General features: G+C 48.1%; 1 protein-coding gene across 1 annotated transcript; it reads right to left on the reverse strand.

Moving 5' to 3' along the window:
• Window positions 1–6497: 6497 nt before the first annotated feature.
• Window positions 6498–30834, reverse strand: GPR20 (G protein-coupled receptor 20). Its single transcript, XM_082235844.1, has 3 exons — window positions 30758–30834; window positions 21671–21881; window positions 6498–7923 (listed from the first exon to the last, which is right to left on the reverse strand). The coding sequence occupies exon 3, from the start codon at window positions 7900–7902 to the stop codon at window positions 6865–6867; it is 1038 nt and encodes a 345-aa protein (XP_082091970.1). The 5' UTR covers window positions 7903–7923; window positions 21671–21881; window positions 30758–30834; the 3' UTR covers window positions 6498–6864.
• Between the last annotated feature and the right edge of the window lie 41084 nt (window positions 30835–71918).

Raw genomic sequence — 71918 nt, forward strand, 5'->3', positions numbered from 1 at the left:
AAAACCATTGTGTTTTCTTTTGTCTTGTGGATGTGATGCTGAGAACTGAAGAATAATAAGGAACAGAGAGAAACCAAAATTGACAGATTTGAGCATTCCTCTGTATTTGTGTGTGTTTATTATACACATATGTCATACATCCACATCCACATACACAATACTGTTAGCCACCTTCCCATGTTAGCCAAGTCAGTTCATGATAAGGAGAAGAGTTTGCAATTCTTCCCAGCAGAGGGCAGCAGTATACATTCTTCACCATTTCCATTGCTCGTACCTGCTGGAGCACAATCTGCCTGGACATTTAAGGCTATGAAAACCTGAAATGGGAACAGCGGTGTTCGGCTCCCTACCCACTTCTAGCATCTAATCAGACTACGATCTTCTTCTTTGGCAGTCACTTGTAGCCGAGTAAGATTGTCTTCCATAAACATGGTTTTAACAGTGAGTCCGTAAATGACTGTGGAGGCCAATTCTGGATCCACACGTCCTTCCACAGTGGGGACATAGGTTTCCGGGTGGGAGTTGATCCTGGTGAGGGTTTGCCAAGCGTGCCTTCATCTTAGCATGTTTCTCTCTTTTGTCCTGCATTCAAGTGTCTTCAATGCCCATGACACCTTTGGTAAAGGCTGTTCTCCAACTGGAGCACTCGCAGGCCATTGTTTTCCAATTTTCTGTGCTTATACTGCATTTGCGGTTAACAGACTGAGATCCTGACAAGACAGAAGTACTGTTTTGGGGGGACAGGGGGCAGGCTGGTGTGGAGGACTCCCTGGTCCTGAATGGGGTAACTGTGCCTCTGAAGGACCAGGCGCACATCCCGGGAGTCATTTTGGACTCACAGCTGTCCATGGAGGTGCAGGTTAATTCTGTGTCCAGGGCAGCTGTTTATCAGCTCCATCTGGGACGCAGGCTGAGACCCTACCTGCCCGCAGACTGTTTCGCCAGAGTGGTGCATGCTCTAGTTATCTCCCGCTTGGACTACTGCAATGCACTCTACGTGGGGCTACCTTTGAAGATGACCCAGCTCCACCTGGTACACAGGATGAGACCTTATCTGCCTGCGGACTGTCTCGCTAGAGTGGTGCATGCTCTGGTTATCTCCCGCTTGGACTACTGCAATGCGCTCTACGTGGGGCTACCTTTGAAGGTGACCCAGAACCTGCAACTAATCCAGAATGCGGCAGCTAGACTGGTGACTGGGAGCGGCTGCTGAGACCATATAACACCGGTCCTGAAAGACCTACATTGGCTCCCAGTATGTTTCCGAGCACAATTCAAAGTGTTGGTGCTGACCTTTAAAGCCCTAAACGGCCTCGGTCCAGTATACCTGAAGGAGGGTCTCCACCCCCATCGTTCAGCCCGGACCTGAGGTCCAGCGCTGAGGGCCTTCTGGCGGTTCCCTCACTGCTGGAAGCCAAGTTACAGGGAACCAGGCAGAGGGCCTTCTCGGTAGTGGCGCCTGCCCTGTGGAGTGCCCTCCCATCAGATGTCAAGGAAATAAACAATTATCTGACTTTTAGAAGACATCTGAAGGCAGCCCTGTTTAGGGAAGTTTTTAGGGAAGTTCTGATCTTTTATCGTGTTTTTAATATTCTGATGGGAGTTGGTCAGAGCGGCTGGGGATGGGCAGGGTATAAATAATATATTGGGGCACCTGAGGCTGTGAAAACAGGGCATTGGACTAGATGGGACCTAGGTTCTCCTATTGCTCCTACCATGTCTTACCTAGTCCTGTATTGTTCGACTCAGATTGGCAGCGACCAGCTATCTGATCTGTGTTTAACTGGTGATGCCAACGATCAAACCTGGTACCCTGCCATAGCTCGACTTCTGAGCTCAGCTGTTTTCCCAAATAGTAAAAAGCATGGGCATTCCTTAATCTATCAAAGTGTGCCTACAGACAGAGCAAAGACTTTGAATCCACATTGGTATGTTCAGGGCCGTCTTAAGCATATTTGGCACTGTCGTTCAAAGACCCCTCCGGTGTGCCCCCCCCCGTTTCCCAGAGTTGTCGACCTTTTCCCAAGCCTCTGTGGGGATCACTCTTCTCCCGCGGAGGCTAGGAGGCAAGCTGCATGCCCGCCAGCCATATGGTTGACGGGGCACAGCTGGCGGGTGTGCAGGAGGGAAAGGGGAGGCCTGCTGCAAAGCCACGCAGCTCCCCCACTCGCTGGGGCACCCCTGAGAGGCCGGCGCCCTAGCGCAACGCGCCAGTAGGCCCAATAGGAAAGATGGCTCTGGGTATGTTACTAGACGATAGCATGCGTTTCAGATTCATTAATCTAGACCGGTAGAGAATAAATGAATGTCGGCTGGGAAAACTGGATTGTGCGACGTGTGTACATGCTGATTCATCAGCTCTGATATATATGATTCCCAGATACATAGCATTTCTATGTATTCACTCAGTGGATTTGTAACTGGCTGACTGACCGAACCCAAAGGGTGCTCATCAATGGTTCCTCTTCATCCTGGAGAAGAGTGACTAGTGGGGTGCCACAGGGTTCTGTCTTGGGCCCGGTCTTATTCAACATCTTTATCAATGACTTGCATGATGGACTCAAGGGCATCCTGATCAAATTTGCAGATGACACCAAACTGGGAGGGGTGGCTAACACCCCAGAGGACAGGATCACACTTCAAAACGACCTTGACAGATTAGAGAACTGGGCCAAAACAAACAAGATGAATTTTAACAGGGAGAAATGTAAAGTATTGCACTTGGGCAAAAAAATGAGAAGCACAAATACAAGATGGGTGACACCTGGCTTGAGAGCAGTACATGTGAAAAGAATCTAGGAGTCTTGGTTGACCACAAACTTGACATGAGCCAACAGTGTGACGCTGCAGCTAAAAAAGCCAATGCAATTCTGGGCTGCATCAATAGGAGTATAGCATCTAGATCAAGGGAAGTAATAGTGCCACTGTATTCTGCTCTGGTCAGACCTCACCTGGAGTACTGTGTCCAGTTCTGGGCACCACAGTTCAAGAAGGACACTGACAAACTGGAACGTGTCCAGAGGAGGGCAACCAAAATGGTCAAAGGCCTGGAAACGATGCCTTATGAGGAACGGCTAAGGGAGCTGGGCATGTTTAGCCTGGAGAAGAGGAGGTTAAGGGGTGATATGATAGCCATGTTTGAATATATAAAAGGATGTCACATAGAGGAGGGAGAAAGGTTGTTTTCTGCTGCTCCAGAGAAGCGGACACGGAGCAATGGATCCAAACTACAAGAAAGAAGATCCCACCTAAACATTAGGAAGAACTTCCTGACAGTAAGAGCTGTTCGACAGTGGAATTTGCTGCCAAGGAGTGTGGTGGAGTCTCCTACTTTGGAGGTCTTTAAGCAGAGGCTTGACAACCATATGTGCTCTGATGGTGTTTCCTGCTTGGCAGGGGGTTGGACTCGATGGCCCTTGTGGTCTCTTCCAACTCTATGATTCTATGATTTCTAGTGCCAAGTCGGACACGACTAAATGACTCAAAAACAACAGCCGTGCCATAGAGGCAAGGCACGTAGTTGAGGTGCAATCACGGGCTGAAATTGCAAGGCAACGGAGTAGTTTCTGCCGCCCAGTGTTTGAAAGAGAGGGAAGATGGGCTCCTGGAGGGGATTGCATGAGCTCCGCTGTATAAAGTAGTAGGTCAAAAGGGGTCAGGCAACTGAGAACTTGGTTTGTGTAGCAGGCACAAACTGCCACCACCTGCCAAACAGGACATAACTCATGCCAACAGCTTCCCAGCAGATGCTCAGAGCCGTTGCTGTGAAAAGGCCGCAAAGGTGGAGCAAAGTTCACTTGACTGAGGCCAGAGCACCTTGAGAGTGTTCAGGATAAACCATGAATCAAAATGCTGCCATTTCCCCCACATTCAGCTCAGTCTGCTGCTTATTCCAGCACCATGTCCCGCTGCTGTCCCTTATTGATGGATGTCCCTTAAATGTCCCTTAAATGATGTCCCTTAAATATCAAAGGAAGCAGCTCCTCTCCCTCCCTCCCTGCCAGCCAGGGAGGAGGGAGGCTCCAACTGTGTTGCTTGGCTGTGTTGCTCACCCAGTAAGAAGTCTAAGAACGACTGGGGGGTGGAGCTTGCATGCCTTGTGTGTGGCTAGTTAATGCAAGCTGAGGGGTTTTTTGAATGCTGGACGCCATTTTGTTGCACGTGCTGCTGCAAACTTTGCAGTGCAAAGCCAGGCCGGGGAGCCATCTTAAGCTGGTTGGACAGTGTTCTCGAAGCTACCAGCATGAGTTTGACCAGACTGCAGGAGGACAGGAAGACTGGAGTGCCTGGAACAGGTGAGGCTGCAGGTCCCTTATTTTGGCTGCTGGTCCCTTATTTTCAAGGCTGTTGGTCCCTTATTTTCAAATCTGTAAGTTGACAGCTATGGTGCAGCTTCTGCTATATTTTTTTTGACTGGGTGGGGAAATCAGTGTCATTTTGCCTGGCATGATAACTGTTTAGAGACACAGAACCCCTCTTGGAAACTAAGAGGGCAACTCTTGGCCCTGATGCCTGATTTGACAGAAGCAAAATCCTCTCCGTTTGGTGGCTTTTCCTCTCCCATGTTTTCCACTGGCCTGCTGCCACAATGGCCTTAGATTGTCAGGACAGTGAAGAAAGCAGGAGGTTTATGGAGGCTGCCAGTTGTTTAATTTCCTGCTATTAATGGAGCGTAATCTAAACACCCATGGCAAATATTTACCTCTGTGCTCCCTCTGCTGAATGTCCTGATGGATGATGGACAGCCCTCCACTCCTCTTCCAATCTCAATGGTTGGACTTATTCAAGAACCCGGGAAGAGTGTGGGGCGAAGCCTTCCTCCCATCATTCAATTTTAAGACTGCCAACTTTGATTGTCAACTGAATTGGGCGTGGGAAGCTAGTCATGACAGAGGGCCAGACCAGCTTCCTTTGTTGTTCAATTTTTTTTAAAAAAGCATGATATTTTAAAGCATGAGCAAACCCACTAGAGGTCTCCAGTGCTCCTCTGGGCTAGCCGTTGACATTTTAGATTTCCCACTATGCCCTATTTTGATGGGCATTTGGGGGGAGGAGGAGGTGAGGGATGGAGCCAGCCAGCCAGCAGGCACTCTCATTTTTGTGGCAAAGCCCACCCCCACAATGGTCCTTGGACAGGTGCGGTCTGGCAAATCTTAGATGACAGTGGATGACCCAAAGGAGAACTTAAAATTTATTTTGAATAGTGTCTGCAAAAGCATGTACCAGTTCAAGTTACATTGCCCTTCTTGTTCTATCCCCCAGTTTCCCTCCTTTGTTCTCAGTGATGTCATCATGAAGCCAAATCTGATTGTCTGTGTCATGCAGTGCTATCATCCCTTCACCGCTGCATGATCGCTGATTGGCTGGGTTTATGCTTATGAATTTGGTTGAGGCGCTCGTCTCGCTTTCATGCCAAGGGAGCTTTCCAGGTCATGTGGCCAGCAGGACTAAACTGCTTCTGGTGCAACAGAACGCCGTGATGGAAACCAGAGTGCACAGAAATGCCGTTTACCTTCCTGCCACAGCGGTACCTATTTATCTACTTGCACTGGTGTGCTTTCGAAAAGCTAGGTTGGCAGGAGCTGGGACAGAGCAATGGGAGCTCATTCCGTCGTGGGGATTGAAACCACCGACCTTCTAATTGGCAAACCCTAGAGGCTCAGTGGTTTAGACCACAGCATCACCTGCGTCCCTTTACCTTTACCTTTCCTAACTAACCCCAACTGATTCCCTACAAGTTGACACAAGCCCTGTAAGGATGGAAATCAGATAAGAAGGGAAACTGCAGCGAAAAATCAGCAGGCAGAGAAGGGGTTAAGAATTCTCCCTCCCTCCCTCATTTCTTTGCGGAAATATCCTGGTTTTACTTTTTATACCCAAAATAGTCCACTGGGGTCTTTCTTACATCCGAGTGCCTGAAAAACACAGTTTGCCCCCAGCTATCTTGGGTGACTTTTTCCAGAAATAATAATATTCCTGAGAAATAAGTCTCATAGTTAATCGTGCGTATAAATCTCTTGTTTATTGCTCACTTGGTTTTTTTGCATTCAATTGGGATACACATTAATAATAATACCACCACCAATTTCTGAAAATTGTTCATCTCCTTTATTATTATCCTTCAAAGTTCTAAGTCATTGGTTGCTTCCAGACAGCATCCATTCTGATTTATTTGTGCAAAGTCTGTCGAGTGGTGAGACCATAGTGACTGTTTATTGAGCATCCATTTTGATTTTTTTGTGAGGCGATTGTACAAACGTTGCATAAAGCAATTGTTATCTCACACTCTCCACTGCATTTCCCTATCAATCTCCTTATTGCAGAAAATTAATGATTTTGGAAAGAAAAGTGGATTTGCTGCATAAGAATGCCAAATCAGCTGAAATTTGCCGGTCCATGTCTGAATTCCACTTACATAGCAATAGTCTGGAAGCACCCATTGTTAACATTTCCTTCTGTCGTAGTTGAAGGAAGTGGAGTGGCATCTGAGCAAAAACAAAACACCCTTCTATGTTTCAAGTTTTCTCCAAGTGATGGTGGAGAAGTGGACAGACCTGCCAAAATATGTAGCTGCGACTGTCCTTTGCTCTGTGGTTCCCAGCTTGAGGGAGCTGGTGCTGCAAAGTCGGGATGCAGACTCCGTCCTGGGGTGCAAACCCAGGAACTGGCAATGAAGTGGAGACCTCGCCATATCATTCCCACAAGAGAAAGCCAGCCTGCCATTCTTGGTGCCACTGGAGAACCCAAGGAGTGTTGCTTCATATTTGATGAAGGTCCACGTGATGTTCTAAATTACTCTTAGGAAAGAGAATAGTGTCGCATATTCTGACATTTACAACAATGTACATGGGGACGCACCAGCCTTTAGGAGCTCGCTGTACTATTTGGTGAGGGCAGGGCCAGTGGGGTCCCTACAGCATTTGAGAAGGCCATAATGGCATTCGAGCCCGAGCCCTTGTTTACGCTGATGATGTCTCCACTGGTCTGCTCCGGCTCAGACTTCCTGAAGATGTTCTTCATGGTTGACTGAAAGTTGTTGGTGACAAAGCAGTAGACGATGGGGTCCATGCAGCTGTTGAGGCTGCTCAAGGTGACGGTCACGTGGTAGACGATCAAGCTGATGTCATTGGGCATGGCTGGGTTGATGGAGATGGCCAGCTGGCGCACGTGGAAGGGAGTGAAGCAGATCATGAAGATGATGAGGACCGTGATGAGGAGCTGCACTGCCCTCATCCGCCGCTCGCGACTCTGGTGCATGAGCGTCGGCTTGGAGAGGGCGCACATGATCCTGGTGGTGAAGAAGGTGATGATGACAAGGGGGAACAGGTACTCGCAGACCATGAGGGGCAGGATCTGGGCGATGCAGCACTCTGAGAACTGCATGGCCATGGTGAGGATGGAGAAGGTGACCACGGTGGCAAAGACCCAGATGAAAATGCAGATGCCTTTGGCGTAGTTGGGGTTCCTCCACCGGCGGGAGGCTTCCACCTGGACAATGGCCAGGTACCGGTCGATGCAGATGCAGGTGAGGAAGAGGATGCTGCAATACATGTTGACGAAGTAGGTGAAGATGTGGACGAGGGCACACCTCTGGCAGTTCCTGGCGCTATAGTGCATGATGATCCGGATGGGCAAAGAGAAGCCCACCAGCAAGTCGGTGATGATCAGGTTGATGGTGTAGATGACCGAGGTGGTTTTCGTCTTGGTGCGGAAGCAAAAGACGTAGAGGGCCAGAGAGTTCAACACCACGCCCACCAGGAAAATGATGGCATTGATCACCACCAGCACTATCCACAGGGTATAAAACGTGTCCGACAGTTCTCCATCGAGGTGGACAAATTTGTTGAACAGGCTGTAAGTGGTGTAATTGGGCAACACTGTGGAGTCATTGGGAGATGCCATGGCCGAGTGTTTTACAGGCACCTGCAAGACACCAAGCAAAGAGTCAGTCTCAGTTTCACATTTGCACAGAACTGTAATGTCAGATGCGGGTGGTGGTTGCTTGTGAGTAACCAGGCAGGACACCGACCTGTCTTTTACAGGTTTTATTTGTGCAAACTATTTACAGTGCAGATCCACAAAGTTCATGTCTGTCTTAGTCACTTGCAGAATCCAGGCGTGGCCCCGTCTGGTTTCTCCCCCAACACAAGAACTTTGGCACCCCAAGCCGCCTCCTCCCCTCCTTGCGTTTCACCCCTCTGTGCAAGCTGGGCGACAGAAGTGGCGTGCGTCCCTCCTGGCCAGGCTGGCTAGGTGAGGTGCCGGGGCTCTCAGCAGCATCCTCAAGCCCTTTCCTCGCTTAGCTGGCCCCTTCCCTCTGGGATGACCTAGGATTCGGACTCAGAGGCTGAACCTGAGGAATCCCAGCCTGCACAGGAGTCCCCGCCTCCAGAACCAGCTGAGCCGGGGCTGGGGCCTGAGCCTGAAGGGTCCTCACCTGTGCTGGATCCTCAGGTGCAGGCACCAGCTGAGTCTGTTCTGGCTCCTGAGGTGATGGAGGACCCATTGCCTGCAGGTGCTCCACTCTCAGCCCCGTCAGGGGAAGGTGAGGTTGCCTCTGGGTCCGGTAACCCTCCAGCCTCTCCTGAGCTGCAGAGGCTCAGGGCAGAGAGGCAGAGGGAACTAAGTTCCCACAGGAAGAGTGCTTGCCTCCAGGCCGGGAGAGGCGAGTCACCAGAGGATCGGGGCTGCCCTATGCCTCGGGGCTGATAAAAGCCGGCCAGTCCCAGTCCCAACATTGTTGGTTGCTTGTTCCTGCCTGAACCCTGTCCTGCTTCCCTGCCTGAGCTCCTGACCCGCCCAGGCTCCCTGCTTGCAAGCCTGTTCCTGACTTCACCCGACTCCCTGCCCTGCACCCAGCTTCAGCTACTACAGACTGCTTCCACATTGCACCTTTGACCACGGACCGGACTTGGACCTCGGCTCTCGGGTAACCCACGGGATCAGCACACCCTCTCTTCTCCACTGGAGGTGTGGCTTTTCCCACCGCTGGAAGAGGAACTGCTCCTCAGGAGTTTTGGAGGCTCTCTTTGTCCTCCCTCCCCTGTCCCGATGACAGTCCCCTGACATGTAATGACAGTAATACATGTTGAATCCCATGATACTTTTTCGAAGCTGGAGATGCGAGGGCTCAAAGCCTGGCCTTGCCCTGCCCTTATTTCCAGATATGTCTGGATGCTCAGTGGTGAGGGAAACAGCAATTTGCACATGCCCATGAAACTGTTGTTGCTTTTGCCATATTGTTCTTACAGGAAACAGGTTGCAGGGCTTTTGTAGGGAAGCTAGGCTCAAAATCCAATCCTGATGGTGCAAGGACTCTGGGCCAGACTCCACACAGGCAATTGATCTGAACATGTGGTGCAAAATCCCTCTACTTCCATGTGCAAATCTTTCTGCCTGAATAACAGTGCATGATTTTCGTATAAGGAACTTAAAATGAGGAGGGTCAGTTGGGGACAGTGAGAAATGTCCCTATTTACCTTTCCCGCCCCAACCTGGCCACAGTGATCCATGCGGCGGTCACCTCCAGGCTTGACTACTGTAACTCGCTCTATGCGGGGCTGCCCTTGAAACTGTCCCAGAAACTCCAGTGGGTGCAGAATGCTGCGGCGAGGCTCCTCATGGGGTCCTTGCCATGGGAGCATATTCACCCAGTGCTCTACCAACTGCACTGGCTCACAGTGGAGTATAGGGTCAGGTTTAAGGTGCTGGTTTTGACCTTTAAAGTCCTATGCGGCCTAGGACCCTCGTATCTACAGGACCGTCTCTCCTGGTATGTCCCACAGAGGACCCTAAGGTCCATGAATAATAATAGCTTAAAGGTCCCGGACCCTAAGGAAGTCAGACTATCCTCCACCAGGGCCAGGACTTTTTCAGTGATGGCTCCGACCTGGTGGACTGCTCTGTCCCACGAGACTAGGCCCCTGCAGGACTTGATCTCCTTCTGCAGGGCCTGTAAGACAGAGCTATTCTGCCTGGCTTTCAATTTGAATTAGCTTGATCCTCTATTCCCTTTCCCCCTTTACTCTTCTATGAAGAAACCCTCTCTGGGACCCCATATTTAAATTATTCCCTGGCCTTCTTGCTGGCCCTAGTAGGACCAACTTGGTGATCACTTTATGTCTACTGACTGGGTCCTTCCTTCCTTCCTTCCTTCCTTCCTTCCTTCCTTCCTTCCTTCCCCAAAATGACCCCTGAATTTTTGAATTTTATTGATATTGACGCTGCATTTTATGTTGTATTTTATGCTGTTTTCAAGTTGCATTTTAATCAATGTTTTCTATTTGAGGTGCCGCCCTGAGCCCGGTTTTTAAACCCAAAAGGGTGGGGTATAAATAAAAATTGATTGATTGATTGATTGATCAGTCTGAGTTGTGTTGGAGGGTACATGCCTAACCCAGAGACTGTGAAGATGTGGAGGTGCTCAGCTCCTGGCCTCTCCAGCTACAAGGACTTTAGGGAGCAAACATCTGCCTGAAATCTCCAGCTGCCGATTGGACAACACTGGCCTAGATGGATTGCTTGTAAGACAACTCTGAGAATGGCATAGGGCACAGCGGTTTTCAAACAACTCCCAGCTCCTTTAGCAAACTGCAGCTCCCAGAATTCTTTAGGAGAAGCCATGACTGTTTAAAAAGGTATCAGAGCGAATTCAATGTATGGTGGGAACACAGCCTCAGTATCTTCCTACATTCCTGAGAAAGAAGGCGAGATACAAAGATGCATTTTCCTGGCATGAAAACTCAAAAGAGCGCAATTTAAACAAACCATCTGCATTAATGTTTCTGGCTTCCTGCATCTCCTAGACTTGAATCAAAGTTATAACTATTATTGCTTCTTCCTTGCTCCTGCTGCTGGGCAAAATTTTTCCCCCAACCCTGTTTAATTCTCCAAAACCTCTGTGTTTAAACTTTCTCCCAGTGATTTATCATTTTATTTATAAATGAAGGGTTAAAACTTTCTTTCTTTCTTTCAAACGGTTCGCTTTGTCTCTTGGCAAGTTCTTGCTCTGCTCCAGCTCAGATTGGCCAAATATGGTATTTTACTTTTGTGGAAAGTGAGAAGGGCTGGCTGTGCCTTCAGAGAGGGCTCCTCAAGTGCCCTGATGAAGGCTGAGAGGCAGGAAGAAGAGGCTGCTGTGAAGAGCAGAAGAGAGAGTATCTGCATGAAACTGGGAGAAAGGACTCAGAGCCAGGCAGAAAGGGAACCTGCAACCCCCTGAAGGACATGGTGCAAAATCCCTCTACTTCCATGTGCAAATCTTTCTACCTGAATAACAGTGCATGATTTTCATAAAGGTAAAGGGACCCCTGACCATTAGGTCCAGTCATGACCGACTCTGGGGTTGCGGCACTCATCTTGCTTTATTGGCCAAGGGAGCTGGCATACAACTTCCGGGTCATGTGGCCAGCATGACTAAGCCACTTCTGGAGAACCAGAGCAGTGCACGGAAATGCCGTTTACCTTCCCGCCGGAGTGGTACCTATTTATCTATTTGCACTTTGACGTGCTTTTGAACTGCTAGCTTGGCAGGAGCAGGGACCGAGCAACGGGAGCTCACCCTGTCGCGGGGATTCGAACCGCCAACCTTCTGATCGGCAAGTCCTAGGCTCTGTGGTTTAACCCACAGCGCCACCCACGTCCCTCTATGATTTTCATATATGATTTTCAAATAAAGAACTTAAAATGAGGAGGGTCAGTTGGGGAGAGTGAGAGATGTCCCTGTTTCGAACTGAGTTATGTTGGAGGGTACGTGCCAACCCAGAGACTGTGAAGATGTGGAGGTGCTCAGCTCCTGGCCTCTCCAGCTGCAAGCACCTTAAGTAGAAGCATCTGCCTGAAAACTACAGCTCCCAGAATTATTTGGGAGAAGCCATGACAGTTAAAGAAGTATTGGAGTGAATTCAATGTATGGTGGGAACACGGCCTCAGGACAGTGGTATCTCGGGTTACAGATGCTTCAAGTTACAGACGCTTCAGGTGACAGACTCTGCTAACCCAGAAATAGTACCTCAGGTTAAGACCTTTGCTTCAGGATGATAACAGAAATCATGAGCTAAAGTGGTACCTCAGGTTAAGAACAGTTTCAGGTTAAGAACAGACCTCCAGAACCAATTAAGTTCTTAACCCGAGGTACCACTGTACAGTGGTACCTCGGGATGTGAACGGGATCCGTTCCGGAGCCCCGTTCACATCCTGAGCAGAATGTAAGCCGCGACAGCGTTTCTGCGTGTGCACAGGTCATGTTTCACCGCTTCTGCGCATGCACGTGACCTCATTTTGACCATTTGCGCATGTGCAAGCGGCGAAACCCAGAAGTAACGTGCTCCGTTACTTCCGGGTCGCCATGGAGCGCAACCCGAAAATACTTATCCTGAAGCGTATTTATCCCGAGGTATGACTGTATAAGGCACCTTCCTACATTTCTGAGAAAGAAAGCGAGATACATAGATGCATTTTCCTGGTGTGAAAACTCAAAAGAGCGCAATTTAAACAAACCGTCTGCATTAACGGGGAGCTGCAACCACCCTGAAGACAGGGGCTGCTTTTGGTAACATGGCAACCCCCGCAAGGACAAAATTTGGTGCCCCCCCAAAAAAAATATTTCTTATTTTCACCATAATTCCTTTTGGTACAGTTGCTTTTTTATTGATCTTCTCAGTAGGCAGCCATATAAATATGGGTTTTTAAAAATTATTATTATTCTTCACACCCTTTTGGCTCAGCACCATGTGCACCTACAGGAGACTTTGGAACTCCTTGCTTATTGAAATCAGGAAGACGCCTTCATTGACCCCTCTTTGGCGCTTGCCTAAAATGTTTTGTTTAGACAAGCCTACCCAGATGTTTAGAAAGGTGTTGTGAGTTTTAGTCTGTTTTTCGTCTACTGTTGGTTTAACTTTTTGAAAGTCTTGTGTTGTGTTATTCTTGCTAAGTTTTCTTATCGATAATAGCATTGTTTTATCTTTTTTCGTAAATCGTTTTGCAGGTTGTTGTACAAATTTTATGAAACCAGCCAACAACAACCAACAACAGAAGTCTAGTGCCCAGTACAACGTATTACCTGACGGAAAACTATGGAGAGACCTGGTCGGAATAGAGAGACAGTGGACGCTCGGGTTGCGAACATGATCCGTGCGGGATGCACATTCGCAACCTGCAGTGGAGCAGACTCCCTTGGGAGGTTATGGACTCTCCTTCTTTGGAGGTTTTCAAGCAGAGGTTGGATGGCCATCTGACATGGATGCTTTAGTCGAGATTCCTGCATTGCAAGGGGTTGGACTAGATGATCCTGGGGGCATAGCTGTCAACTTTTCCCATTTTTAAGGGAAATTCCCTTATTCCGAATAGGATTCCTTGCAAGAAAAGGGAAAAGTTGACAGCTATGCCTGGGGGGTCCCTTCCAACTCTACAATTGTATGATTCAATCCATCAATCAAACTTGCTCCAGAGCTTACCCCGCGGAAACCCGCTCTTTAAAGCTCAGTTGGAGCAAACACAAATCTGTTGGGAAACCGGAATGGAAATTTGATCCAATTCAGCTTCAGAGAGTGGCTTTTTGCGGGAAAAGCTCTGATCCAAACAACCCACATACTCAGACATGGAACATTAAAGTGGGGAGCTCTCCCTGGAAAGAGCAGGGAGTGTGGCTAAGTCCTTCTTGTTGGGTTGCGCATTTAGGGTTGTTGTTGTTGTTTTTATCTCCCAAGCTTTGTCTTCTCAGGGTACTTTTCCCTACTGAAGTCACAGCGGCTAAAAATATTCCCTTGATTTGAAGAGCTCTCTTAAAAGAGACACTGCGGCGGGGCTGATTGGAATTGGTTCCTCACTCATCTCTATATTTATCGGCGCACACACTTCAAGCCTCATAAAAAACATTTTATTGGGGAGGCTGGGACAATTATATTGTGTATACACATCCCCTCAGCTCCCACACACAAGCCCATCACAAGCTTTGGGAGGAAAAGTCAGACAGCAGCTCAGGGCCAAAACAAGACAGCCTCTAAATATGTCACATTGAGCTACAAATCTTGATTTTTCTTCCCAAAGTAGAGGTATACATGGGTGGGGCTGGGGGAGCAGGGAAGGATCTTAAAAGGGAGCACAGTACACAGAGCGGGAGGAGACACACATCTCTTCCCAGCACAGTACTATTGATTTCAGTCTCCAAACCAGGCCAGGCACCAATGATGGTCACCAACTTGGATGGCTTCCAAAGAGGATTGGAGAAATTCATACAGGAGAAAGCTATTGTCAGGGAACTGACATCGGAGGGAGAGGCGAAGGGGAGGCTCCCAGATGATGCTGGCGAAGGACCCAGCAGCAGGGGGAGAAACAGCTCAGTAGAGGGGGAAGCCATTCAGCGCAACACCAGGGATGAAGGGGGGCAGACGGGGGAATTGGAGAGACGGCTCCAGGACTCTTCACTGGACATCAGTGAGGAGAGCCCAGGTCCTCCGCTACCCATGCCTTCCCTGCGCAGAAGACTCCCGTGCAGTGAGAGGAGGAGGAGACTGGGTGTCAAAGAACTTTTATGTTGGAAGAGGTTCAAGAAACGCCCACTGACGGGTTCTGCCAGTGACTGAGGCAGCCACGATGAGAAGGGGCTGTGCAGTCAGAAAGGTTTAACAAGGCAAATTAACCGAGAAAGGCACCAGCTTACGCACGAGTAACTCATACCTATAATAGCTATTGATGGCCCTTGTGCATTAATCCTGCTTGTTGGTTTTCTGCAGGCATCTGGTTGGCCACTGGACTAGGTGGGCCATTGATCTCATCCAGCAGGTTGTTCTCATGTTCTATGACGAGAATGGGTCCAGATCATCCATTTTACGCGAAAACACTTGGAACCTGACGGCCACCACCTACTGGAACACCTTGCCCCCCCCCCAAAGAGAGGTTGACCATTAGCCAATAGTTACCCAGATCTCTTTCTTGAAAGACCTACATTGGCTCCCAGTACGTTTCCCAGCACAATTCAAAGTGTTGGTGTTGACCTTTAAAGCCCTAAATGGCCGCGGTCCAGTAGACCTGAAAGAGCGTCTCCACCCCCATCGTTCTGCCCGGACCCTGAGGTCCAACGCTGAGGGCCTTCTGGCGGTTCCCTCACTGTGAGAAGTGAGGTTACAGGGAACCAGGCAGGGGGCCTTCTCAGTGGTGGCACCCGCCCTGTGGAACACCCTCCCACCAGATGCCAAAGAGAAAAACAACTACCAGACTTTTAGAAGACATCTGAAGGCAGCCCTTTCAGGGAAGCTTTTAATGTTTAATAGGTTATTGCATTTTAATATTCTGTTGGAAGCCGCCTAGAGTGGCTGGAGAAACCCAGCCAGATGGGTGGGGTATAAATAATAATAATAATAATAAATAATAATAATAATTATTCCTGCTATTGGCACCATTTGTCGATGGATTCTTTTATTTTGCTGCATTCCCATCCCATCTTCCCTGCAAGAAGCTCAGGAAAACTTGCATGGCTCTCCTCCATTTTATCCTCCTAACAACCCTGCGAGGTATGACAGACTGAGAGGCGGTGATGGATCCAAGGTCACCTGTTAATGGAGAAATCTGATGGCTCCCTTGGACAAAAAAAAAACCCCAAGGACACCAGCCAGGAATACCAGAGCAAAACAGCAGCCAGTAGGCTTGGTCTTTATTGAAGACTGTCGTGACAGGACTCCCACCTGCCACAAGGTGGAACAAGATGGAAGCCCCAAACAAAAGAGCCCCCAAACTTTTATTAGCTGCTAATCCCCATGTTACAGCCCCCCAAACTACATCACTCATACATCATGGTTACATCATGAGAGGGGAGGTCTGGGGGCAGTAATCGGAGCATCCTGGACCCTGCCCCATGGTTCTCCTTGCCCTCCACCAAACACCCATCAAGTGTAACCAAAGAGATATTTACATTTCCCTGTTTCCCAGCCAAGTTAATCACACCCTTCTGTCTTCATCTGGGTTTGTTATTTCTGGAATGGCTACCTGTCTGGCACTCAGGTATCGGGATGCCAGGGATTATCACTCAGGCAGAGGGGCTGCTGAGTAGCTGAGCTCACATGTCTATATGAATTTCTGAAGTTTTCCCTGTGAGCCAGTACATAGATACATTTATCAGTGAATTCTTACATTTGGTATCGTGCAGCAAAGGCCCTTTGAACAGATAAGAAGAAACTGTGATGAAGTGTTTTGTGGGGACAAATTACAAAAGTCACAAAAGTGATTGTGCTGTTTTTGGTGGTGGGCTGCATGTGCATGATATCTGCTGGAGGGGCAACCCCCCCAACCTATACATAAATTCCTGCCACACACCCAGTGCCCTTTGTTGTTGAAAGATTCAGAACACACATAAAAGGAACTGGTTTCCCCGCAGTGCAGCAACTATGGAACTCCCCCAAGAGGCAGTGATGGTGACTAGTTTGGATGGCTTTAAAAAGAGGATTGGACAAATTCATGGAGGAGGGGAGGGCAACTGATGCCTACAGGCTGCGATGGCTCTGCCATGCTTCTGGGTACCAGTTTCTGGAAACCACAGAAGAGGAGAATGCTCTTGTGCTTGAATCCAGGTTGATGGTTTCTCACAGGCATCATCCAGCAGGCTCTCCTCATGTTCTTACGTAGCACAAGATACTGAGACTCCATAAGAAAATCAGAGCCCTGCTGAATCAGACCAAAGGCCCAGCCAGTTTAGCATCCTGATTCCTACAGTGGCCATCCTTGCACCAAACACGAAACCCATCTAAGGCAATGGGAAGAAGAAGAAGAAGAAGGAGGAGGAGGAGGAGGAGGAGGAGGAGGAGGGGGAGAAGAAGAAGGAGAAGAAGAAGAGGAGGAGAAGGAGGAGGAGGAGGAGTTTGGATTTGATATCCTGCTTTATCACTACCTGAAGGAGTCTCAAAGCAGCTAATATTCTCCTTTCCCTTCCTCCCCCACAACAAACACTCTGTGAGGTGAGTGGGGCTGAGAGACTTCAAAAAAGTGTGACTAGCCCAAGGTCACCCAGCAGCTGCATGTGGAGGAGCAAGGAAGCGAACCCGGTTCACCAGATTATGAGTCTACCGCTCTTAACCACTCTTAACAACTACACCACACTGGTTCTCGGTGCTGCATCCTTTGGTACCGAATTCTGTAGTTTAACTATGCCAGGGGTCAGCGATTTTTTTTCAGCAGGGGGCCGGTCCACTGTCCCTCAGACCTTGAGGGGGGGGGGGTGGACTATATTTTGAAGGGGAGGAAGGAATGAATTCCTATGCCCCACAAAGAACCCAAAGATGCATTTTATATAAAGGCACACATTCTACTCATGTAAAAACACGCTGATTCCCGGACCATCCGCAGGCTGGATTTAGAAGGCGATTGGGCCGCATCCGGCCCCCGGGCCTTAGTTTGCCTACCCATGAACTATAAAGAGATGGCTCCTTTCCCCCTCTCCTGCATCTCACTCTTGCATCAGAATAAATACAGCACTGTCTTTCAACCACCAACAGGGCACCCCCATCATCAAGGCATGAAGGCCATCTCTCCCAGAAATTTGGGTGCAGGGAATCCTGGCCTCTTGACCAAGAGATTCCATCTCCCAGTTGAGAGCTGCTGATCCTCCTCTGTCTTCCCTTTCGAAGACGATGTGATGCTTAAACAATTCCTGCGCTCCCAGTTCTGTAGCACGGCATTCAACGGGGAGCGTGGCTTGTTGCCATATGGACGAGTTACCCGAATCCAGCTTTGAGCGGGGGGAGGGGGTAGTCCCCACCCTGACACCAAACTACATCTGGTCACCTTGAGTGCAATGAAAGGTGTTTATTCTAAGGACAACAGTGGCAAATACACACACTGTAAACATCCTCTTGCCGCGCTAATCCCCGGACAGATGTACTATTTATATAAAACTGTTAACTGCCTAATAAGGGTGAAATGACACTGGGGAAGATTTACAGACACCACACGCACTCTCTCCCTCTCGGCTGAGCTTTGAGAGGACACTTTGCAGTTGCTGCAAGGCTGCTGACTTAAAGATACAAGGCTGCTGTGTTAAGGAACAACAACACAAACATTAGCACCCACAGGTTCCTCTGAGCTTGAGCAGTTTCTGACGTACCCACAGCTGATTGCCTGGGGGGCAAAGATTTAGAGCAGGCTAGCATAGTATAGTTAAAGCTATAGTTTTCCCAGTAGTGATGTATGGAAGTGAGAGCTGGACCATAAAGAAGGCCGATCACTAAGGAACTGGTGCTTCTGAATTATGGTGCTGGAGGAGACTCTTGAGAATCCCATGGACTGCAAGAAGATCCAACCGATCCATTCTGAAGGAAATCAGCCCTGAGTGCTCACTGGAAGGACAGATCGTGAAGCTGAGGCTCCAATACTTTGGCCACCTCATGAGAAGAGAAGACTCCCTGGAAAAGACCCTGGTGTTGGGAAAGGAGAAGGGGACGACAGAGGACGAGATGGTTGGACAGTGTCCTCAAAGCTACCAGCATGAGTTTGACCAAACTGCGGGATGCAGTGGAAGCAAGCGTGCCTGGCGTGCTCTGGTCCATGGAGTCACGAAGAGTCGGACACGACTAAACAACAACAACAACAACAACAAGCATTAATGGTGTGACCCTTCGAACTGAATGCCTGCAGTGGATCATGCCCTTGACAGTCTCTCTGTTTGTCTAGGACCAAGATCTGCCTCACCCAGCACCTGCACACCAGGTGCCCAGGAAAGGTCCCAACAAGGCATGTGCTATAAGCCCATTGCCAGGCACTTGAGGGCAAAAACACAACCCCAAAGGCCAAGGATGGAAGATCTCAAACACACCCAGGTACAGTGGTGCCTCGCAAGACGAAATTAATCCGTTCCGTGAGTCTCTTTGCCTAGCGGTTTTTTTGTCTTGCGAAGCAACCCTATTAGCGGATTAGCGGATTAGCGCTATTAGCGGTTTAGCGGCTATTAAAGGCTTAGCAGCTATTAAAGTCTTAGCGGATTAGTGGCTAAAAGGCTATTAGCATCTTAGCGGCTTAGAAAAAAGGGGCGGACGAAAAAAAATCGGAACACTCGCAATACGTTTTCGTCGTGCAAAGCAAGCCCATAGGGAAAATCGTCTTGCGAAGCAGCTCAAAAACGGAAAACCCTTTCGTCTAGCGGCTTTTCTGTCTTGCGAGGCACCACTGTACAGGTATTTGGAGGCAGGGATAGGATTACAGACTAGTGCTGCTTCTGTATCCCTCTTCCTCCTCTCTTACAGCAGCCGCAGCAACAGAAGCCAAACTCCCAGGAAATGCCATGGATTTGGACAGCTGGCACCTTCCTGTATTACTAATAATATTATTCCATTGACATTCATAGCCTTCAAAGAACCTCAGGACGTAGGCATGGATTTCCCCCACTAACTCTTATATATATATGTACACACACACACACACACACACACACACACACACACCAATTCCAACAGTCATACAACTTAACTTCTCATCTTATACAATATTTTAGACTTCCGTCAACACCTCTGATGATTTTCGGTTCTCTGTCACTAATTATGCATTTCTTAATTTCTATATTACATTTAATTATCTTTAACTAATAATTCTCCTCATAGTCTTTCTTGCAATATTTCAAATAGTTCCCCTTACAAAGCTTCTTGTAATCCTATTAGCATAATCTGTTCATCACAATTGCTTTTCAAATAGTTTGTAAATTTACTCCAGTCTTCTGAGAATCTCTGGCCCCGCAGGTTTTGAATCCTTCCTGTTAATTTATCTAACTCTGCATAGTCCATCAATTTCATCCTTGGATTTCCCCCACTAAATCATCACAACTGCCCTTCTAGTTGCTAAGTTGAACTACCTGATGGTCCATCAATGAGATTCATGGATGGATGGGGTTGTGCACAGGTGAGGAGCCAACAGCATGTGTTTGTGTACAATGGGGAGGGAACCTTGGAAGGTGACTTGGAAACTACAACTAATCCAGAATGCGGCAGCAGGACTGGTGACTGTGGGCTGTTGCCTGGACCATATCACACTGGTTCTAAAGGATCTTCACTGACTCCCTGTACGCACAATTCAAAGTCTTGGTGCTGACCTTTAAAGCCCTGAACGGCCTCAGTTCAGTAGACCTGAAGGAGCGTCTCCACCCCCATCGTTCAGCCCGGACACTGAGGTCCAGCTCTGAGGGTCTTCTGGTGGTTCCCTCACTGCTAGAAGTGAAGCTAAAGGGAACCAGGCAAAGGGCCTTCTCGGTGGTAGAGCCCTCCCATCAGGTGTCAAGGAGATAAAGAACTACAGTGGTACCTCGGGTTACATACGCTTCAGGTTACAGACACTTCAGGTTACAGACTCTGCTAACCCAGAAATAGTACCTCGGGTTAAGAACTTTGCTTCAGGATGAGAACAGAAATCATGAGGCAGCGTGGCGGCAGCAGGAGGTCCCATTAGCTAAAGTGGTGCTTCAGGTTAAGAACAGTTTCAGGCTAAGAATGGACCTCCAGAACGAATTACGGTAAGTTCTTAACCTGAGGTACCACTGTACACACGTTTTAGAAGATATTTGAAGGTAGTCCAGTATTAGGAATTCTTTTACGTTTGACATTTTATTATGTTTTTATATTCTGCTGGAAGCTGCTCAGAGTGGTTGGCGAAACCCAGCCAAATGGGTGGGGTAATAATAATAATAATAATAATAATAATAATAATAATAATAATAATATGCATGTTCTCCTCCACATGCAGGTACAAGGCTGTTCTGGAAGTGGCTGTCTAATTTGCAACTCTAAACCATCTTCCTTGCATGACCCATCTGGTTGGGTCCCTGACTGGCTCGTGGATGGAGGATCTGCACAAAAACTTACTTCTGGATTCTGGTTGGCTCCCTAGAGAAAGCTTTGCTAAGGCATACTGAAGGGGAGCAGCTGGCATGGGGACCAGGGTTTAAAAGTAAAAAAGGTCTTGCCCACAGGCTGTGTTATGATGATGCTTCTTGTCAAGGTGAGAGGTTTGTGGAGCCCCTGGGAGCTTCACATGGGATTCTAGAAGGGATTCAACACACATAGGCTACTGTGGATAAAATCAAACCATCAGCCCCCACTAGTCTGCTGTGACTTGCAGAACCTCTCTCCAGCTAGAGATGGGGAAGAAATTTGGTTTACCTGATCTGCACATCCTGAAACACCTTTCTGCATGTGGCTTTCACTAATATAATACATTTTTTGCATATTACTATTGCTAACATAACACATTTTTTCTGCATATACCCTGTTATACACACTTTGGAGTTGCGGAACTGCATTGGGAAATTTGGAGAATTGTGGATTTCAAAGGGAAGCTGGGTTCAGCTAGTAACCAAACACTGGTGATGTTCATTTGCAGTATTATATATCTATTGTATATTTTCCTTTTCGGTGGGGGAAATGTCAAATTAAAACCAGAAGTCATTTCTTAGATGGGAAACAGAAAGCAAGAGTGATAGATAGTAGAGGTCCCTGACCAGGGTCAGATGAGGACATTCTTTCCCCCAACCAAAGGATTCTGGGAACTGTAGTTCACCCCCACAAAGCTGCAGGTCTCAGCACTAACTACAGCTACCAGGGTTCTTTGGGGTGAGGGGATGTGTGCTTTAAAAGTCCAGTGTCCATGCAGTCTGGGCTGCAGAGAAGCAGAGACAGTAAAAACAAGAATAAATTCTTACCTATGGAATTGGTGCTTTTCATTCAAGATGCTTGGGAGATATTCCGAATGGAAAGTAATGCCTCCAGAAGAAGAAGAAAAAATTCTTTCTTTCTTTCTTTCTTTCTTTCTTTCTTTCTTTCTTTCTTTCTTTCTTTCTTTCTTTCTTTCTCCCTCCTCCTTCTAAATATAGCGTTGGACACAAAGACAGGCAGCAGAGTGTGGAATAGGCACTGGAAACCGAAAAGAGAGAGAGGAGGGAAAAAAAATGAAACTCCTTGTCTTCTGTCTGTACTCCAAACTACTTTGCAAGCTCCTGGCTCGCTGCCTCAGATCTCTTGGAAATTTATGAAGTGGCATGGGACTTGCTGAGTATTTAAGCCTTGTGGGGTGGCTTTATTTATTTATTTATTTATTCCGGGCCAAGGCGTGGGGGGGAGGAACCCTCTGTGTCCCTTTGCTTGTGAGCAAATATGCTCAAGGTGGCTTAGAGAGACACAGAGAGATACGAAGTTAAAACCCAATGAACATTAATCTAGAATCCAAACACACACAACTATAAAGAGGGAGGCAAGGTTTAAAAACTAGATTCCAGCAGCACAAAGGGGACTGGAAAAGAAGAATGTGCTTCTGGTTTTTCTGAATGGGCGAGTGAGACAGGGCTGGGAGACCAACGGGGCCACCACTAAAAAGGCTTCTGTTCTGGAAGAACTGAAGTGAATCTCATCTCAGATGGTGGTATTATATTTATTTTTATTTATAAACCGCCCTATACCCGGAGGTCTCAGGGCAGTTCACATAAAAAGATCACAGCATATAAAAAAGCAACTCTCACTGCAGAGGGTATTTGGGGGAATATGTTCTCTCAACTATCCTGAATCCATCACCTCTTTCTTTTTTAAAGCAAACACTTTGAGTCCAGCCTGGAAACTAAATGCTAACCAGTGGGATCCTTTGAAAACTGGTGTCATGTGTGCTCAGCTCAGCATGAGAGCCATTTTGTCAAATTGCAGCAAGTCACATCACCACCTTACATTGTTTTTACAGTCCTGGCTTCCCCCAAATAATCCTAGGAGATGCAATTTATCCTTCACACAGCTACAATTCCCAGCATCTTAACAAACTAAAGCCTCCAGGATGTTTTGAGGGAAGCCATGTCCTTTAAATGGGTGTTGCCAAAGTTCCTGAACTGTCTCCAAGGGCAATCTCATATAAATCACATCACAGAAGTCAAGACAAGAAGTTAGCAGGACATGCAAAACAATAGTGAGGTTCTTGTTTCCCAGGAAGGGGCATTGCTGGGACACCCAGCCTTGGAAGAAAGAGTTTTTAGTCATAGTACTGTCTGTGCATTCACAAGCACTCTAAAACAGATTCTCTCTCCCTCTCCCTCTCCCTCTCCCTCTCCCTCTCCCTCTCCGTGTCTGTGTGGTGCAACTGTAAAGGATAAAGGGACCCCTGACCATTCGGTTCAGTCGTGGCCAACTCTGGGGTTGCAGCGCTCATCTCGCTTTATTGGCCAAGGGAGCTGGTGTACAGCTTCTGGGTCCTGTGGCCAGCATGACTAAGCTGCTTCTGGCGAACCAGAGTACAGTGGTACCTCGGGTTAAGTACTTAATTCATTCCGGAGGTCCGTTCTTAACCTGAAACTGTTCTTAACCTGAAGCACCACTTTAGCTAATGGGGCCTCCTGCTGCTGCCGCGCTGCCGGAGCACAATTTCTGTTCTCATCCTGAAGCAAAGTTCTTAACCCAAGGTACTATTTCTGGGTTAGCAGAGCCTGTAACCTGAAGCGTATGTAACCTGAAGTGAATGTAACCTGAGGTACCACTGTAGTGCATGGAAACGCCGTTTACCTTCCCGCCGGAGCGGTACCTATTTATCTACTTGCACTGACGTGCTTTCGAACTGCTAGGTTGGCAGGAGCAGGGACTGAGCAATGGGAGCTCACCCCGTCACGGGGATTCGAATTGCCGACCTTCTGATCAGCAAGTCCTAGGCTCTGTGGTTTAACCCATAGCGCCACCATCGGCCCGTGATGTGATTGTACAGGTCAGTAATAACACAGTCCAAAGTTGACTTTGACTATTAGCCGAAACACGATCTTCACAGACTTGGTTGAGTGTCATTCCTAATGAGCACAGCAGCTCATTCCCAGTGGGCAATCATAGACTGCGCCGGCAGGCAGCCATCTCTCCTGCACCCTTTTCAGGCCTCTCCTGGTGCCGGGAGACAAGGTGGGTACGGGAGGAGGGGGAGACACCCATGACTCTTCAACAGACTAATTCATTTCTGCGTCTTCACTTCCCTCCTCTCCCTTGCCTGCTTCAGCTTCTGCCTCTGATTCTGATTCTGGACTGCTCTCTGCCACAGACTCTCCTTGCTCACTAAACCCCGTTACCCCTTCAGCTCCCGACACCTTCTCCCTGTCTTCTCCCTCTGCCCACTCATTGTCTTCCCACCACCACTCCCCAGGCTCTGAACCTTCTTCCCTTGGGATTCCCCATCTGGTTCCTCCGAACTTTCCTCTGCACCCAACCAGTCCATGACAGTGTGCACCCCTTTCCAGGACAGATATATTTACTACCTCTGCAGCCAATGAAACAGCTGCTGTAGGTATCTCTGTATTGTAGGAAAGGAGCTTCAGTTTATTCCCTTTCTGGTCCATTATTCCCTTTCTGCTCCACCTGCTCTTGATGGAAAGAGGAAACAGCTAGACTTCATCAGCGCTGCCCCCAAATCCTCTGATGATCTCTTTGTGGATTTATAGCTTTACGGACCTTTGTCGACAAGGTGATGTCTTTGCTTTTTAACATACTTAGGGCCCGCTAAGTCACTAAGAAACTTGCCTGGCTCCTTCAGCCATGGAATTCCCCCAGACTCGCAACACTACCATATTTTTCGCTCCATAAGACACACTTTTTCCCTCCTAAAAAATGAGGGGAAGTGTGTGCGTCTTATGGAGCGAATGCAGGGGGGAGGCAGGCGGGAAAAGCCCCCAAGAGCCGCACACAAGCTCCATGCGGCTCTTGCAGGCTTTTCCCCAGGAGGGAGAAGGGACTGACTGGCCGCATCAGTCTCTTCTCCCACCTTGTAAAAAAGCCTGCAGGAGCGGTACGCTCCTTAAAGGGTGTGCAGCTCCTGTGGACTTTTGTGGGAGGTGGGGAATACTCCCAGAGCTTCCCCCCGCCAGCCCCGATAAGCTCCTGAGCAGCTCTGGGGTAGCCCACGAAGCCACTGCAGGGCAGCGGGATGAAGGCTCGCTGCTGCCCTGTGGAGGCTTCACGGGCTACCCCAGAAGCCAGAACAGCTAGAGAGAGGGCTGCACAGCGCTCCCTCTAGCTGTTTTAGCTTCTGCCTTAGCGGTGCAAAGTCTCCACAGGGCAGCGGGGAGCCTTCATCCCGCTGCCCTGCAGAGGCTTCGTGGGCTAACCCAGAGCTGCTCAGGTGTGCCTTATCAGGTGTGCCTTATGGAGCAAAAAATACAGTATTTTACAGGGTTGGAACCAGAAAGTCTCTCTTTCAAGTTCTCAGAAATTCAGATCTCAGAGAGTCACCAACAGCCCTGAGTTCCACAGGCCTGACTCAATATAAAAAAAGACAATGTTGTGCCTGATTCAAAACAGCCCACCGACCTCTCGACTCTCAGCTTCTGTGAGATCCGGATGGCAAAGTGTTCTGTGGAACACCCTACAGAAGCAATTTGTTGCAGTAATGTCCAAAGTTGGGCAGCCCCCATCTCTGGCGTTGCGTCACTTATTCCCACAAGTTCTGTCTTGCTTTTTTGTTACGACGAGCCATAAATATGCCTGGCAGGGATGTTGTTGTGGTCCAACTCCTCACGGAAGGAAACCTAAGGGCTCTCGTTCGTCTTAATTGGTGTCACTGAAAGGCTCCCTCTTGCTATGTGCTCCAGAGGCAGCTAAGGATGGAGTCTGTTTACCCAACCAATTCCGATGGATGGAAATCCATTTATCAAATTGCTGCTACTGGAACTAATGCTGTGCTAACAGCCCCCAGGCGCTTTGCTGTCCTCACTTGATTTCCCAGTGTAAACCGAGGACAGAAGGAATGACCTTCTTCCTGTCTCCAGCCGTCTGCCCCTGGAAAGCTTATACAAAAAAGGAAGACTTTGCTCTCAACTATGGGCTCATCAACACTTACTTTCTGTCCTGTACTTTCTAAGCACAGGTCCACGTTTTCAAACTTTGCATCTGAGTGCTTTTTCTTTCCTTTCCTTGGAAAAACTGCTCTTTACTGCTGAATCGGAACAGCAATTCAGGTTATCCATGAATTGCTGTTTGTTCCACTTCAGCAGCAAAGAGCAGGGTTCCTTAAATAATAGGGATGTGGGTGGCGCTGTGGGTTAAACCACAGAGCCTAGGACTTGCCAATCAGAAGGTCAGCGGTTCGAATCCCCGCAATGACGGGGTGAGCTCCTGTTGCACGGTCCCTGCTCCTGCCAACCTAGCAGTTCGAAAGCACGTCAAAGTGCAAGTAGATAAATAGGTACTGCTCCAGCGGGAAGGTAAACGGTGTTTCTGTGCGCTGCTCTGGTTCGCCAGAAGCGGCTTAGTCCTGCTGGCCACATGACCCGGAAGTTGTATGCCAGCTCCCTTGGCCAATAAAGCAAGATGAGCGTCGCAACCCCAGAGTCGGTCACGACTGGACCTAATGGTCAGAGGTCCCTTTACCTAAATAATAATAATAACATTGGATCGTCACCAAAACTTTGAGACAATGGATTCCATATATTAATAACACCTTTGCAAAAGGGCCCCAGGCTGCATGGCTATGCACACGGCTGTATTGTTTTCACACAGCCGTGAAGGGTTGTAACCTGGGGGAACAGCACTACGGAACTGCAGCTTGAGAACTCCCAGGAGCTGGGTGATTTGGGAAGCTGCAGTACCTCCTTCCCACCAGTCGCACTGGTGGTGCCCAAGAGCAGCAGGGCAGCAGCTCCCTCTTGTGGCGAAATGTCACAGTTGCAGCAGGAGCATAGAAATGGAAGGGGGAGGGTTAAGCACCGGCGCTATCCCAATGAAGAGTTGGCAAAGCTCAAAATGCCTTTGGATTAGGGCTGCAAGCGTGTGTCTCTTTGACAGGTAGACCGAATCCAGGACAGTGCATGACATGGTATGCCAGAGCAGACAGAAAAGGACTTCCAGAGACTAAATCAGGGATCATAGAGTTGGAAGGGACCATGAAGATCAATTAAATTACATTGAATTAAATTAAAAGACATCTGCTTCTTGGGAGAAAAGCAATGGCAAACCTAGACAGCATCTTAAAAAGCAGAGAATTCACCTTGCCGACAAAGGTCCATATAATTCAAGCTATGGTTTTCCCAGTAGTGATGTATGGAAGTGAGAGCTGGACCATAAAGAAGGCTGACTGCCGAAGAATCAATGCTTTTGAATTATGGTGCTGGAGGAGACTCTTGAGAGTCCCATGGACTGCAAGAAGATCAAACCTATCCATTCTGAGAGAAATCAGCCCTGAGTGCTCACTGGAAGGTCAGATCCTGAAGCTGAGGCTCCAATACTTTGGCCACCTCATGAGAAGAGAAGACTCCCTGGAAAAGACCCTGATGTTGGGAAAGATGGAGGGCACAAGGAGAAGGGGACGACAGAGGATGAGATGGTGGGACAGTGTTCTCGAAGCTACCAACATGAGTCTGACCAAACTCTGGGAGGCAGTGGAAGACAGGCGTGCCTTGCGTGCTCTGGTCCATGGGGTCACGAAGAGTCAGACACAACTAAACAACAACAACAAAGTATGTTAGTAGAATAAAGGAAGTTGCCTTGTGCCGGAGGGCAAATGGCTGGTGGTGAGAAATATTAAAGCCAGAATGTTATGTATGTGGGAGCTGTGCTAGAAGCAGGCTGCAGGCAGAAGACTAAGAGTGAGAGCCATGCTTGATTTCTGCTTGAATCCAAGGCTGTATCTTTGGGAGAAGCAAGATATGGGATGCTAATGCTGTAAGCCCCTCCATCAAAGGCTATATCTGTGTAAACAAACCATATTATCGTAAAGACACCACAGTCTCCACTGCCCCCCATTCCAAGGAAATAGAACTTCACTTAAACACCTGGAACCTCTGGAATCTCGCACCACTCAGAGATCAGGGTGGTAGCCCCCAAATGGAAAATGAGTGAGGTCCTAACCAAAGAACTGAAGTTGACAGGGTATGCACAACTTGCAGACTTAACATATAGAATAAGAGAACAAGAAGAACATATGTTTAAAGAAGATGGGAAAACGTTTATTGAATATGCGGAAAATAACTGTGTACAGTTGAAAACGCTGGCAGCATTAAGATAAATTCAACAGCGTGAATAGGTTTTGATGGATGCAATAATGGAAAACCGGTGGGTATAGTTTTTGTAAAATATGCAGGGATTTAAGATATGTAAAATGACCCATGGAAAGAGAGGAAGGGAAGTCATTGATATCTCAAGGATGTAAAATGTGTATTTGAAATTGCAAACAAGAAAATTTAATAAAAACTATATTTTGAAAAAATCAGGCTTAAATGCAGGTGCATGTGGTTTCTTTAAAAAAATTGTAGATTTTTGCAGACATGTGGAGACATGAATTTAACATGAAAAACTGAGAGAAACTGGAATTAACAGATCCATCCATCCCTAGGATCCCTGGGTCCATTTGTGGCTATAATTATTCAGATTTTCTGTGTCTGGGGAAAGTTTCTTAAGTTGTTACTGCCATCTCTTCCAGGTGGGCTGGAACCACCTGTCTGGTCCTGATTCAGCTGGCCATCCACTCCCTCCTAGATTTGAGCAGCCACGAGGGATAAACACCAAGCATGTACAAAGTTGTTTACTCCAGTCCAGGTACCTCACCCACATCCCAAAGCTGTAACAGCTGAAACTCAAACAACACAGCTCCAGATGGAAGGACCTGTTAGAATTCTGAAATCCAGAGGCAAGTGATGTTATCCTCAAAATGCCTTGCACACAATTTGTGGTGGGAAAATGGCCCTTCAACTTCAGTCTACACTTAGCTAGCCCCACTCCTGCTGGCCTTCTGGCTTCCAACCAGCCCAGGATGTGGCCCAGGCTGCCAGCGTCCTCCTCCCCTGTCTCAGCTGAACTCAGCAGGGAGCAAAAGGTAAAGGGACCCCTGACCATTAGGTCCAGTCGTGACCGACTCTGGGGTTGTGGCGCTCATCTCACTTTATTGGCCAAGGGAGCCGGTGTACAGCTTCTGAGTCATGTGGCGAAACCAGAGCGCAGTGCAGGGAAACACCGTTTACCTTCCCGCCGGAGCTGTACCTATTTATCTACTTGCACTTTGACGTGCTTTCGAACTGCTAGGTTGGCAGGAGCAGGGACCGAGCAACGGGAGCTCACCCCATCGCAGGGATTCAAACCATCGACCTTCTGATCAGCAAGTCCTAGGCTCTGTGGTTTAACCCACAGCGCCACCCGTGTCCCTCTCAGCAGGGAGAAAGATGGGCACAAAACCAGAATGAGCTCTTGTTCCACCTACTGTGGTCCTCCTTGCCTTCTGCCCCACCAACGCCAATGGGCACCAGCCGCTGCTGCTGGAGACCTTCCCTCTCATTCTCCTTGAGTCTGGACTTCTGCCCCCAAAGTCCTGCTGTGGTGTTTGCTTCCTATGTGTGTGACATCATATTGGGTTCATAGGGAAAGGGTTAACTAATTGTAAAATGACTAACCAATGGGAACCCAAGGGGCAGAGTTAACTTTATATAAGGTTTAAGCACAGGGAGAATTTGTTAAGATGAGTTAGAGTGGTTGAGAAGACAGTCTGGAGTTAGACAAGAGAGGGAGGATAAGTCTGTGGGTTGGGCTAGTCTGGTGTGAGAGAGGGAGAGAATTTGTTAAGAGGAGTCAATCTAACAGTTGAGATAATCAGTCAGAAGGTATTTGGAGAAAGAGACATCACCTTGCCAACACAGGTCCTTATAGTTAAAGCGATGGTTTTCCCAGTAGTGATGTATGGAAGTGAGAGCTGGACCATAAAGAAGGCTGATCGCTGAAGAATCAATGCTTTTGAATTATGGTGCTGGAGGAGACTCTTGAGAGTCCCATAGACCGCAAGAAGATCAAACCTATCCATTCTGAAGGAAATCAGCCCTGAGTGCTCACTGGAAGAACAGATTGTGAAGCTGACGCTCCAAGACTTTGGCCACCTCATGAGAAGAGAAGACTCCCTGGAAAAGACCCTGAAGTTGGGAAAGATGGAGGGCACAAGGAGAAGGGGACAACAGAGGACGAGATGGCTGGACAGTGTTCTCGAAGCTACCAGTCTGACCAAACTGCGGGAGGCAGTGGAAGACAGGAGTGCCTGGCGTGCTCTGGTCCATGGGGTCACGGAGAGTCGGACACAACTAAACGACTAAACAACAAAAGGCTTGTAAATAAACTATAGTTAAGAAACTGACAGGAGTATTATCTGTGAAACCATAAACTTGTCTATGTTTGTAAAATAAACTTGCATTTTTGGTTCACTTTTAACAACTGGATGGACTCAGTGTTTTACTAGAGAGTAACGGGTTGGTGGCAGCGGGGAAGTGATCAGAGTGGTGGCACAGGGATCAATAGGCTGTTAAACGTCCGGGGACCCTGTGTGATCGCCACACCTGGCCTGGTGAAGATAGCACCAATGCCCCCATGTAGTCCTCCTGAAGTCCTTTAGAAAGGATTTCTGCACCCAGTGATGAACAGCTGCGCAGCTTCAAGCTGGCTGTTGAGGCTCTGCCAAAGGAAGGCAGGATTCCCAGGCTATCTTGCCTGACAGATGCCAGGCATGTGGGAGGAGACAGAGACTCCTGATCTGCCCGCAGCTCCCAGGGCCGGCTGGGAACCGTGGAGGAACCTTTGAGGGGCAGAAGCGAGCTGCTGTTGGAACTTGGTCGCCGGCAATAATAGCTTCCCAGAGAAATGACTGATAGGGCTTAAAATACATTTCCTCCTGCTTGACTGAAAAAGAGTCATATCCAGCAGTGTCTTGGAGATGTCATAAGGCTGTGTGTTTGTGTGTGTGTGCGTGTGTGTGTGTGAGAGAGAGAGAGAAAGAGAGAGAGAGAGAGAGAGAGAGAGAGAGAGAGAGAATGTACCTTTCCCAGACTGAGGACCACCTGGTCTATGGACACGGGAGTCGCTGTAGTCTAAACCACTAAGCCTCTTCGGCTTGCCAGTTGGAAGGTCAGTGGTTTGAATCCCTGTGATGGGGTGAGCTCTCATTGCTCTGTCCCAGCTCCTGCCAACCTAGCAATTCGAAAGTACACATAAAAGGTAAAGGGACACCTGACCATTAGGTCCAGTCGTGCCTGACTCTGGAGTTGCAGCGCTCATCTCACTTTATTGGCCGAGGGAGCCGGCGTACAGCTTCCGGGTCATGTGGCCAGCATGACTAAGACGCTTCTGGCGAACCAGAGCAGCGCACGGAAACACCGTTTACCTTCCTGCCGGAGCGGTACCTATTTATCTACTTGCACTTTGAGTTGCTTTCGAACTGCTAGGTTGGCAGGAGCATGGACCGAGCAACGGGAGCTCACCCTGTCGCGGGGATTCGAACCGCTGACTTTCTGATCAGCAAGTCCTAGGCTCTGTGGTTTAACCCACAGCACCACCCGTGTCCCACATAGTGCAAGTCAATAAATAGGTGAACGGCATTTTCGTGCGCCCTGGCACTCAGCAGAGTATCCCGTTGCTCCAGAAGCAGTTTAGTCATGCTGGCCACATCAACTAGAAATCTGTCTGTGGACAAATGCTGGCTCCTTCGGCCTGAAATTGAAATGAGCGCCACAACCCCATAGTCGCCTTTGACTGGATTTAACCATCCGGGAGTCCTTTTAAACTTTTTTTTTACCGCCTGGTCTATTCATGCCACCCACGTTGTATGCAGGGCTGATGTACTGGGCGAATTAATTGGTTCAATTAATCACTTGAAAGAAATGTGCTGTGCTGTTCTCGTGGGTTACCCGAGAAGCAAGGTCCAAGTCCGGTCTGTGGTCAAGGTGCAACGTGGAGGCAGTCCATAGTAGATGAAGCTGGGTGCAGGGCAGGGAGTCGGGTAAAGTCAGGAACAGGCATGCAAGCAGGGAGCCAGGGCGGGTCAGGAGCTCTGTCCAAAAAGCAGGACAGGGTTCAGGCAGGAACTAGCAACCAACAATGTTCCTCCCGCAACTTGGGACTGGGACTGGCCGGCTTTTATCTGCCCCGAGGCATAGGGCAGCCCCAATCCTCTGGTGACTTGCCTCTCCTGGCCTGGAGGCGAGCACTCCTCCTGCAGGAACTTAGTTCCTTCTGCCTCTCTGCCCTTCACCTCTGCAGCTCAGGAGAGGCTGGAGGGTTACCGGACCCAGAGGCTACCCCACCTTCCCCTGACGGGGCTGAGAGTGGAGCACCTGCAGGCAATGGGTCCTCCATCACCTCAGGAGCCAGAGCAGACTCAGCTGATGCCCGCACCTGAGGACCCAGCACAGGTGAGGACCCTTCAGGCTCATGCCCCAGCCCCGACTCAGCTGGTTCTGGAGGCGGGGACTCCTGTGCAGGCTGGGATCCCTCAGGTTCAGTGTCTGAGTCCAAATCCCAGGCCATCACATGTGCTCTTGCTAGTTCCGTCACCCTCATAAGTTCAGGGTGGTGCTGGTGGCCCAGAAGGGAAAGGCAAGCTCTGTGGTAGCCCTCAAGTTGTGGAATTCCCTCTTCACAGAGGTGGGTCTGGCTTCTTCACTATACAGCTGTTGACAAAAGCTGAAGGCTGACCTCTTCACTTTGACACCTGATATGTGTGTTTTCAGAGCCTGCCCTATTCAGCACCTCTGGTGGGGGACAAGTCATTGTCCACCTTTGGTCCCCACCCTGAACTCAGCTCTCACCTGTGGCTCCTAGAATATGTCAGCGTACGACAATGGCCACAATCCAGGAAATGGCTTTAACTGGCTGGCTAAAGCAGGTGAGGGTAGCCGACGGGTCTCAAATCCTCAGTCAGTTAGGGACTTTCCGTGCACGTGAAGACAAGGCTCTGGCAGTTCAAATGGATGAGACCAATGGCGGATCCATTGGTCAAGAAGACATTTGGAGTACTGCAATGCGCTCTACATGGGGCTACCTTTGAAGCTGACCCGGAAACTACAACTAATCCAGAATGCGGCAGCTAGACTGGTGACTGGGAGCGGCCGCCGAGACCATATAACCCCAGCCTTGAAAGACCTACACAATGTTGGTGCTGACCTTTAAAGCCCTAAATGGCCTCGGTACAGTATATCTGAAGGAGTGTCTCCACCCCCATCATTCTACCTGATTTCATTTTTTCCTGTCCTATGATGGGTTTTGAGGTAAGTAGCTTGGAGAAGAAGAAGAGTTTGGATTTGATATCCCGCTTTATCACTACCCTAAGGAGTCTCAAAGCGGCTAACAATCTCCTTTTCCCTTCCTCCCCCACAACAAACACTCTGTGAGGTGAGTGAGGCTGAGAGACTTCAAAGAAGTGTGACTAGCCCAAGGTCACCCAGCAGCTGCATGTGAACAAGCGAGGAATCGAACCCGGTTCACCAGATTACGAGTCTACCACTCTTAACCACTACACCACACTGGCTCTCAAGAGAATGGAAATACTTTCAGAGGAAGATGGGACAAAACGCTGGCCGGCCAGACCTTCAAATACAGAGCAAACTGTTGTGTGTTGGGATAAGATTCCATTTTTATTTCCTAGATAGTGCATACCAAGCCTAGAGAACCTGCAGCCCTTGAGATGTTGCTGGATTATAATCTCCAGAGCTGGATTTAGCGCAGTTTTGGTGGTTCCTCCACACAGGAGGCCGAGCCGAAGGGGTACAAAATTGAGAAGATCCGTAATGGAGAAGATCCATTTAGGGGTGCCAAATTTTGGGCTCGCACAGGGGCCAAAATTTGTATTATGAAAGATTACCTAAGCCCACCCAGTAACCTCTCATACTCTCTGACCCTTGCTACCAGCGCTTCCACTTCAGCCAACTGCTTTGCAACAGAGTTGGTTCACACATTCAGATGCTGAGTCTACATGGACTGCGACCCCAAGTCACCATGTAGGTGCATTTGTGAACCGGAGATACTTAGTCACAATTGCCAGCCATGATCTCTGTGTGTAAGTAGGGCACACTCTCATATTTCTCATATGATTATTCTGTTTATCTATAAAACTTACTAGTCACTCCTCGGTTGCAGAAAAAGAAGATTAAAGCAGTAAAGATGGGGGGGGGGGAACAGGCAACATAAGACAACCAGCCAGTACACATACAACTGGGAAACAAACTCTTGCCAGAAAGGTCTCTATATTCCTAGTAAAGTTTATCAGAAAAATAGCTCTTGTGTTGACGGATGTTTGTGGGAAGCTTTTTCACACTGAGGCCACATTTCCACATTTCCCATTGGGAAACCTTTCTGGTGGCACTTATCAGTGGGGAGTGTGGCAAAAATGGGTGTGGTCTGACATACCACCATCCAGCCAAGCAAGAGTTTGAGTGATGGAATTACAGTAGCAAGGATCATTCAGTTAGTAACCAAAGGGTTAATTCTCTTGACAGTTACTCCACCAATGAGAGAGTGGCGGAGGTGTTGCTTAACCACCCATCAGAGTGCCATGATGTCACTGAGGTAACACGTGCTCTGATTGGCTGTGTGGTACTGAGGGAGTTTTCCTCAGTACGTGTGGTTGAATGTCTTCCTACTATGAACAAGGCCAGAACGGAGAAAGGCTAATAATAATAATAATAATAATAATAATAATAATAATAATAATAATAATATCCTCTTCAGCATTCAGAGCATGTTGCAGCCAGGTAAAATCACTCGAGGGGAGCGCACCAGAGGGCCAGAGGTATGTGTGGGCTGGGCAGGGTACCAAAGCCTGGATATATAGGTTTGGCAGGCAGCAAATGACAAACCTAGACAGCATCTTAAAAAGCAGAGACATCACCTTGCAGACAAAGGTCTATATAGCTAAAGCTATGGTTTTCCCAGTAGTGATGTATGGAAGTGAGAGCTGAACCATAAAGAAGGCTGATCGCCGAATTTATACTTTTGAATTCTGGTGCTGGAGGAGACTCTTGAGGGTCCCATGGACTGCAAGAAGATCAAACCTCTCCATTCTGAAGGAAATCAGCCCTGAGTGCTCACTGGAAGGACAGACCCTGAAGCTGAAGCTCCAATACTTTGGCCACCTCATGAGAAGAGAAGACTCCCTGGAAAAGACCCTGATGTTGGGAAAGATGGAGGGCGCAACGAGAAGGGGACGGCAGAGGACGAGATGGTTGGACACTGTTCTCGAAGCTATCAGCATGAGTTTGACCAAAGTGCGGGAGGCAGTGGAAGACAGGAGTGCCTGGCGTGCTCTGGTCCATGGGGTCATGAAGAGTCGGACACGACTAAACGACTAAACAACAACAACAACAGCAACAAATTCCGAGTATAGATGAATATCAATAGGCAGGGGGTTCCACAGTGTAGGTCCTGCTACACTACACGATTGAATTCTTACAAATGCAGAATGGGTTTTTGTTAGGGCTACTATTCCTGGACATTACCGGGATTTCAAAGGTGGAAGTGACGTCCGGGGGGGATGTCTGGTTTGTCCTGGATCTTTTGCACGTTAACTGAAAAACTGCAGGTCTTTCTACTTCCAATGTTTGGGGTGTGCTGGTTTTTTACTTTTTGAAATATGGCAACTGAAGAAGTGTCTCTACCCTCATCAATCTACCCGGACACTGAGGTCCAGCACCGAGGGCCTTCTGGCGGTTCCCTCACTGCCAGAAGCCAAGTTACAGGGAACCAGGCAGAGGGCCTTCTCGGTAGTGGCACCCGCCCTGTGGAACGCCCTCCCACCAGATGTCAAAGAGAACAACAACTACCAGACTTTTAGATGACATCTGAAGGCAGCCCTGTTTAGGGAAGCTTTTAATGTTTGATGCATTACTGTATTTTAATATTGTGTTGGAAGCCGCCCAGGGTGGCTGGGGAAACCCAGCCAGATGGGCAGGGAATAAATAATAATTAATTATTATTATTGGGACGCGGGTGGCGCTGTGGGTTAAAGCCTCAGCGCCTAGGGCTTGCCGATCGAAAGGTCGGCGGTTCGAATCCCCGCGGCGGGGTGCGCTCCCGCTGCTCGGTCCCAGCGCCTGCCAACCTAGCAGTTCGAAAGCACCCCCGGGGGCAAGTAGATAAATAGGTACCGCTTACCAGCGGGAAGGTAAACGGCGTTCCGTGTGCTGCGCTGGCTCGCCAGAGCAGCGTTGTCACGCTGGCCACGTGACCCGGAAGTGTCCCCGGACAGCGCTGGCCCCCGGCCAATAGATGTGAGATGGGCGCACAAACCCCAGAGTCTGTCAAGACTGGCCCGTTCGGGCAGGGGTACCTTTACCTTTACCTTTAATTATTATTATTATTAAACTTATCTTATGTGTCGCCTGTAATGACGATGATAGCAACCGCAACCACCAGCAGCAGCTGGTTTCTTTTTAACTTATTTGCCAGCGACCTAGCGAATTCTGTTTTATTTCAAATTGTTATTGAATGCTGCCTTGTTGTTGCATAGGAATAGTGGTACAGAAACAGGTGAATAATGGAATAAGTGAACTTAAAGAAAAGCCATAAAGAGTACCCAGACTTCCTCAGACATCTTCAGTCGCGGTCCAAAGTGTCGATTGTAACATCTGGAGTGTATAAGCCAGATTCTGCTTAATCTTCTGGTCATAGCTGTCAACATTTTCATTTTTTAAGGGAAATTCCCTTATTCTGAATAGGATTCCTTGCAAGAAAAGAGAAAAGTTGACAGCTATGCTTCTAGTCAACAAACACCAACTATCTTCTAATTTTTATAGGAGTGTTAAGGGGATTTTTTGCAGCAAATGAATGAGAAAAAGTTTTCTGGGATGTTAAAGAGGAAACTATTTATTATAGCATGAGTATTCACGTTTTGCAGTCCCACCAGACGCACAGAGCGTTATCCTGAGTCATAAGAATGTAAAACACATGGGTTTGGGGGGGGGAAGGAGGAGCGGTTGTAAAAAGTGAGGTCAGAGCGAAATGAAATCCAAAGCAGTACAAACAGGGATGTGTACATACTTAGCAATTGTCATTCACAAGACAGTTCCTGTTGACAAAGGCATCCTAGTGTTGGTAAGCCTAAATTTGTTTTGGCTCAGTCCATGAGTGATATATTATTCTTATTAATTAATTAAATGTTTATACCGTCCTGTACCCATAGATCTCTGGGTAGTTAACAACACAGAACTCCAATATAAAAGAAACAAGATACATAATAAAAACAAAAACAGAAACAAACCCCAAAATCCCCACTTCCACAATGTCTCAGGGTCCAGGTAGGTTTATATGGAGAAAGGTGGTCCTTAAGGTATTGCTGTCCTGAGCTGTAGGATTAATATAGGTTCGTGGGCAGGCTTATCTAAGCAAAAATGTTTTGAATAGGTGCCAAAATGAGCTCAGTGCCTGATATCAATAGGCAGGGAGTTCCAGAAGTGCAGAAACGCTCGATGTATTGTAATTCACATTTTACACCCCCACAACCCATAACCCAGGATAACACTCCATGGATCTGGTGGGTTGTAGGCCACGAAAGCTTACACCGCCATCTATTTATCTCTCTCTTTTTGCAATATATTTACCTTTAACCTTCTGCAAGACTCTATGTCCTTCTCCTTGCACTAACAGTGGCAATGATAAAAATTGCAATCCCTTCACACAATTCCTTTTCACTGAAAAAATGCTGCCTTCTTATGAGACCCAAGTAGCAACCTCAGTTCTTAAGCTGAATCGATTCAGGAATTAGGGCACAAGACATAGCGGTGTTCTCCTCATTGCACTTTCTCGTGATCTGATCTCCAACAACTTTCTGCTCAAGTAAATCTTTTCCACTCCACGGTGTGCACACAGCACGTTTAATGGATGTTCCCCAGCTTTGCTGTCTCACACACCAGTGGCTTAGTGATTCAGATACCTTCCTACTAGTCCTTTGTACCTCAAATGATGAAAATACACAGCAGAGGATGAGGGCCTCCAGACTGTCAGTATTTCACAGAAAGCTCAATTGATCGAGCACGAAACTCTTGCATCTTGGGAGCGTGAGTTCGAATCCCACGTTGGGCAAAATATTCCTGCATTGCAGGGGGCAAGACGAGTCTTGTTGCCCCTTCTGACTTTGCTATTCTACAATTCTATAAAACGCACACCAGGAAATCCTCGTCTGTGGCACGCTTTGTCACCCTGGGGCAACACATACCCTTTTTAAAAATAATCTGACTCTCAGTAGTTTAGAAATTGATGGGGAAATGCGCTGGGAAATGTGGGGTGCGTGAGTGACCAATTGTTGGATTGGGACCCAATGGTCATCTAGTCCAACCCTCTTGCAGTGCAGGGATCTCAGCTAAAGAATCCCTGACAGGTGGCCGTCGAACCTTTGCTTAAAAATCTCCAAGGAAGGAGAGTCCACCCCTTTCCTTCTTTTTTCTTTCGAAAATTTTATTGGTTTTCCAAGTTTATAACAAATATAACATACAAAAGAGAAAAAAGAAAAAAAGAAAAGAAAAAAGAAAAAAACATACAAATAAACACTTAATCCTTCTAAAAATCCAATTTAGTTTTCATTGTTAACTGACTTCCTCAAATCCTCCCCTAACTGAATTCCATTGTATCCCCTTGTAACAGTTTTCCAATATCTTCTTTCTAACAAAATTTACTTTTTCAAATTCCTTTCTTTACTTCTTTTCATAGTTTCTCCCATCATGTTTTACAATTTAATCATATTCTATTCCTAAGCCAATTTGATAAATTCAAGTTGCTTCTACTTGTCTTATATTACAATATTTAGCTAAGTAATCTTTAAATTTCTCCCATTGTTCCTGGTGGAATCCGCCGCTTTCCAAGGTAGCATGGGGGTAGCTGGGCGGGGGCAGGGGGGAAGCTTCCCCCCCCATCAAGTAATTAAATAAAAATACTTAACTAAAAGTAGAAATTGCAGAAAGATTTTGACAGATTCCCCCCCCCCAAGCACTCAAAAGAAAGTAATTTAAAACAACTGCTGTTGAGACATTTCATCATTTTGAATCTGATAAACAGAGCCAGGCAGAGGATGATGGCCACAGGGTGGGATCAAACCAAGGTCCCATCCAGTCCAGCGCTCTGTTCTGATGGCAGCCAACCAGAAGCCCCCGCAGGAATCCCGCAAGCAGAAACATAGCACCGCAGCACTTTTCCCACCTGTGATTCCCAGCAACTGTGGCTCAGGGGCTTCTTGCCTCCGACAGTGGGCTAGCAGTCTCTGATAACCTCATCCTCCGTTTTTCGGTCTAATCCTCTTTCAAAGGCCATTGCCTCTTGTGGAAGTGAACTCTGCCATTTGGCAAACCAGGATGAGCACAGGGCGACTGCCTCTCGCCCTTGCCACCTGCCCACGAACAAATCACAACAAATGCTCAGTAGAATGGAACCACCACAAAACGAAGCAAATCAGCACAAACACTCAATAATCAAGTTTTCTGGGCAGCCACTAATCTCTCTTTCTCTTTTTTCCTATTGCAAACCCAGCTCCCCACATACTATCCAGAGAAGATCACAGTCCTTACCTGTCTTATTCAGCTTGATGGAGAAAGCATCGCTCCTGCCTCCAGATCCCTGAGTCAGCCCGGCAGCAGTCCCCTGTTACTCCAGAGTGCTAACTCAATGCCGCCGCAACAGCCAGACTCCTTTGGTTTACTTTGACATTGACGTCAGAGTCCTTTTTCTAGCGTCCAAAAAAACTTTGGCAAAAGGAAGGGAGGGAGGAATAAATATGCCTGCTGCAGAACCGCCTTTACGACTGGGAGAGACGTTCGGCCATGTGGGGGCATTTCCAGAAAGCAGCATGTCTAATCTCTCATGCTAAGGGTTTTTATTTATTTATCCTGTGCCCTGTTCGGCGGGGAAGTCAGGAGCAGCTTAGAGTGGGCTCCTTGGGCAGATTCCAGGCCCTGATTAGCCAGAGACCTGCTTAGTTTTAGCACAGTAACAGCTTTGTGCCGCTAGCAAGCCTTTTTTGTGGCAACGCATCTGAAAAATGCACCGCGTCAGAAAATATGGAGAGCGTAGTCCCGGAAATGGCAGAGGAATGGCCAACCCAAATGATCAGGATACCTTCCTTATGAGGAAAGGCTAACACCTTTGGGGATTTTTAGTTTTTATGGGGCAGAGGGAATGCCTGAGGCTGCAATCATCTTCTTCTTCTTTGGCGATCCCCCATAGCCGAGTAAGGTTGACTTCCATAAACACGGTTTTAACAATGAGTCCATAAGTGAATAAAGGTAAAGGGACCCCTGACCATTAGGTCCAGTCGTGACTGACTGGGGTTGCGGCGCTCATCTCGGGTCATGTGGCCAGCATGACGAAACCGCTTCTGGTGAACCAGAGCAGCGCACGGAAACGCCGTTTATCTTCCCGCCGGAGCGGTACCTATTTATCTACTTGCACTGGTGTGCTTTCGAACTGCTAGGTTGGCAGGAGCAGGGACCGAGCAACGAGAGCTCACCCTGTCACGGGGATTCAAACCACCGACCTTCTGATCGGCAAGTCCTAGGCTCTGTGGTTTAACCCACAGTGCCACCCGCGTCCCTTCCGTAAGTGAATGTGGAGGCCAATTCTGGATCCACACATCCTTCCACAGTGGGGACATTGGCTTCTGGGCGGGAGTTGATCACGGTGTGGATTTGCCAAGCATGCCTTCCTCTTAGCACATTTCTTCCTTGCGTCCTGGGTTTGAGTGTCTTCAAAGCCCATGACACCTTTGGTAAAGGCTGTTCTCCAATTGGAGCGCGCGCAGGCAAGTGTTTCCCAAGTGCTAGTGTTTATATTACATTTTTTAAGATTTGCCTTGAGACAGTCTTTAAACCTCTTTTGTTGACCACCACCATCACACTTTCCATTTTCAAGTTCAGAATAGAGTAGTTGCTTTGGAAGATGATAATCAGGCATCCACACAACATGTCCAGTCCATCGAAGCTGATGTTGAAGAATCATGAAGCTGCAATCCTTATCGTGTCTACGCAGTCAGAAGCAAGGCCCACTGAATTCAGTGGGGCTTCCTCCTTAGGTAAGCGAGATCAGGAGTGCCGCCCATATTTTTCTAACAAGAGTTTTATGATCACTGCTTTAATGGTTAAGCGGCGATGTGTGTGGCGCTGTGGGTTAAACCACAGAGCCTAGGACCTGCCGATCAGAAGGTTGGCAGTTTGAATCCCCGCAACGGGGTGAGCTCCCGTTCCTCAGTCCCTGCCCCTGCCAACCTAGCAGTTCGAAAGCACATCAAAGTGCAAGTAGATAAATAGGTACCACTCCGGCAGGAAGGTAAACGGCATTTCCATGCACTGCTCTGGTTTGCCAGAAGCGGCTTAGTCATGCTGGCCACATGACCCGGAAGCTGTACACTGGCTCCCTCGGCCAATAAAGCGAGATGAGTGCCACAACCCCAGAGTGGGCCACAACTGGATGTAATGGTCAGGGGTCCCTTTACCTTTACCTAGTGATGAATATTGCCAAGAAAGAGGGTTGAGAGGTTTCTTTCTTCTCATCTCTAGGGAACATCTAGCTGGCCAGACCTGACCTGCCAGGGGTCCCAATGAAGCTCACGAGGCCTTTAGTTTCAAATGTAGTGGTGTCCAGTGATATTTTAAAGTGAGCTTCCAATTGCTGCTTTGCTTGGAGTAAGAGGTGACCTCACTGCTCATCAGCTGAGGGGCAGAGAGGTCATACCTTGGCCCATGAGCAGGAAGCGTTTCCATCAAAACCGCTGCTAAATCTGAGATTTTTCTTTGCATGGCTTTTTGGTAGAGGCACCCCCGCACCTGGAAACAGCCCCATTATCTTTCAACTGTGCTCCAATTTACAGCCACTTATTTAGATCTCTTTCTTTTCTCTCTCTTTATTACACAAACTATATATAACGGGATGGCAATCTGAAATGCAGGACATGTTTCTTGCTAGTCACCAGAATGGATTAATTTGCGACAGTGACGAAGTCCAGGAACAGGCTGCAGTCATCTCATTTGCCATACTGTTCTCCTTTTAGCGGGTGGCGCTGTGGTCTAAACCACGGAGCCTCTTGGGCTTGCCAATCGGAAGGTCAGCAGTTTGAATCCCCACAGTGCGGTGAGCTCCCGTTGCTCTGTCCCAGCTCCTGCCAACCTAGCAGTTCAAAAGCACACCAGTGCAAGTAGATAAATAGGTACCGTTTAAAGTATGGTTACCAGATTTTTTTCAATGAATCCAGGGAAGCTGGATTTGGAAGCTGAGTAGCAACAGGGAGTAGTAGCAGGCAAAAGACCCTGGGCCCAAGCACACATGCATATTGTATAAAGGTGCAAAGCCCTTCTTTTGCACCCTGTGAAACATAAATGTGCAGTTTTTTAAAAACTGGGCAACGGCGTGCTGCCTGCCCGTGACTCTTGAGTCTCCCCCATCAGTCAAAACAGAGGAGGAAGGGGGCAGGAGATCTGTACCATCGGACATCCCTGGTCCCCTTTGACAGTGGTGCAAGACACATCATATGGGGACTTCCGGCGAGGAAAAATGGTGGGCACCACAGCAGTGAGCAGCTCCAGAAGCCAGCCAGAGCCAACTGCACTGCCAGGCTGGCTCTGGGCTGCTGAGGCTGTCACTGGCACGTTTCCCGGGGACAGATTTGCAAATCCGGGGACGTCTGGTAACCCTAGTTTAAAGGAGAGTAGGAGGTCTTCAGAGCAATGGTGTTGCAAAGGGGGGTGTGTGGGTGGTGTGCCTTGGGTGCCATGTCTTGGGGGGTGACAAGAAGGCACCCCACAGGGTCTTACCCCCACCACCCCGGTCGCTGCGGCGCAAGCAGCCATTGTGTTGCCGCTTGTGGAGGATCCCACCACCGTCCGTACAGCGTTCGGGTGCCACCACCAGCAAACCGCTACGTGCAACACATGTGCAGTGTTGCACGCATGAGCTGTACAAAGCAACGCTGCACATGCGCTGCACATAGCGGTTTGCCGCCGGCACCGCCTGAGCGCCGGACGGACGGCGGTGGGATCCCTCCGTCGCTGCTACAGCCACGAGCAGAGGATCCCACCACTGTCCGCACGGCGCTCGGGGGGCGCCGCCGGCAAACCGCTACATACAATGCATGCGCAGTGTCGTACGCATGCGCTGTACGTAGCGACGGCACACATGTGCCCTAGGTGGAGCTATGCATGCGTCGTATGTAGCGGCGCAATGTGTGTGCAGCCGGCGGTTTGCCCCACCCCAGGTTTTGGTTAGCCTTCATTCGCCTGTGCTTCAGAGAGCAGTTTGGCAAAGCACTATGTGAAACACCCCCCACCCTACTGTAAAAGGGGTTGGGGTATGTTTTGGCCAAGGGGTTGGCAAGCCGAGCAAGCAGAGGGAGCAGCCCCCTAATATGTGCGTATTTCTCTGCTCCAACTTTTGTCCGGGGATTTGCCTGCAGTGAAACTTGCTAAATATTGCCTTAAATGCTCAAACAAGTCTGCTGCTGCGATTTCATCCACGGGGTTAAAAAACAAAACAAAATAAGGAGACCACTACTACTACTATGTAATCCTTTTCTTTGCTTCAAGCTTTTTCTGTGATGAATTGCACCCCTTTGTGTTTTGCCATCTTAAACCTAAAACATTCGAGTTTATTGCGCTCTGCCAAAAATGTTATTACAGCAGCTTTATGTTTCAAAGGCAGTTTAATTCTTTTCTTCATAGTGACCTTTGGTTATTTTTAAGCAGATTTCCCCCCTCGCTCCCACTCTTGTCTGGCCATCGTCAGCTCCTGAAATGAAGCTTTCAATGCCTCTAGAATATTTTTGAAAGAATGGTGGGGGAAAGAGAGAGAACTTTCCAGGGTCCAAATTATTTATATGCTTCTTGTTGCGGCCAATACAATGCTGGCTTAAAAAAATAATAATCAAAAATCACCCCACTCTCTCCAGATATCATTTTTATTCCGCATGCATGATGATTTGCGCTCATGATGGTATTGGAGTGGTTATATGTAATCCTGCTTTCATTACAATTCCAATATACATTTATGTATATGTATGTATATGTATATATATATATATGTGTGTGTGTGTGTGTGTGTGTGTGTATGTATATGTATATCTATCTATCTATCTATCTATCTATCTATCTATCTATCTAGACGCGGATGGCACTGTGGGTTAAACCACAGAGCTTAGGACTTGCCGATCAGAAGGTTGGCGGTTTGAATCCGACGGGGTGAGCTCCCGTTGCTCAGTCCCTGCTCCTGCCAACCTAGCAGTTCAAAAGCATAAAGTGCAAGTAGATAAATAGGTACCGCTCCAGCAGGAAGGTAAACGGAGTTTCCGTGTGCTGCTCTGGTTCGCCAGAAGTGGCTTAGTCATGCTGGCCACATGACCCGGAAGCTGTACGCCGGCTCCCTCGGCCAATAAAGCGAGATGAGCGCCACAACCCCAGAATCGGCCACGACTGGACCTAATGGACAGGGGTCCCTTTATCTTTATATATACAGTGGTACCTCGGGTTACATACGCTTCAGGTTACAGACTCCGCTAACCCAGAAATAGTGCTTCAGTTTAAGAACTTTGCTTCAGGATGAGAACAGAAATTGTGCTCCGGCGGCGTGGCAGCAGCAGGAGGCCCCATTAGCTAAAGTGGTGCTTTAGGTTAAGAACAGTTTCAGGTGAAGAACAGACCTCCGGAACGAATTAAGTACTTAGCCCGAGGTACCACTGTATATATATATATATACTTGTATACAGTGGTACCTTGGTTTGCATATGTTTTGGATTACAAACACGTCAAACCTGAAAGTGTGTGTCCCTGTTTGCAACATTTTTTTGGATTACAACCTTTTTTTATTATTATTACAAACAATTTTTTTTGGGAGGCCCCATTGGTGAAAGCACGCCATGGGTTACGACCTGTTTTGGTTTACAAACGGACCTCCGGGATGGATTATGGTTGTAAATCAAGGTACCACTGTACTACGCTTCATCCAAAGATCGCTGGGTGGTTCAGAACATAAAAATACAGAACAGAAGCACAAAATATACAATACCAAAAAAGAAAAAAGAAAAGAGCAAAGCAAAACAAAACAAAAATCTCTCCCTAGCCAGTCTAGATGGGCTCAATGGCCAATGTTACAGCCTCTGTAACACACTGCAGTTTTACCCTAAATGCGGTTGGCATGCGTCAGCCAATGATCCAACAGCATTGCTCATTCTTGCAAGTCTTGAGAGACTTGTGCAGTTCTTAGACCTGCGATCCAGGCACGGCCAAGGGCCAAAAATCACTTCCCCTGGTGGGGCGTGTCTCTTGTTGGTAAGACTGAGAAAAATGCAGATGAACTGAGACTGCTCTGGCCTTTTGCTATATATAGAGGATCCAATGGCTATTTTTAAGTTGATTATTTGGAAAAGAATGGTAGCAGCGAGTCCCCTCTTGGGAATGTGGCGGAGAAAGAATAATAATGAGATGAAGTGGAGATAATTTAACAATGGAACTTGGGGCAAAGGCTGCCACCTAAAACTTTAAACAGGCGGTCTTTCTTATGAGACACAACCTAGATCTACTCGAGTGTCAGTCTTGGCTGTTGCACATCCTTGAGAGTTTGCACCACTGAGCTGTCTAAACATGCATATGTCGGAGCTATGCTGTCCTATGCCCCCTGCAGGGTTCTGGGTTCAAATCTCAAAGTCCTTCGGTGGCTCTGCGCAAGCCAATATTCTCCTGAGCTCACAGCGTCTATCTGCAGGGCTGTCTTACATGGTAGTTGTGACCAAGATAATGTAAATGAAGTGTGTTGAGCGGTCTTCAGAAATGATAAGGACGATTATGGAGCAGTTTTCACCCTGGCAGCATGGGAATGATATACAGTGGTACCTCGGGTTAAGTATTTAATTCATTCCGGAGGTCCATTCTTAACCTGAAACTGTTCTTAACCTGAAGCACGACGTTAGCTAATGGGACCTCCTGCTGCCGCTGCGCTGCCAGAGCACAATTTCTGTTCTCATCCTGAAGCAAAGTTCTTAACCTGAAGCATTATTTCTGGGTTAGCGGAGTGTGTAACCTGAAGCATATTTAACCTGAAGCGTATGTAACCCGAGGTACCACTGTATTTTTTTGTCCATCCTGAGGACTGTGATAATAATAATAATAATAATAATAATAATAATAATAATAATAATAATAATTATTTATTACTTATATCCCACCCATCTGGCCAGGCCTCCCCAGCCACTCTGGGCGGCTCCCAACAGAATATTAAAAACACGATAAAACATCAAACATTAAGAAACTTCTCTAAATAGGGCTGCCTTCAGATGTATTCTAAAAGTCAGATAATTGTTTATTTCCTTGACATCTGACAGGGAGGCGTTCCACAGAGTGGGTGCCACCACCAAGAAGGCCCTCTGCCTGGTTCCCTGTAGCTTCAATTCTCACAGTGAGGGAACCTCCAGGAGGCCCTCAGCGCTGGACCTCAGTGTCCAGGCAGAAGGATGGGGGTAGAGACGCTCCTTCAGGGATACTAGACCGAGGCCATTCAGGCAGCGCCGTCTTACCCATAGATGCTAGGGGTGCGGGGCACCCGGGCGCTGGGCTCTCAGGGGCGCCAGGCCAAGAGTCCGGGGCCCGGGAGTTGAGTCGGGGGAAAAGCCCGTCCGACAGTTGGAGCGCCGTGGCAGGTTCTTCTGCTGCAGGCAGCTCTGCGCCGCAAGTTCGGGGGTGACCAAGCCAGCGAGACACTGAGGCGGCTGGCTGGCTCCACCCTCCTACGCACCTGGGACTGGGCAACTGGGGGTGGGGTGCCGGGTGGATCTTTGCACCCTGGCGCTGCATATGCAAGACAGCCCTGTGTTCAGGGTGTCAGGTGTGCGTGCAGGAGCCAGGCCCTGTGACCAATAGGACTTTGCAGGACTGGGGCCTTCCTAAGTTTGTTCTGAAGAGGCAAGGCGCGGCGGCACAGGTGAGGCCGCTTGGTAACTCACAGCACCTGGTGGCAAGAGCTAGGAAGGGATATAAGGTCAGCATTTCCCTTCGGCTCTTTGCCACAGCAACACATTCCCTACCCTGCTGTGTTTGATTTTGTGACTCCTCGCTTCTTGATCCTCGGACCCCTGTGAAATATACTCAGAGTCGCAAAGTGATTTCATGCTCTTTATTCAGCTCATAGTGGTGAGGAGGAATGAATGAATGCCCCCTCACAGTATCTGCTTTATATACATTATTTACACAATGGGCTGCACATGATTGGCTAATTCCGGAATTCTACTGTAAGCCAATCAGGTTGTGGATTCACTTCAATCTGGAGCAGGATTGGGTGGTTCCTGCCAACCAATCATACTGCTGCATTGTTCTAGGACCAACCAGACTGCTGCATTCTGAATCCTATTGTTCTAGGACTAATCAGACTGCTGCAATTTGGATCCTATTGTTCTCAGTACATAACACCCTGACTTCGTGACTCCTCGCTTCTTGATCCTCAGACCCCTGACTTCGTGACTCCTCGCTTCTTGATCCTCGGACCCTTGGCTTTGTGACTCCTTGCTTCCTGGCCCTCGGATCCTTGACTTCTTGACTGTCGGCTCTCTGACCCTTGGACTCCTGGCTTCCTGACTCTCAGCTTCTGGACCCCCCTTCCTGCTCCCACCCTGCCATCTTGCCCCTGGTCCTGACGTCCCCTGCTGGGACTTCGATTGCCCGTGAACCGGATCATGACACAGGGCTTTAAAAGTCAGCACCAACACTTTGAATTGTGCTTGGAAATGCCCTGGGAGCCAATATAGGTCTTTCAGGACTGGTGTGATGTGGTCTGGGCGGCCGCTCCCTGTAGAACTTCCAGAGCTTTGTACAAGCGTAGAAAACGAGCCAGCCAACTGCTGGGACTTGGGCTTGGAAGAAGGCTCTCCTCTTTCGAAAAGGCTTTACAAAGCATTTTCAAATGGGCTCCGAACCCCCATCCATCAAGAGGATTCAGCACTCCCGCTCGGAAAGTTGGCAGAGGCGAGGAGACCGGGATGATTAAGCAGTTGGGGCTCCATTCAGATAGCACTAAATCACTGTTTAAGCCCCACTCCTTCCAGTGGGAGTGATTTAACTGCATAGTTCATGTTCCCATTGAAATGAACAAGGCTGACGTGTGCTGTGGACTGGACTGGATCGTGTCCCAACAACATTTAAGGGGCGGCCTTTGCTCTGCGTTGGGCAGAACGCAACAGGAGAAACTCCAGCCGTCAGGGTCCGTAGGCGACATTCCAGGTATCTTAGGAGGCATTAAGACCTAGGCTGATGGTGCCAAGAGCTGTTCTCTTCTTCAGATCTTTAAATAGGCGCTTGCATCAATTCCTCCCATTGTGATGCTGATCTTCTAAGGTCAAATATAGCCTGTATGTGGCACTGGGTCAGTTAATCGGTTAGCGGATTCAAAACCTCCATATGTTGTTGCACTAGAACTCTCCTGCTCCCTGGCCAATCATTGGTCATGCTAACTAAGGCTGGTGGGGATCGCAGTCCCGACATCTGGAAGTGTGAAGATCAGAGGATAACAGTGCCAAAAACAGGAGATAAGCCTCTGCTGATCAGGTGAAAGACATGTGGGTCTTTCAAGGCACCTGTTAGGGTCCAGTTCTGGATTTGACTCTCTGGCTGACAAAGTTTCCATAGCATAATTTTAAATTAATGTCCTGCTTCTCCTCATTATCCCTCTACTTCCTGTAGCTTCAGGTCTGCTGCTTGGTAGCAACTGGGGGGTGGGGGAGGGGAGGAAAAATTGTTAACTGACCCAACTGCAATTTAGAGAAATATAACACTGGGGACAGCAGCCATGAAAAAAGCAATGACAAACCTAGACAGCATCTTAATAAGCAGAGACATCACCTTGCCAACAAAGGTCCATATAGTTCAAGCTATGGTTTTCCCAGTAGTGATGTATGGAAGTGAGAGCTGGACCATAAAGAAGGCTGGTCGCTGAAGAATTGATGCTTTTGAATTGTGCTGGAGAAGACTCTTGAGAGTCCCATCGACTACAAGAAGATCAAACCTATCCATTCTGAAGGAAATCAGCCCTGAGTACTCACTGGAAGGACAGATTGTGAAGCTGAGGCTCCAATACTTTGGCCACCTCATGAGAAGACTCCCTGGAAAAGACCCTGAGGTTGGGAAAGATGGAGGGCACATGGAGAAGCGGACGACAGAGGGCCAGATGGTTGCAGAATGTTCTCGAAGCTACCAGCATGAGTTTGATCAAACTGCGGGAGGCAGTACAGTGGTACCTTGGGTTACAGACACTTCAGGTTACAGACACTTTAGGTTACATACTCCACTAACCCAGAAATAGTACTGTCAGAGCTGCTACCAGGTCCCAGCTCACATAGGACCACGCCACACAGCGTCCACTTTAAAAGAGTCTTTATTGAGTTACAGGTTTCATTTCCGAACTGCAGCGTGCAGCTCTACACCTTCTGCTCTAGGTCGGCGAAGACCCGTCTGAGTCCCCGCCTCTTGCACACCAGCTTAATACCCTAGCCTTGCTCCACCTCCTTCGCCTCTCCCTACGTCTCTGGGTCCTTCTGCCCCCCTGGGCCTCCTCCCTTCTACTCTCCTCTGACGCTGACCCCCCTGATCCTTCTGCCTCCTTGCGGCGGGCTTTAGGACCTGGCTCACTCTCCGGGCTGCTTACTGCTCCAGCTTCCGCTGCATTTGAACTTGGCGCGCGCGCCCAACTCTCTACTTTCCTCTTAACCGTTGCCTCGCTCTCTGAGGAGGGCGTGACCACCCCTGACTCGTGCCCTCCCTCCTGCTGACAGCCTCCGGAACCCGATGCCTGGCTACCTTCCTCCCTGCTGCTCTCAGTCTTGAGCGTGGGTCCCGACTTCCAGCTGCTGCCGCCCTCAGTTATGAGCGTGGGTCCCGACTTCCAGCTGCTGCTCTCTGAATCTCCTCTGTTCCCTTCCTCCTGGGGTGTCCCCCCGGATCCCCCCCTTGCTCTGCTCACTGGGGCTCCCTTTTGGGAGTCCTCTGACTCACTGCTTAGGCTTGGAGATCTCGGGTCGTCATCATCACTCATTCTCCCTTCGGCTTCCTCCCCCTCGCTCTCTGTTTCCACCCTTCTCTGCGTCTCTGCTTCTGAACCCCTGACATCCATCCCCCCCTCGAAGCCCCCCCTTCCCCCCTCCCCGCTGTCAGGTGTGGGTGCTGGGCGCTCCATCATCATGGGAGGGAATGCTGGATACAGGTCGCTCCCCGTGGGTGGCCGCCAACTGAAGACCTCCGAGTCTTCCCCCTCGCGGTCGTCGACGTTGACTTGTTGCTCTTCCATCTCTGTACCGCCGTGCTCGAACCCGAGGTCCTCCCCGAACACGTCCATGTCAGTCTCTGCGTCGGTCGCTCGACCTGGCATCTCCAGCCACTTCCTGCGCCATCGCTCCTCTGGTCGATCGTCCCACCAATACGAGTTGCCTGATGCCGAACCTGCCGGTGAACCTTCTGGGGAACGGGTGCTCCGTGCGGGTTCCCCTTCTGAGTCGAATCCATGGAACGTGCTGGAAGAAAGTGTGGGTGTGAACAACCAGTCGTCGAAGAAGCTCGCTGGCATGGGTTTGTGTGGGAAGAGGGCATGAAACTCGTCCTTGAGCAGGGGTTCCTCCAAAGCGTAGTCTGGTACCCAGCTATTGGCGCTGGCCCGGGTGCCCTCTCTGGCTAAGAGGTATTCGACTCCCTCTTCCCCCCATCTGGAGTCCAAAATCTCCGTGACCTCGTTGATGTGGTCCTGGTGCTTCACCTCCCGCGTCTCCGTCCGTTCCCGGAGCGGACTTGGCGCCGTCCCTGGCTCCTGGAACCTGTGAGGTGCCTTGTAGGGAGTGAGCACCGACCTGTGGAACACCGGATGCATTCTGGAACCCTCCGGCAGCGCCAGTCGGAAGGCTACCGGGTTGATCTGCGCTTCGACTTGGTACGGACCGATCTGCTTGTGCCCCAACTTCTTCTTGGCAAGCGACCTGGTCGGCACTGCGTGGGCTGCCAACCAGACCCAGTCTCCCACTTGGATCACTTCGCCAACCCGCCTGTGCTTGTCAGCTTGCACCTTGTAGGCGTGCTTAGCTAGCTCCAGCTGCCGTCTGAGTTGATCGTGGACCGCCTGCAGCTCTGACGCGAACGCGTCCGCCGTCTGTGGTTCTCCTTCCCCCACTCTCTCCAGTCCCGGGAAGGTTCTGGGATTCCTCCCATTGTTGGCAAAGAACGGCGTCACTCCTGTGGACACGTGCTTCGTGTTGTTGTAAGCGAACTCGGCTAGCGGCAGGTAATCCACCCACGTCGCAGGCTGTTGATTGGCATAGCATCTCAGGTACTGCTGCATGATGGCATTGACCCTCTCTGCTTGCCCGTTGGTCTGCGGGTGTCTTGCTGATGCCAGATTGACCTTGACATTTAGAAACCCCATCAGCTTCTGCCAGAAAGACGAGATGAACTGGCGTCCGCGGTCGGACAGGATAGACCGTGGCAGGCCATGCACTTTGAACACGTGATCTATGAACAGTTTGGCGGTTTGTTCCGCCGTGGCCACCTTCGCACACGGAATGAAATGTGCCATCTTGGTGAACAAGTCCACCACCACTAGCACAGCTGTCTTGCCTCTCGAGTTGGGTAAATCCGTCACAAAGTCCAGGGCCACCCTCTCCCACGGTTCAAACGGTGTTTGCAGCGGTTCTAACAGTCCCGCCGGTGGTCTGTGTACCGGCTTGGCCCTCTGGCAGGTGTCGCACCTCGCGACGTAGTCCGCGACCTCTCCTCTCAGCCTGGGCCACCAGAAGTCTCTCGCGACTAATTCCATCGTTTTCTCTGTGCCAAAGTGACCGGCCGTGGGTGCGTCGTGCAACTGTTGCAGTACCTTGGCGCGAAGGTCGTCTCCTGGTACATAGACAGCCCCTTTGCGTAGGAGCAAGCCGTCCCGCACCTGGAACTCGTCCGTGGTAGCCGTGCCTCTGAGCAGTTCCGCCATCTTGTCTTGCGCGAATGAGTCGTCCCGCAATGCACGTCGCACCGCATCCAGGTCTACTGTAGCTGAGGCACACGCCCACGCCGTCGGTGCGAAGATGTGCATGGCCGCCGCTGGCGTCACCTCTTCTAGGTATTGCGGTTTTCGGGACAGTGCATCCGCCATGATGTTGGTGTCGCCTGGGACGTACTCTATTCGGAAATTGAAGTCAGCAAAGAACTCCGCCCAACGTATCTGCCTCTGGTTCAGGAACTGAGCCGTGCGCCAGTGCTCCAGATTCTTGTGGTCCGTGCAGACCTGCACCGTGTGCTTGGCGCCGATTAGGAAGTGCCTCCACGCCTTGAAAGCTGCATGAATGGCCAGCAACTCCCTGTCCCAGATGGTGTAGTTCTGCTCCGACTTGCTGAGCTTTCTGGAGTAGAACGCTCCCGGCCGCCACACCCCCTGCGGGTCTCGCTGCATCAGGACAGCTCCCACGGCTCTGTCTGACGCGTCTGTCTCTACCCTCAACGGTTTACTGGGGTCGATATGCAGCAGTTGCTTCTCCGATGCGAAGAGATGCTTGAGCGCTTGAAAGGACTGTTCCGCCTGCTCCGTCCAGATGAATTTCTTTTTTTTGGAGCTGAGCGTGTCCGTAATTGCTGCCGTCTGCATCGCGAACCCCTTGATAAACTTGCGATAGAAGTTGGCGAAGCCGACAAACCGCTGGACCTCCTTCCGGTTGCGCGGGCTTTTCCAATCCAATACCGCACGAACCTTGGTGCTGTCCATGGCTATCCCCTTGTCCGACAACTTGTATCCCAGGAAATCCACCTCCGTCGTGTCGAACTGGCACTTCTCCAGCTTGGCGTACAGTCTATGTTGTTGCAACCTGCTGAGCACCTCCCTCACGTCTCGGTCGTGAGCTTGCTGCGAGTCAGAGAAAATCAGGATGTCATCCAGGAAGCAGACGCATGTCTTGTAGAGGAGTCCCTCCAACACGTGATGCATAAAAGCTTGAAAACAGTGAGAGCCATTTTGTAATCCAAAGGGCATAACTCTGTATTCGTAGGTGCCCAGCGGTGTGAACATGGCCGTCTTCCACTCATCGCCCTCCCGCATGCGGATGAGATTGTACGCCCCTCGCAGGTCCAACTTGGTGAACACGCGTCCCTTGCGCACTGTCGCGAGGAGGTCGTCAATCCTGGGCATGGGGTAGTCAGACGGTTTGGTCATCTGGTTCAAAAGGCGGTAGTCCACAACTAGTCTTTTTTGGGGCGTGTCTTTCTTTTTCACGAAGAAAACGGGACTGCCCCCCACTGCCTTGGACTCTCTGATGAAGCCACGCTCCAGATTATGCTCGATGAACTGTTTGAGTTCCTGCATTTCATCTTCAGACATGGAGTATAGCCGCCCCTTCGGCAGCGTCGCCCCCGGTAGGAGGTCAATCTTGCAGTCATATGGCCGGTGAGGGGGTAGCTTGTCCGCCTCCTTCTCGCAGAAGACCTCCAAAAAGCTCGCGTATTTGTGGGGGACCGCTTGCAACGTTCCCAACTGCAGTTGTGATTCCTCCTCCTCTCCCTCCCGTCGGGGCAGGATGCAGTGTTCTGCGCAATAAGAGGAGCCGAAGATCAGTTGTCTCTGGTACCAAGCCAGTGTCGGACTGTGCCTGTCCAGCCAACTCATGCCCAACACAATGGGCGTGTCCGACAGTTGGGTGACATTAAAACTGATGACTTCCCTGTGGTTGCCAAGGCGCATCACCATCGGTGGCGTCTGCTTCACCACCTGCCCCCCTAGCAACTCTCTGCCATCCACTGTGACGACTTGCAGGGGCAGAGTGGCAGGCAATAGCTGTATAGCGTGCTGCTCCACAAAGCTCTGCGCTATAAAGTCTGCGTTGCTTCCAGAATCCACAGAAAGCGGCACTTCGATAGTGACGCCGTCGGGTAGCTGGAGAGATGCTGTGAGCTGCACTACTGGTTTGGGTGGGAGGGGATCCGTGGGTTGCAAGATTGCTGGGGACTGCTTCACAGATGCGTCTGGCTGGGCCCCAGTGCCTCCGTCTCCAGCCAGACATCGTCGTTTCCCTGCTGTGGTTCTCCTTGCTGCGTTGCTGCAGTCACCATTGCTGAGGCTGCAGTGTGCTTGTGGAGCCTCCGGGGACACTCCTTCGCCAAATGGCCTGGATCCTCGCAGATGTAACACTTCCTGTTCCCTCTAGGAGGCTTCGCTTTCACTGCTGCCGGTGCTAGGGCTCTGGCTGCTGACTGAGCCCTTGCACCTCCAACCTCCATCGGTTCCCCTCCCCCTCCTGGCGGAGGTGTGGATTGCGCACGCGCTGCTTCCCTCGGAACGAAAGAGAAACTTCTCGCTGCTTCGCGCCCTCCACGTCCTTCATCTCTGCACCATGGACGTTCTTCCAGCCTCACCCCCACAGTCAGCGCCCTTTGGACCACCTCCTGCGTGCTTCGGGGCCTCTCCCCCCTTGCAATTTCATCCTTAACCGCTGAACTTAGACCCTCCCAGAAGAGGTCTCTGACAGGGGGCGAATCCCGATCCCATTCTAAAGCACTGACCAGCGCAAAAAATCGGGCGTGATACTGCCGGACGCTCACCCTCCCTTGTTTTAGTCCATGAATCTCCCGTCTGGCAAGATCCACATCAATAGTAGACAAAAAACACGCATCCATCGCTTTGATAAAGGCATCTGCATTCTGAAGCGCCGGATCTTTATCCCTCCACAAATTGCGCAGCCAGGCTTTGGCATCCCCATGCAAATGGGACAATATGAACCCCACCTTCTCTTCCTCATCTCTAAAGTCTTTTGCCAGCAGTTGCAGTGCGCACATTACGTCTGCTCTAAAATTAGGGTACTGTTGCAAAGTCCCATCGAAGTGAGCCACAAGCCCTCCTGCTCTCCGTGCCAATCCCACGCCCTCCGGTCTGGGTCCCGGTTGCCCTTGCTTAACAAGCATTTCAAACCTGGCGTGTAGGTCTCTGTAGGCGGCTGTAATCTCCTCCTCCCGTTTCTTGGAAGCCAATACCTCTGAGGACAACTGGTTCACTGCCTCTTGCAGCGCGGAGATCCTCTGTTCTTCCGTCATCTTGCTAACCTTTGTGAGCTCGCTTACAGACACCCCTCTTCCTCCCCTAGCGGCTTCTGCTCCCGCTGCGAGGTTTCAGGTTTCTGAAGCTTTGAAGAGACGGGTCTTACTGTCAGAGCTGCTACCAGGTCCCAGCTCACATAGGACCACGCCACACAGCGTCCACTTTAAAAGAGTCTTTATTGAGTTACAGGTTTCATTTCCGAACTGCAGCGTGCAGCTCTACACCTTCTGCTCTAGGTCGGCGAAGACCCGTCTGAGTCCCCGCCTCTTGCACACCAGCTTAATACCCTAGCCTTGCTCCACCTCCTTCGCCTCTCCCTACGTCTCTGGGTCCTTCTGCCCCCCTGGGCCTCCTCCCTTCTACTCTCCTCTGACGCTGACCCCCCTGATCCTTCTGCCTCCTTGCGGCGGGCTTTAGGACCTGGCTCACTCTCCGGGCTGCTTACTGCTCCAGCTTCCGCTGCATTTGAACTTGGCGCGCGCGCCCAACTCTCTACTTTCCTCTTAACCGTTGCCTCGCTCTCTGAGGAGGGCGTGACCACCCCTGACTCGTGCCCTCCCTCCTGCTGACAGCCTCCGGAACCCGATGCCTGGCTACCTTCCTCCCTGCTGCTCTCAGTCTTGAGCGTGGGTCCCGACTTCCAGCTGCTGCCGCCCTCAGTTATGAGCGTGGGTCCCGACTTCCAGCTGCTGCTCTCTGAATCTCCTCTGTTCCCTTCCTCCTGGGGTGTCCCCCCGGATCCCCCCCTTGCTCTGCTCACTGGGGCTCCCTTTTGGGAGTCCTCTGACTCACTGCTTAGGCTTGGAGATCTCGGGTCGTCATCATCACTCATTCTCCCTTCGGCTTCCTCCCCCTCGCTCTCTGTTTCCACCCTTCTCTGCGTCTCTGCTTCTGAACCCCTGACAAGTACCTTAGGTTAAGAACTTTGCTTCAGGATGAGAACAGAAATTGCATGGCGGTGGCGCGGTGGCAGCGGGAGGCCCCATTAGCTAAAGTGGTACCTCAGGTTAAGAACAATTTCAGATTAAGAATGGACCTCCAGAACAAATTAAGTTCTTAACTCGAGGTACCACTGTAGAGGCAATGATTTTGCAGCAGGAAGTATCAAGAACCAACACCCAGCAAAGGATTTTGGGTTTCAGGCAGACTGTTGGCAGAGAGGTTGCTGAGTAGACCCTCAGTGGACGGGACATTTCGGCGACATGGAGGAAGGCTGTGCCTGCCGATCTCAAAGGCAATGGGAATTTGGATTAAGACTTTGCACAGGATTGCTTCCCGCAGACTGGATTCTTTATCACCTACTTGATCACTGCTTTTGCCAGAGAATTTGACAGAGGGTAGATATTTCTCGTTTCCCACCACCAACCCCTTTTTAGGCCAGAGGTTTCGTGGGACTGGGCCTTTAATGATGTCTGCTTGTCATTCACAGCTGAGCTTTCTTCCTAACTCTGGGTGGATTTCATGGAATAAAGGCCATTTATCAGTCTAGGTAAGTACAAGGCCTCATCTTGATTTGTTACAGAGTTCAGTCCCACGAGAAGCAGCAGGGGCCACCAAGTTGAGTTGTCTTTCAAATAGGATTAGGCCAGTGTATAATCACAGGCTGCCAGCGACAGTAAGCCCTTGATAACACTTGCTGGGAAACACAGGTGAGGAAAGTGCTGTGGTGCTAAGTTTCTGCTTGCAGGATTCCACCAAGGGCCAGGGCCTTCTCAGTGATGGCTCCGACCTGGTGGAATGCTCTGTCCCATGAGACCAGGGCCCTGCAGGATTTAACTTCCTTCCTCAGGGCCTGTAAGACAGAGCTATTCCACCTGGCTTTCAATTTGAACTTACCCTGTGTTATGTACTGAAGTTCTCACCCTGGGTCAGCAGGCGGATACTGTAGGTCCACATATGCAAATAAGGGATTGAAAGTGACATTCAGTGATTGGATAGTTACAGAAAGTGGTTACTGTTGCGTTGTACTGGAGCTCTATATAAGCAGGCTGGCTGAACCCTTCCGTTCAGTTCTGTTCTGGCCTGTGAATAAACAAGAGCTGTTTGAAGAATCGCTGTGTCGTCTGATATGTTCACCCACAACTTAACAGCCTGATCTTTTATTTCCCTTCCTTCCCACCCTCTCCCCTTTTTATGAAGATTACCCGCTCTGGGATCCCACAGCTAATTCTCCCCTGGCCCAAATAGGCCTAATTTAGCCAGCTAGCCCTGGTGATCATCTAATGTTTATTGGATGGATTTCCCCCCTAAATTGATTTTGAATTCTGAATTTATTGTTTTTCACATTTTGTACTGTATTTTGTGCTGTTTTCTGTTGCATCAATTAAGTGTTTTAAATTTGTTGTTAGCCGCCCTGAGCCCGGTTTTCTGAACCGGGAAGGGCAGGGTATAAATAAAAAAATATTATTATTTATTATCTGGTTGGCCACTGTCAGGGAACTGACATCGGAGCTAGAGGCGGAGGGAAGGCTCTCAAATGATGCTGGAGAAGGGCCTAGCAGGGAGAGAGGCAGCTCCGCAGATGGGGAAGCAAATCAGCGCAACACCAGGGATATAGAGGGGCTGATGGGGGAATCGGCAAGAGGGCTCCAGGACTCTTCACCGGACACCAGCGGGGAGAGCACGGGTCCTCTGCTACCCACGCCCACCCTGCGCAGAAGACTTCCGCGCAGGGAGAGTAGGAGGAGACTGGGTGTCAAACAACTTTTATGTTGGAAAAGATTTAAGAAACACCCACTGACGGATTCTGCTAGCGACTAAGGCAGCCACGAAGTGAAGGGCTGCCCAGACTGAAAGGTTTAGCAAGGCAACATAGCCAGGAGAGGCGGCAACTTACGCACGAGCAACCCATACACATTACAGCCACCATCAGAACAAGGTGTTGGCCTGGATGGGCCATTGGTCTGATCCAGAAGGGCTGACAGTAAGAGCTGTTTGACAGTGGAATGGTCTCCCTGGGAGGTTGTGGAATCTTCTTCCTTGGAGATTGGATGGCCATCTGTCATGGATACCTTACCTGGGATTCCTGCATTGCAGCGGATTGGACTAGATGACCCATGGGGTCCCAACTCTACACTTCCATGATTCTATGACAAGCTCTGAAAGATCTGATGAAGGATCCTTCCAGGGAAGACCACAAACAAGGTGTGAACCCTGTCCTCCAGAAACTGGTATTCATTGAACTCAGGGGTCCGCAAACTAAGGCCCACGAGCCAGATAAGGCCCGAGGGACTCGTTTCTCCGGCCTGCGGCGACCTCCACTGCCTGCTTTTACTGGCACTGTGCTGTGTGGCTGCCCACTTCTGGGTCATGGGAGCACCAGAAATAGCTGGGGCGCATGCGCAAGCGTTATTTGTGCATGCACAAGCATTATTTCCGGTGCACATCCGGGTCGGAGAAGGCCCGTGCACATGCGCACAAGCTATTTCCGGTGCTCCTCCGACCCAGAAGTGAGCCAGAAATAGCGTGTGTGCACACGTATGGGCACGCGCTCCCCCGCCCTCTGGCCCACCGCGCGATCGGCACTGGAGACACCAGCCCGAGGCGCGGTAAATTTGCTGACCCCCGATTTAACTGTTGTGACCAGTACCTTCTCCACGAACTTGTCTTGTGCTTGATTCTTGCTTGAGGGTTTGCCAATAGAGGTATCTGTTTGGCCACTGTGAGAATGGGATTTTGGACTAGATAGGCCTGATCCAACAGGCTGTTCTTACGTTCCCCGGAGCCGCAGCCACATCCAGTGGTTTAAGGCTTCTTTGGTTTTGCTTTGCGTGTTTTCAAAAATTGAAATAAATAACGTGGGGTCCTTTTCCCCCCAGCCCGATTTTTGCCTTCTACCTTGGAAGGCCACCTTTCGCCTTGCTTCAAAGAGCTCTCTGCCTCCTCTGTGATGGAGTTTCGACACCGCTGTGAAGATCTGCCAGCTTCTCTGCAGCTCAGCCACAGGGCAGAAAACAGGGGCACATTCCTGGCCAGCCCAAGATAGAAAGTTTCCCATAACTTGCAGCCAGTGGGAATGCAGCTATTTACGAGAGCACCGCTACATCTGAAGTTAAAATAATCAGAGAGAGAGAGAGAGAGAGTTGAGATCCACTGAACTTGTCATACTCAGTGTCTTTCCAAGTTCTTTCAAAATCATTCTATTTAGGAACAGAATATTGCCCAATATAAATGCCAGGGGAAGAACAATAGCCCTGTGGTGGAGTATCTTCTTTGCATGCAGAAAATCTCAGGTTTAATCACAAGCATCTCTAGTTACCAGTGGGCAAATCTGTCAATCTGGGCTATTGTCAGTTTCTGACAGGAGTGAGCCAGTGGTAAATTACACTGAGCAAGTTGGAGTCAACTCCATGTTAGCAAAAACAGGATCTGCACAGGAGCGCCTGGCCTAATGAGCACAGCAGCTCATATCCGGCAAGTTCTGCCCCCATGAAGCAGTTGCTCTCCAGGGTTTTCCCCCAAGCTATCTGAGACTGCATTAAGTTCTCCTCTGCCCTTTCATGTCTCTTCTGCTTCTGGAAGACAAGTGGAGAGTAGAACTTGTTGCAGCGGGGGGTGGACACACATGACTCTTCACCAGTCTGAATCATATCTGCCTCATTTTTTGGCTCCACGGCCTGTCAGTCACCGGCAATGGTGTGAGGTACAAGGTGCTTTGAAGTCCCAAAATCGGGACTTCAAAGCCCCTTGCAAGGTGCTGCTAAAATGGACTCTCCACCTTCCGTTTCAGCAGGGTATTCCATACAAACCCCTTCCTGGAAGGAATTTGTTCCCGAGTTTGTTGATCTAGAGCAGTAAGACACGAGCAACGAGAACAAATGAGCAACGTGGTCATTGCTCAGAGCCATTACTTCTCCATCTGGGCTGAGGCAGCACCATTTGACGTCTCCAGCAGCCCTGCGGCATCTTGCCGAATGCGGAAAGCTGTGTTAGGTTGTGACCTTGCGCGTTTCCTGCTTAGACAGGTTGTCAGACAGACACAGAGCAGAAGAGAATTTCAGGGCTCAAAGAGTGAGAAAAAACACCGTTTACTGACAATGGCTTTGTCAAACAAGATAGGGGCAAGGCAGGCAGGTCACTGGGTTGGCTGCTTTAGAGGAAATGGTGAGGAAAAGGCCAGTTCCCTTCCTATCAGTTGCTCCTGCCTGGGGACCTCGGAGAGAATTTGGGGACCCTCAGGAGTCCCTAATGGAACAAATCTTGCATTTCCCACTAGACAGAGAAGAATGGGTTTATCTCCAGTGTTTGAGCAGGTGTTTGGAAAATAACATCTCTCTGTTTCCTCTTCCTCAATTAATCTCTTACCACGGCTGTTCTTCCAGAGGTGCCTTTGGTTTAAAATAAAATACAATCAATTGCTATTAATAATATAAATTGCACAAGGCATTGTGGAAACTCCCATTCATACACATCAGCTCCGGAGAGAGATGCTGTGAATGTTGGCAGCTGTGGGAGAGCTGCGCATGTGTTATGCTAACATTTTATTCTAGAAGGTATTGTGCGGCAGAGGAGGAAAAATGGAAACATCATGGAAAATGGGGCGGGAAGCTGAGAAAACACAAATTTATGGCGTATTGACGTATATATGTTAAACTTTTGAAAATTCAATAAAAAATGTATTGCAAAATAGAAAAAAGAAGATAACATTTTGTTCTCTTGCTAATTAATCTAGCCGCAGGACCCTTCTTACGATAACACTAAAAAGAAACAACCTTTTCCTGTTTTTGTTAGTTAATTCACATACTGTATATTCTGTCTTAATGAATGACAGATGCCAGGAATATGCTTCATTGGAAGAACTCTGTTGCAAGGGAATGGGATGTTGAGCGTTCCCCCCCCTCAAGCTCTCCACGCAATTGCTTGGGAGACAACTCCCGCACTAAAAAGAGAAAGAGAAACGGTCATGGAAAAAGCGTATAGCCGCAGTTTCATTCAAGGGCGACGGATGGAGTGTGAGAACCCTGGCAAGATGGATGTTGAAATAATAGACAAATGAGCCTGGGAACGTATAGCAGTGTGGAATGATACGCAGGATATATTTCCCCCCACTGGGGTTTCCCGTCCATGGAATTTGCTTTCAGGTAAACAAGTCAAATGTCTGGATGTTGTGCCATTATTAGGGACTGATGGCGATACCCCAAAGGGACGAACATCAGTGCAAAATATCCGGGTTCTGTAAGTTCCAACTCTCCACTGACTTAAAGAGAAATCCCTCCCACATTCCATCTCTTTGCAGAAGAGAGACACTTACTTATTTTTAAAAATGGGATTCGGACAGTCATGGTGAGACTCTCAAGGGGAAAGTCCCCTGGCTGTACCCAAATTAGTTCTCTTGACGTTACAAGCCGCTGTCCGCAACAACCCCGGCAACATCGCAACCAGGCCTTTTGAAGATCTTGGGCGCAGATTCAACAAACAGGTTCTGCTAGCGCACAGCCTTTCTCAACCTGTGGGTCCCCAGATGTTGTTGAACTACAACTCCCATCACCCCTAGCTAGCAAGGCCAGAGCTCAGGGATGATGGGAGTTGTAGTCCAACAACATCTGGGGACCCACAGGTTGAGAACCACTGGTAGCAGAAGCACTGTGCAAGGACTTGCTGTGACACAATGGGACTTTCCTGCCTCTTCAACTTGCATAAAGGGACCCCTGACCATTAGGTCCAGTCATGGATGACTCTGGGGTTGTGGCGCCTATCTCTCTTTATTGGCCAAGGGAGCCGGCGTACAGTCATGTGGCCAGCATGACTAAGCCGTTTCTGGCGAACCAGAGCAGCTCACGGAAACACCGTTTATCTTCCTGCCAGAGTGGTACCTATTTATCTACTTGCACTTTGACGTAATTTTGAACTGCTAGGTTGGCAAGAGCAGGGACCGAGCAACGGGAGCTCACCCCGTCGCGGGGATTAAACAAGAAGTTAAATAGAGATATAAATATCATATCTCCCAAGTGCTCCAGAAAAAAGGGACATCCAATTTTTTCACGTGAGATCACAGCAGCCATTTTGGGTGCTCTTTTATACTGTGATCTCACACGGTTCCCCAAAATGTGCATTTTTGGGGTGCCTCACAAGATCCCACCCTGGAAAAGGCTCCTTTCCAGGTTGAGAGCACGGCATGGGTCACATGACTCACCCAGATTTTGGCTCTGGAAAAGTTGGATGGGACAAAATACGAATAAATCACAGCTCTACACTATACAGTATGTGTGCCTGATAAATATTGTAATGAACAAAATGTAATTATTTTAACCATCAGTCAAACATGAGCTTTCCTATCTCTACTCAAATAAATCACACAATTCAGTTGACTTTCTAAGAAAAATATTACCTGATCTGTACTCCCAGCTGATTATATGGAATTAAACTCCCTGCCCTTTAGCAAAGGGCATAGATTTGCAGAATCCTGAATTTCACTCTCCCAATAAGAAATAAGATCTTGTTACTTTAGTCCCTGTGGAATGAGGCTGGTGGTTTCAGTGCTTGTGTACTATGCTGTGCTTGCCTCTCTCTGCCTGGGGTTTGGCACAGGGTTAGGTTTTAAAGGTTTATTATGGATTTTCTATTGTATTGCATTTTTAACCGATCCTGTATGCTGCACAGAGAGGGCTTGTTTTATGAGGTTCCTAGCAAAGTACATGCAGACATAAAATTAAAAGACGCCTGCTTCTTGGGAGAAAAGCAATGACAAACCTAGACAGCATCTTAAAAAACAGATACATCAACTTGCCAACAAAGGTCCGTATAGTTAAAGCTATGATTTTCCCAGTAGTGATGTATGGAATTGAGAGCTGGACCATAAAGAAGGCGGATCGCCGAAGAATTGATGCCTTTGAATTCTGGTGCTGGAGGAGACTCTTGAGAGTCCCATGGACTGCAAGAAGATCAAACCTATCCATTCTTAAAGAAATCACCCTTAGTGCTCACTGGAAGGACAGATCCTGAAGCTGAGGCTCCAATATTTTGGCCACCTCATGAGAAAAGAAGACTCCCTGGAAAAAACCCTGATGTTGGGAAAGATGGAGGGCACAAGGAGAAGGGGATGACAGAGGATGAGATGGTGGGACAGTGTTCTCGAAGCTGCCAGCATGAGTTTGACCAAACTGCGGGAGGCAGTGGAAGACAGGAGTGCCTGGCGTGCTCTGGTTCATGGGGTCATGAAGAGTCGGACACGACGAAACGACTAAACAACAACAACAACAAAGCAAAGTACATAAAAACAATGACTGACTGACTGACTGACTGACTGACTGATTGATTGATTGATTGATTGAATAGTTTAGGGCTAATTGTGATGGAGAAGAGAAAATAGAAGTCCCTCCCCCCCAAAAAATAGCTCAAATATTTGACTGAAAGTTTTTTGCTGAGTCCTTTTGGCTGTCTGCAGGGTGGAGAATGTCATTTGTGAAACAGTTCCTCTCTTCTGCATTTTGGGAGGTATGAAAGAAATGTTGGGGGCAGTGGCAAAGGTCACCTCCTGGTTTGTTTGGGTCTTTTTTGCTTCTGCTGGCCACAATATTTATTACCCCCAAAACTACTTTCTGTATTCCAGATTACAGCAGTGGGGTGTGGAGAGGGATATCTGTGAGTTTCATCTTTTCCTGACAAAATTTTCCCCACTCTCGAAAACAGCCCCCCTGTTTCATGGCCTAATAATATGGAGAACATCTTGTATCAGTTAAAAGATGTTAGGAGGAGGGAACAGCCCCCTGTTCTCACAGTGGCCAAGCGGATCCTCTATTATGAAACCTGCAATCAGGTTTCAAACACAAGACCACTCCCCGCTTCTCCAAAGTACCAACATCTGGAATAGTCAAAAGCATGCTTGTTGTCATTTTCCATCCCTCATAAGTAGTTGCCATGGAGACTGAAAATGCTAAGAGGGGACGGGAGGAAATCTGCATACCCTCCAACATTTCTTTGATGAAAATAGGGATGCCCCATTCCATAATAATAATAATTCTACTATTATCTTACTCAGCAGGCATCCCCAAACTCGGCCCTTCAGCTGTTTTGGGACTACAACTCCCATCATCCCTAGCTAAGAGGACCAGTGGTCAGGGATGATGGGAATTGTAGTCCCAAAACAGCTGGAGGGCTGAGTTTGGGGGTGCCTGTGTTACTGGGTTGCCCCAGCCTCTCCAGGTGGCTTCCAACATGTATAGTAATAAAACCCATATAACCAGAGCACACAGGAGACTGCTTATGAATAAAAAATTGGGACAAGAATTTATTTCGTCGGACAAAGTTAAAAAAAGAGGAGTTGTGATTTATGTAAAAGAGAAGTGGGCTCCAAAAATGATGTTTAAAGATGAACAAGGAAGATATTTAGCGGTGGAGATTCAGGTACAAGGAGAAAATTTTTTGATAATTGGGATCTATGCGCCAAATGAAGGTAAAGCAGAATTTTTCAAAAAACTTCATGAAACTTTGATGGATTATTTGGAATACAATATGATAATTATGGGAGATATGAATGGTGTAGTTTCTACAAACATGGACAAGACACAAAGACTGACTCTTACTAAAGAAGGGAGACTCCCGAAGACTTTTTTCGAAATGACTGAAAATATGGACTTAATAGACATTTGGAGAACAAGGAACCCTCTTGAAAGAGAGGGAACCTTTTTCTCCCATGCAAAGATGACCTGGACCAGAATCGACCAAATCTGGGTTACTAGTGGAATGGCTCCGAAGATTAAGAAGGTAGAAATCTGCCCAAAAACCTGTTCCGACCATAACGCCGTGAAGATGGAAATGAAATTTACAACAACTGGTCAGTTTAGATGGAGAATGAATGACACCCTATTTCGAGATAGAGAGATCCACATGAAAGCCCAAAAAACTCTAAAGGACTATTTTGAAATCAATCTAAAGGGCGATGTGGAAAAAAGAGTGATCTGGGACGCAAGTAAAGCTGTGATGCGAGGATTTTTGATTCAACAAAACTCAATAAAGAAGAGAAAACAGAATGAGAAAAAGGAAAAAAATTTGGAAAAGATAAAAGAAGGAGAGAAAAAATTAAGATCAAAACCAAAGTCCCAGGAGATTTTGAGGGAGATTAAGTTGTATCAAATACAATATATGGAATTGATGAACCAAGAGATAGAATGGAAAATAAAGCAAATGAAACAAAAGACATTTGAGTCGGCAGACAAATGTGGTAAACTTCTGGCATGGCAACTTAAGAAAAGACAGAAATTAAATACAGTCACAAGTCTAGAAGTGGATGGAAAAAATATATCTAAACCCAACGAGATAAGAAATTGCTTTGTGAGTTATTTTAAAAAACTCTATTCCCAAGGATTACAAAATGAAGAGGACATAGATAAATTCCTTAATAAATATGGATTACAAAAAATCTCTCATCATAGCAAGGTGGAGCTAAACCAGAGAATAACAGAACAAGAGATAGAGGGTGCCATTCAGGATATGCAATTGGGCAAATCTCCAGGGCCAGACGGACTGACTTCCAGATATTACAAATCTTTAAAGGAATGGCTAATACAACCGTTAAAGGAAGTTTGTAACGAGATCTTAGAGGGGAAAAAGGCACCCGAATCGTGGAAAGAAGCATATATCTCACTCATACCAAAGACAGAGACTGAAAAGACTCAACTGAAGAACTACCGCCCAATTTCGTTATTGAATGTGGATTACAAAATTTTTGCAGACATTTTAGCAAAAAGATTTAAAAGAGTATTGATGGAGAAGATTCACAGAGACCAAGCAGGCTTTCTCCCAAAAAGACACCTCTCAGACAATGTTAGGAACATAATAGACATTTTGGAAAAGTTAGAGGTGAATATAAATACTAAAGCAGTTTTGATATTTGTGGATGCGGAGAAAGCCTTTGACAATATTTCGTGGAGTTTTATGAAAAAGAATCTTCATGGGATGGGGGTAGGACAAGGATTTGAGAATGGTATGGGTGCAATATATTCTGAACAAAAAGCTAAGCTAATTGTAAACAATGTAATAACTGAGGAACTTAAGATAGAAAAAGGAACACGACAGGGGTGCCCAATTTCCCCATTGCTTTTTATTTCGGTCCTGGAGGTGTTGCTGAACATGATTAGAGATGACCAGCAAGTTAAAGGTGTACAGGTCGGAACTAAACACTATAAGTTAAGAGCGTTCGCAGATGACCTTGTATTGACTTTGCAGGAGCCAAACACTAGTACAAAAAGAGTGTTGGAAATAATCCAACAATTTGGGCAGGTAGCCGGATTTAAATTGAATAAACAAAAAACTAAAGTCTTAGGGAAAAACCTAACAGATATGGAAAAGAATAAGTTTCAAGAAGAGACAGGTCTGACGGTGGTTAAGAAGGTGAAATATCTAGGGGTTAATTTAACATCTAAAAATTTGAATCTGTATAAGGACAATTATGAAAAATGCTGGTCAGAAATTAAAAAAGATCTAGAAATATGGTCAAATTTGAGATTGTCAATGTTAGGCCGAATTGCAGTGATTAAGATGAATGTATTGCCTAGAATGTTATTTTTATTTCAAACTTTGCAGATTATTGACAAGATGGACTGTTTCAAGAGGTGGCAGAAAGATATTGCGAAATTTGTCTGGCAGGGCAAAAAGCCCAGAATAAAATATAAAATATTAACAGATGCAAAAGAAAGAGGGGGATTTGCCCTGCCGGACTTAAAATTGTACTATGAAGCAGCAGCATTCTGCTGGCTGAAAGAGTGGATGCTCCTCGAGAATACAGATATCTTGGACTTAGAAGGTTTCAATAATGCATTTGGCTGGCATGCATATTTATGGTATGACAAAATCAAAGTGCATAGTGCCTTTAAAAATCATATTGTAAGGAAAGCGTTGTTCAATGTTTGGATGAGATATAAAGATCTGTTGGAAAACAAAACCCCTAGATGGTTGTCACCCTTAGAGGCTAAGGCCCACAAGAAAGTTAATATGGAGGACGGATGGCCAAAGTATTGTGAGATCTTAGAACAGGATGGAGAGAAACTGAAATTAAAGAGCCATGAAAAACTAAAACCCAAAGTACAAGATTGGCTCCACTATTATCAAATAATGGAGGTTTTCAAACAAGACAGGAAAATTGGCTTCCAGGTGGAAAAATCAAAACTTGAGACAGAATTGTTAGAACCCAATACTAAGAATTTGTCAAGAATGTATAATTTGCTGTTGAAATGGAATACACAAGACGAAACAGTTAAATCAGTTATGATTAAGTGGGCACAGGATATTGGTCATAATATTATGTTTGCTGACTGGGAAAGGTTGTGGAACACTGGTATTAAATTTACGGCATGTAGTGCTTTAAAGGAAAATGTTATGAAAATGGTCTATAGGTGGTACATGACCCCAGTTAAGCTAGCAAAAATTTACCATTTGCCTGATAACAAATGTTGGAAATGTAAGGAAACTGAAGGTACTTTTTATCATCTTTGGTGGACATGCCCGAAGATTAAGGCTTTCTGGGAGATGATATATAATGAAATGAAAAAGGTATTTAAATATACCTTCCTTAAGAAACCAGAGGCCTTTCTCTTGGGCATTGTCGGCCAATTGGTGTCAAAAAAGGATAGAACTTTTTTCATGTATGCAACAACAGCAGCAAGAATATTGATCGCAAAGTATTGGAAGACACAAGATTTACCCACCTTGGAAGAATGGCAGATGAAAGTGATTGACTATATGACATTGGCGGAAATGACGAGCAGAATTCGTGACCAGGGAAAGGAGACTGCGGAAGAAGACTGGAAGAAATTTAAGATTTATCTCAAGAACTATTATAAACTTGATGAAGCTTAGAATGTCGAGATTTTACAGAGAGAAAGGGTTGCAGTAATATAAGATCAGATTAAGAAAGGACTATGATGAATTAGGATGGGAAAGAACATCTATAAGTTGCTATAAAATTTGGACATGAGGATGCAGAAAGGGGAGGTATGGGGAAGTCCGAGGAAAGAAGTCTATGAAAGGACATTCTGAAATTATATTTGTTTGTTTGTCTGTTTTTCTTTTATGTTTGTTTGTTATAAAAACTTTTGTAAAACTAATAAAAATTTTATAAAAAAAAAGTAATAAAACATTAAATATTAAAAAAACTTCCCTATACAGGATTGCCTTCAGACAGCTTGGGGGTTGGATAACTCCATAAAAAGGTAAAGGTAAAGGGACCCCTGACCATTAGGTCCAGTTGTGGCTGACTCTGGGGTTGAGGCGCTCATCTCGCTTTATTGGCTGAGGGAGCCGGCGTACAGCTTCTGGGTCATGTGGCCAGCATGACTAAGCCGCTTCTGGCGAACCAGAGCAGCACATGGAAACACTGTTTACCTTCCTGCCGGAGTGGTACCTATTTACCTACTTGCACTGTGTGCTTTCAAACTGCTAGGTTTGCAGGAGCAGGGACCGAACAACGGGAGCTCACCCCATTGCGGGGATTCGAACCGCCGACCTTCTGATCGGCAAGTCCTAGGCTCTGTGGTTTAACCCACAGCGCCACCCACGCCCCAGGATAACTCCATACCCTCCAACATTTTCCCAATAAAAATAGGGGCATCCTGAGGAAAAGTGGGACATTCCGGGATCAAATCAGAAACCGGAATGGCGTCTCTAAATCAGGGATGTCCCTGGAAAATGGGGACAATTTGTAGTGTCTGCAACCCTCTCTCCAGGGCTACCTCCTTACCAACCGAAACCTGAAGCAGAAAAAAAAAATGGGTGCCATTACCACAGCAGGGAAAGTATAATGGCTGAATGGAACAACCAGCCGGTCTCCTTCCATTGCTTTGAAAGCATGCTGTGGAAGATTCTCCAAGACTTGAGAGCAGCACGGGGCCTCCTCGGCTGCGGTTTCCTTGCATTTCGGGTGCACTGGGTTTATTTTGCTTTGGAAAGGGGATTTGTAAAGCCGCTGACATGGTTTACACATTTTAAACCACAAGGAACACGAAGCGGCCGGACTCTCTTCCCGTTATGTCAAACGTTCACGGTTTGCTTTGACGAAATCTCTGCCGAGATGGGTCTCGCCTTGTATTTGAATAAACAGAGAGTGAGAGGGTGGGTGGAAAGGGGGGGGAACCAAATTCCTGCCCTCCTTAACCAGACAGGACAGAGGAACTAGACAAGGGAGAGGCACATGGAGAAAGCAGTGGCCACACAGACAGACCGCGGAAGGAATGGGCCTGGTATTTTACGGAAAGGGCCACAGCGCATTAGCTTTAAATGCAGAAATTCCCAGGATCAATCCTTGTTGTTTTTATTAAATATTTTAAATTAGTTTTTAAACATATAATTTTAAACTATTTTTAACTATTGCATTTAAATATCATAACTCATATCTCTCTTCTTTCTCTTCTTTGCAATATTTCATATATTCCTCCTTACTAAATGTTAAGTTGTGGATGAATATATCAGATGACACAGCGATTCTTCAAACAGCTCTTGTTTATTCACAGGCCAGAACAGAACTGAACTGAAGGGTTCAGCCAGCCTGCTTATATAAAGCTCCACTACAATGCAACAGTAACAACTTTCTGTAACTATCCAATCACTGAACGTCACTTTCAATTCCTTATTTGCATATGTGGACCTGACTGAAAACTATCTACAATATCCCCCTGCTGGCCCAGGGTGAGAACTTCAGTACATAACACTAAACTTCTTGTAGTCCTACTAGTGTAATTATTCATTACATTTCCTCTTCCAATAATGCGTATATTTCTTCCAATCTTCTGTGAATCTCTGGTCCCGCAGGTTTCGAATCCTTCCTGTCACTTTATCCAATTCTGCGTAGTCCATTCTTCTTTCGTCGGTATTTCTTCTTGCTTCCATTTCCGGGCCAACAATACTCTTGCCGCTGTTGTTGCATATAAAAACAATTTAATGTCCTGTCTATTAATATCCTCACTTATAATGCCAAATAAAAATGCTTCTGTGTTTTTTTTTTAAAATGTATATTTCAATATCTTTTTCATCTCATTATATATCATTTCCCAGAAGTTTTTTACTTTCTTACATTTCCACCACATATGATAAAATGATCCTTCTTTTTCTTTACATTTCCAACATTTATTACTTGTCTTATACATCTTAGCTAATTTCACTGGTGTAATATACCATCTATACATCATTTTCATCCTATTCTCTTTCAAAGCATTACATGCTGTAAATTTTTATTCTTTCTTTCCACAACCTCTCCCATTCTTTTAGCTGTATATTATATCCAAAATCTTTTGCCCAGTGTATCATAACTGATTTCACTTCAGGTTCCGTCCTTGTTGGTGGCATCAGTGGTAGACCTCGAGGTCTTCAGTTTCAGTGGCAATGCCAGAATTTCATCTCTCACCTTCCATTCTGCATCCTTGTCTGCTACCCCCTGTGGCTCTGCACCCATTGCGACCGAACCGGTTCCACTACCTGAAATCTGCCTCTCACTTTCTGTGTGTGCAGGTGTGTGTGTGTTATTGGGCTGTGGTTGACCAACCAAGCTGTCCTACTGGAGCCCTAGAGCCTTTCCTTATTGCCTCCTCACCCTTCACAATTCAAGGTGAATAGGATCTCAGAGCAGAGCTGGCAAATCTGAGAGGTCCACCAGCAGGATCTGACCCTCTAATGCAGAGGTAGGCAACCTAAGGTCCGTGGGCCGGATGCGGCCCAATCGCCTTCCCAATCCGGCTTGCGGATGGTCCGGGAACCAGCGTGTTTTTACATGAGTAGAATGTGTCCTTTTATTTAAAACGCATCTCTGGGTTGTTTATGGGGCCTGCCCATAGCTGTCAATGTTTCCCTTTTTTAAAGGGAATTTCCCTTATTCCAAATAGGATTCCTCACAAGAAAAGGGGAAAGTTGACAGCTATGGGCCCGCCTGGTGTTTTTACATAAGTAGAATGTGTGCTTTTATTGAAAATGCATCTCTGGTGTTATGTACTGAGTTGAATGGGATCCAAAATGCAGCAGTCTGATTGGTCCTAGAACAATGCAGCAGTATGATTGGTCTGCAGGAGCCACCCAATCCAGCTCCAGATGGAAGTGAATCCACAACCTGATTGGCCTACAGGAGAATTCCGGAATTAGCCAATCACGCGCAGCCCATTGTGTAAATAATGTATATAGTGCAGATACTTTGGGGAAACTTTCATTCCTCCTCACCACTATGAGCTGAATAAAGAGCATGAAAACCACTCTCGACTCTGAGTATATTTAATCTGGGTTATTTACGGGGCATAGGAATTCGTTCCTTCCCGCCCCCGTCCCCCCCCAAATATAGTCTGGCCCACCACATGCTCTGAGGGATGATGGACCGGCCCATGGCTGAAAAAGGTTGCTGGCCCCTGCTCTAATGGAAAAGCAGCAGTATACTCCATTAGCTACGAGGACAAAATTGCTGCAATTCATCTCTTTGACTCATTAGCATGCTGTCTCGAAAGAAGATGTTTAGCACTGAGGGTGGAAACTGCGTCCCTTTGCAAGAGGAAAAAATCATATATTTTTCTGGCCAGGATAAAAAGCAGATTGCTTGTCCTGCTAAACACAGGAGGACGGAAGATTGATTCTGAACCTTAACTGCGCTAAGATCCATCTATTTGATCCATAGTCTTGTGTAGTTCCTTTTTCTCCTGCTTGTTGCTAGAAGGGAAGTTGTGGGGGGAAGGCAGCTCAGTCGGTAGGGCACAAGGCTCTCAGGGCGATGAGTTTGAGTCCAGCGTTGGGCAAAAAGATTCCTGCATTGGACTCGATGACCCTCATGTTGAGGAACTGTGGATTTTTGTTGATACACCATCATGGTACATCAGTGAATGTCACTGGACCTGCCACTACTCTGCGGTGTTCTCTGCTTCCTTCATCCACATACGCTCTGCTGTTAGTTTTATATCATCCACCCATTCCCGTCTTTTGAAATTTTGGTGTCTCCATACCAACACTGTTTATTCTATATGTCCTGCATATGTCCATTTCAACAGTCTTTTACTACACACCCTACATCCCAAAGTGTTGATCTTTGTTATATCCAATTATAAGTTGCATGTTCAGACCCAGAGACCTCCCCCCTAAATAAGCACACAATTGACTCAAATTTTAGTTCTGGTTTTTGGCAGAATTTAGGCCACAACTTTATTGATTACAGAAAAGTGAGTGGTTGCATAGGCTCTGGTTCGACTAGCTCCC

Source organism: Podarcis vaucheri (genome assembly GCF_965113315.1).
Source record: "Podarcis vaucheri genome assembly, chromosome: 8".
Lineage (NCBI taxonomy): Eukaryota > Metazoa > Chordata > Lepidosauria > Squamata > Lacertidae > Podarcis > Podarcis vaucheri.

Bases quoted from the DNA above. Each gene is read 5' to 3' on its own strand.
- GPR20 (XM_082235844.1), bottom strand. From the start codon at position 7,902: ATGGCATCTCCCAATGACTCCACAGTGTTGCCCAATTACACCACTTAC.